At 45.3% G+C, this 71118-nt stretch overlaps 3 protein-coding genes and 1 non-coding gene across 19 annotated transcripts in view; 3 read left to right on the top strand and 1 right to left on the bottom strand.

Annotated features, from left to right (window-relative positions):
* KALRN (kalirin RhoGEF kinase) overlaps nt 1-11440 on the top strand; it is an 809955-nt gene extending 798515 nt beyond the window's left edge. For all 16 annotated transcript variants that reach the window (XM_055128078.1, XM_055128085.1, XM_055128081.1 and 13 more), the window contains 2 exons: nt 2744-2882; nt 3784-11440. In XM_055128078.1, the coding sequence (XP_054984053.1) occupies nt 2744-2882; nt 3784-4329 (685 nt within the window). In that variant the 3' untranslated portion in view covers nt 4330-11440. The remainder of the gene's footprint in view (nt 1-2743; nt 2883-3783) is intronic.
* Nucleotides 11441-16624: 5184 nt separating this feature from the next.
* Nucleotides 16625-35152, top strand: UMPS (uridine monophosphate synthetase). Its single transcript, XM_004606661.3, has 6 exons — nt 16625-16852; nt 25095-25248; nt 26029-26700; nt 29854-30029; nt 31839-31953; nt 34295-35152. Exons 1-6 carry the CDS (start codon nt 16697-16699, stop codon nt 34462-34464), a joined length of 1443 nt encoding a protein of 480 aa, XP_004606718.2. The 5' UTR covers nt 16625-16696; the 3' UTR covers nt 34465-35152.
* On the top strand, nt 30345-30466 carry LOC129403089 (small nucleolar RNA SNORA26). The gene has a single exon (XR_008629067.1). It is a non-coding gene; the product is annotated as a small nucleolar RNA SNORA26 (small nucleolar RNA).
* Nucleotides 35153-60350: 25198 nt separating the features above from the next.
* ITGB5 (integrin subunit beta 5) overlaps nt 60351-71118 on the bottom strand; it is a 129866-nt gene continuing 119098 nt past the window's right edge. The window contains exons 12-15 of the mRNA XM_004606660.2: nt 66884-66987; nt 63413-63532; nt 61497-61663; nt 60351-60931 (exon numbers count right to left, since the gene is read on the bottom strand). Coding sequence (XP_004606717.2) covers nt 60836-60931; nt 61497-61663; nt 63413-63532; nt 66884-66987 — 487 coding nt within the window. The 3' untranslated portion in view covers nt 60351-60835. The remainder of the gene's footprint in view (nt 60932-61496; nt 61664-63412; nt 63533-66883; nt 66988-71118) is intronic.

The following is a 71118-nucleotide window of genomic DNA, read 5'->3' as shown; positions in this document are numbered from 1 at the left end:
TTATGGTTTGCGATACAGATACTGAGAGGCCATCATGTTTGGTTCTTTATCTACTTTCAGCACATATTTCCCATCCCAAGCGATCCCTCCAACAATCATTGACTTAGTGGTCCTTTCTCTATTCCAGCTGCCTTTTCCCTAGCACATGAGGTAGGCTTCTAAACTGCGAAGCGATCTTCCTGGGCCTTGTATCTACTTTCCTTAGGTGTTAGTCTCATATTATGGTAATTTATATTCCACAAATGAGTGCAGTTATTCTATGTCTGTCCCTCTCTTTCTGACTCATTTCACTTAGCATGATACTCTTCATATCCATCTACTTATAAGCAAATTCCATAACTTCATATTTCCTAACAGCTGCTTAGTACACTGTGTAGATGTACCAAATTTTCTTTAACCAGCCCTCTGTTCTCAGGCAGTCGGGTTGTTTCCAGATTCTGGCTATTGTGAACAATGTTGCAATAACCATACAAGTGCAGGTCTCATTTCTATTTTACTTTTTTGCATCCCTAGAATATATTCTCAGAAGTGGTATTGCTGGGTTATATGGGAGCTCAATTTCTAGTTTTTTGGATTAATGTCATTATTTTCCAAAAAGGCTGGACCAGTCAGCATTCCCACCAACAATGAATGAGAATTTATTTATCCCCCCATCTGCACCAGGACTGGTTGTTCTTGTTCTTTTTGATGTGTGCCAGTTTCTGTGGTGTGCCAGCTTCATTGTTGTTTTGATTTTCATCTCCATGATGATTAGTGATGTAGAGGATTTTTTCTTGTGCCTTTTGGCCATTTGTATTTTTTAGGAAGTTTCTGTTCATTTCTTCTCCTCATTTTTTGATGGGATTGGAGGGTTTTTCTTGCTAAGTTCTACCAGTGTCTTACATATCCTGGATATTAAGCCCCTATCTGATGGATAGTGGGTAAATAATTTTTCCCATTCTGTGGTTCTCTCTGTAATTTGGTCACTGTTTATTTCGAGGTGCAGAAGTTTCTTCATTTAATGTAGTCATTTGTTTACATTTCTTTTCACTTTCTTGGTGTTTCATCCTTGAAGATCCCTTAGCTTCAATATTATGGAAGGTTCTGCCTACATTTTTCTCTATGTATTTTATGGATTCAAGTCTGATATTGAGGTCTTTAATCCATTTTGATCTGACTTTTGTGCTTGGTATTAGACAGAGGTCTGAATTCATTTTTTTTGCATGTAGTTGTTCAGTTTTACCAACACCACTTGTTGAAGAGGCTTTTCCTTGCTCCAATTCACATTTCTTGCTCCTTTATCAAAGATTAAGTGATCATATACTGGAGAGTCTGTATCAGAATATTCAACTCTGCTCCATTGTTCTGTGAGTCTGTTTCTCTTCCTATACCATACTGCTTTAATTACTATTGCTTTGTAGTACAGTTTGAAGTTGGGGGGAGGTGATAACACCCAGGTCCCGTTTAGTGACACCTTGCTACTATCTCTGACTTGGAGAAAACTTCCTCTGCTGTGCATTTTGATTTCCTAATAGGGTCTTTAGTCCTGGTAAGTAATTTTGAAAGTTGACCGAGAGAGAGGAAAGGTACTTGTCTTACATACAGCTGACATACAGCTGGCACTGCATAAGATCCTTTGAGCATGGTCAGGAGTGATCCCACATCACAGAGTCAGGAATAAGCTCTGAGCACCACCAGGTGTGGCCCCCAAACGAAACCAAAAAAGCTAACTGAAGATGTGGCTCAGCGGTAAGGCACTTTACTTGCAAGCTCTACAGTTGGATTTCCCAGTCCCCTGTCACAGGGTGTACTCCTGACAGCCCTGCAAGTCAGGATTGTAGTACCCTAATAAAAATGTAGTCTGCAGATAACCACCAACAAAGAAATGAAAAGCTTAACTCAATATAATATATCTTTAATAAAAGCAGAGAGATTTCTTTCTTTTTTTTTTTTTGCTTTTTTTGGGTCACACCTGGCAATGCACAGGGGTTACTCCTGGCTCTGCACTCAGGAATTACCCCTGGCCATGCTCAGGGGACCATATGGGATGCTGGGATTTGAACCCGGGTCGGCCGCGTGCAAGGCAAACACCCTACCCGCTGTGCTATCTCTCCAGCCCGAGATTTCTTTCTTTGAAGCATGTTCACATCTATGAGTTTATTTGCTGGTTAGTTTTAGTTCTGAACATTGTACTCCTGTTGGGGGTCCAACCCAAATGCATATGTGACAACATTAGTTTTCCTTGGGGAGCTGGAGGAACAGAGATCTTTGGGATCTTTCAGACTTGTGCATTATTTCTGTTTCTTCCAAAACATACATGCTCTGGTCAGTGGTTGGAAGCTTTCCACAAGAATGTCTGGAGGGTGGAAGTCAGTTAGGATAGAGAAGGGACAAGTATGACAGTAATAATTGAAAATGATTATTTTGGACAGGAACTGAGTGCTGAAAGTCGATGAAGGGATATACCTGATAAACTTTCAGTATCTGCACTGCAAACTATAAGGCCCAAAAGGAGGGGGGAGGAGGGAAACAGAGAAATAGAGAGAGAAGAAGAAAAAGTGCCTGACACAGAGGCAGGTGGTAGGATTGTGGGGAGGGAAACTGGTGGCATTGGTGATGGGAAATGTACACTGGTTAAGGGATGGGTGTTGGAACATCATATGGCTGAAACCCAATCATGAACTTTGTAATTGTGTATCTTACTGTGGTTAAATTTTAAAATTTTTTTTTAAAAAAAAACCACCACATCTGCTCTGCCTTTCAGGATGGATGATGGCCGGCTCTTAGACTATCTAATGAATCATGATGAGCTAATGGAGGAAAAAGTCGCTTTCTATATCCGAGACCTCATGGAAGCATTGCAGTACCTTCACAACTGCAGGGTTGCTCACCTGGACATAAAGGTGAGGAGGGAGAGCCTTCCCAGTTTGGGGAGATAGCTTACTGGCCAAGCACATGCCTTGCATGTTTGAGGCCTTGAGTTGGATCCCCAGTACCATATCCTGCCCACCCAGGCACCCCGAGGTGGAGCCCTACTGGTCCCCAGCAAATTATGGGCACTGCACATGTTTTGAAACTTCTGATCAGATTGCATCAGGAATTTTCCCTACACAAGGGACTTCAAAGACTAGGTGAGGGCTGGGGAAATAGCTAAAAGGATGGGAGCACATGCTCTGCATGCAGGCACCCAGGATTAAGTCCCTGGCAAAGCACGGTTCTCTGGAACATCACAACAGGAACATGCCAAGAACAGAGCTGGGAGGAGCCCCAGGCCTCTACCACAGCATCACATGGTTCAGGACCCAAGCAAGGACTGGAGATACAGTACAGAGGGAAGGCATTTGCCTTGCAGGTGGCCGTATTAGCTATGACCCTTATTGAATCCCCGATACCATATATGGTCCCCTGAACCCTGAGTTCAGAACCAGAACTAAGTCCTGAGTACTGCTGGGTGTGCCCCCTCCATAACACCCCCCACACACACACATATACACACACACACCAAAAATATTAAAAGACACAGAAGTGTATGTAGGGTTGGAGACGTAGTACAGGAGGTAAGGCATTTGGCTTGCATGAGATGGCGACACTAGTTAGAATCCTTGGCACTGCATGTGGTCCCCGAGCACTGCTAAGGGTGATTCTTGCACAGAGGGCCCTTCGTGCTGCCAGTGTGCTCTCCTCCAATTTTTACAAACAAAAAGAGGAGCATAGTTGGCAGGCTGATGAGGTGTGCAGACAGCTGAAGCCCAGGTCTGAACCCACCCTTTTCTCCCCACCCCACTCCAACCTTGCTCTCCACAGCCGGAGAATCTGCTCATTGACCTCCGGATCCCGGTGCCACGGGTGAAGCTCATCGACTTGGAGGATGCAGTCCAGATCTCAGGTCACTTCCACATCCACCACCTGCTGGGGAACCCCGAGTTTGCCGCCCCCGAAGTGATCCAAGGCATCCCAGTTTCCCTGGGCACGGACATCTGGAGCATCGGGGTCCTGACATACGTCATGCTGAGTGGGGTCTCCCCATTCCTGGATGAAAGCAAAGAGGAGACATGCCTCAACGTTTGCCGGGTGGACTTCAGTTTCCCCCACGAGTACTTCTGTGGCGTGAGCAACGCGGCCAGGGACTTCATCAACGTCATCCTGCAGGAAGACTTCCGCCGGCGGCCCACGGCCTCCACCTGCCTGCAGCATCCCTGGCTGCAGCCGCACAGCGGCAGCTACTCCAAGATCCCCCTGGACACCTCCCGCCTGGCATGCTTTATTGAGCGCCGCCGGCACCAGAACGACGTGCGGCCTGTCCCCAACGTCAAGAGTTACATCATCAACCGGGTGAGCCAGGCCACGTAGCCGCCCTCGTGGCCAAGCGCAGTGAACCAAGGCGGACTGCGTGAACGGGGTGTCCTTCTGCTCATCCCGTCACTCCACGCGTTCCCCCACATTGAGGAGTGGACGTCTTACATCTCCTCGATGTTTATTCAGGGTCTGGACCAACGCGAAGTCACCTGAGTCTGGGGCCTCTCTGGAGTCATTTAAGAGACAGGTGAAGAATCATGGGAAGGGTAGGAATATGGGCAAGTTCAACGGGACTAGGAGCTGTTGGAAGGTTTCCATTGCGCATTCCAGGAATGGAGCGGGGTGCGGGCTGCAGCCCTCAGCAGGGAGCATACACAGCCTTGGCGGAGTCAGGAAGGAAGCTCTACTTATCAGAAATGCCATGGTCGCAAGGATTCTGGTTTAGATTCCTTCGCTATAGTTTCTTAATAGCATATGGATTCACATACAGTAAATATATCCCCTTCAGGTTTCAGAGTTTTATAATATATATATAGATATAGATGTATGAAATCAATCATGTGCTCCAGTTAAGACAGTCCTTTATTTCCTGAAGCATTGCATTGTTTTGACGAAGCACAATTAGAAGACAAGTTTTTTAGAGCATTTTATAAACCTTGTATAGAAATCTTTTACCAGAACCTGTGCATTAAGGGAAAAAGCAAGGATACCTTTTACAATCTGTGAACAAGATTTTTCTCTTGGTCATATTTCACAGAGGTTCTGTAGATGAAATGTTACCCCCAAATTCATTGGCAGCTCAAAGTACTTATGGCAGAAGTACTGCCAGGAATAAATCTCCCAAAAGTCACAGCAATGGGGGCTATTTTTATGTCTACACTGTTGTGAAATATACAATGAAAATAAGTTTCCTACAAAGGGCAAATTGAAACCTTTCCCACTGGTCCTTATGAACAATGGAATCACACTTTCTGATTTTGTCTGCAGCTGTTAAATGCTGTTCTCAGAAAGTTGGCTTGCTTTATTTCTAACCCCTGATGGAAGCTAAGGGGTTATTACCAAAAGGAGGCAGCCATATATGCCTTTTAAAGGCTTGGTCCCAAGTCCTTTGTGAAGCCATGGAGTAAAATCTGATCCATTGCTCTAATGGAGCATTGAGTTTTAAGTGTAATCGCAATACACATCACCACTCAACTGTTGGTACTTCCCAGAACTGAAAGGACTAGTTGTACTTTGAGGCCAACACTGGTTTCTGGTGTATATTCTCCATACAAGATAATTATGAACTGCCCTTTTTTTCTGTTAGTGGAGAAAAAAAATTAGACCCGGAAATTTTATGTTTGCTTTTCTCTTTTTTTCAATTTTGAAGAAGAGTTTTTGTCTTTGTGTTTGACATGACCCAGCTTTTCCCCCAAGAATATGTTTTGAAATTAGAATATGTCATTTAGAATGTGTCATTTAGAATATGTCATTCAAATGCTATTTTGAAAATAGAATTTGAGTGTTTGTTCAAATCATGTTCAATGGTGGTGCTTCTCTCCTATCATAGGGTTGAGATCGTTACACGTATGTAGCATGAATTCCAAGTAGAAGGCTAGTGATGGATAAGTAGCACTGTAAGACTATCTAAATGAAAAAACAATGATGGAAACTTAACCTGAATTTTAACACAACAAACCTCTAACTCCTGTAAAGAAAGTGTAGAATTAAAAATACTCCTCATGCTTTTCCATATCTCTTAAAGTCAGCCTCCTCATCCACCTTCCACCCCATCCCATCCAAGACAAGAGATGAACAAAGTAATAGAAAGTACAAGCAATAAGACTAGATAACACTTCATGTTTTTAGGATGAACCAAATGCTTGGAAACTGACTCCGACTGTATTTGTTTCTGAGTTTTCCAGTAGCCGTAGGCATCTGAGGTGATCTTTTTCTGGTCTTTATTAAAATTTACCTGTATATACAAATGCCATAGGATATAATGTTTAACAGTTTGGAGACATTTTTTTTTTTGGACCACAGTGAAATACAATTACAAAGTTGTTTGTGATTGGGTTTGAAAACATATTTTATGAAAACTCTTTTAGTAAATGTGTCTTCATGATGATAGATCATAAAAGAATAAAGTCTGGTCCCCCGGACAGTGGTGGGAGAGACTGCAGGTGCTGAAAAGTTCCAGTATCCCTCTGCCTGGCTTGGCAAGTTCCACTCTGTTTACTATGAGTGACAAATAGACCCCCTCCGGAGTCCTTTTGAGATTTCCTGTATGCCACAGTTTTTGCTTAAGAGGGAGAGAGCTGAGGATTCAGCACATGTGATGCAAGGAGGGCACAGTGAAAAGTCTCATGGCAAATGCAACCCATGGAATGTTAGAGCCAAAGCTTTCACTGCTCAACTGAGATGGTCCCCAGGTGGAAGTTGCAGGAATGAATCTCTCCCAGGTTTCACACCTGGGGAAGTGAAGAGACAGTCGAGTGGAGGACATCACAGTGAAAACTCGTACGATTTAATTAACTGGAGCCAAAGTACAATCATTAGAGTAGAATGAGTTTATAGAGGCCCCAAGAGAAAGGGGGTATATTTTATATAGTTTGATAATGGAGAAGTACTAATAGAGAGGCTCCTGATCTGCAGAGCCCCTCATCCCTCCCAATAGAAATAAGACAGTTCTGGCTCCAGAAGTCTCCATAGTAAGTGGGACGTAACCAGGAAGCCCAGGAGAAGCTGGATATGTCCTTAAGTTTGCTCTGGGGGCCACTGCTGTGAGGGATGAAATATCACTGACCACTTTCTTATACCTGTTTTGGCAGAAATATTTATTCCTTGGTTATAGAGGTGACAAAGAACATAGTCTACTTCTATCAGAATTCTGATAGGTTTTGAAATCAGAACTTAACTAGGAATTAGTGAGTGAACTTCTAGCTGAAATGGGAAGAATAAATGTTGGCTAAAGTCACAAGTGTCTTGCTTGTCTTATACTCATTGCTTTGAGTTTGGGGGGGAGGGTGCTGTTGGGGCTGGACTGAGCTACCAGGGCGAGCCTATATATACTGTACTGTACTATGGACAGGAACATAGGGACCCATGAAAATGAGCGAGATTTCTCGTATGTCTTGACCGGTTTGGATGAAGCTGAACATTTTCCCCCTTAAAGCTGTCTTCAGAAAAATAATTTCAGTATATTGAAAAGAGCAGTTTTCCTTTTCTCACAGAAGCCTGGCTGGTCTTTGACATGCAGATCTTCGGTGTTAGCCAGGCCTGACCTTTGAGATTGCAAAATGCAGGTTCTGGCCCAGCCTAGTCTTTGGGATATAGATTCCAGGTGCCTGCCCAGTTTGTATTTGAAGTGTAGATTTCAGGTGGCAGCCCAGCCTAGTCTTTGGGATGTAAATCCAGGTGCCTGTAGCCCAAGAAAGGTTTCAGTTCTGGTTTTGTATCTTTTCTGGTTCAGTTCTGTATCTTCCCCCCCTCCCCCAGGCTACAGGCCTACTGGTACAAGGAAACAATATGTTTCCGCTGTCTCAATGTTCTTCCTGTAACTTCTTTTGATGCCTTTGGTGACATCACTGTATTGCGACATTTAGAGGTACCATGATCAATAAAAGGAGATCACAGGGCTCTCTACCTTTGCCAAGAGCCAGAGAGAGCCTTGGTCCTCCATGAAACACATTTCTTCCAAGTTCCTGATCTCAGCGCCTCTGACCGCACAAACATTCATGCAACAGGGTGCCGTCTTGATTTGTAAGAAAGACTGAAAAGATGAGGGACATGAAAGGTCTAATGGTTTATTGCATCTTTTATATTTGTTTAAAATTAAGTAGACTAATTTCTGCTTACAGCCAGAAGTGGGAATGTTTTTCAGAAATTGTACTGTTGGTAACACCCTTTGGATCTCTGACTCTCCTGAGGAGCTGATCAAGAAGAGGAAAGCTGGCTTCACCGCCTTGTGGTTTTCAGTCTTTATAAATAGTAGTGCCTTTCAGAGGGGAAGATAGGGAATAAAGAAGCTCATTGTACTTAGGTTTATCGATATCGCAGCATTTACCCCCTTTATTTTAAAATATCGTTTAAACATCTGAATATAGGGTGAGCCCATTAGGCTGAAATTCTTGAGTTTCAGCCTCGGCTATTCCTGCTTCCTTCTTTCTTACAAAAAGTCTGTTTTTTCCTGCTCCAAATGTCTCCATTGGTAAAATGAGAGTCGGGGGAAAGAGAGGACATTAATCTCATAGGAATTTAATGATGATATCTAGAAAATCTTTGATTTTTTAAAGTGCTACACACTGCCAGTGCTAAAGATTTTATTGATGATAACTTTGAACATTCCAAGTTTTTTCAATATTTGTGTCTTTTGATACCATTTGCAAACTCATGAGATTAAAATTTCATAAAAGTATCTAAATTGGGGGTACTCAGTGCTCTATGTCTAAATGTTATTTGGTCTTTGCCTGTAATTTCAATCACTAAAAAACTTGTCTACAGACAAAGGTTAGGAGAGCTGTTGGAGTCTTATGTCAAAAACCTGTTTTCTCCAGTATTTTTGGTGGCAGACACAAAAGGTAAAATGCCCTCCAAAGGGGCTGGAGGGATAGGACAATAGGCAGGGTGCTTGTCTTGCATGCAGCAGACCTGGATTCAACCCCTAGAACTCCATACAGTCCCTGAACCCTCCAGGATTATTCCTGAGCACAGAGCCAGGGGAAAGCCCAGAACATGAGCTAGTGTGTGCCCTCCCTCCCTCCACCTACCCCCCAATTAGATTCCCTCCAAAGTAAAATGACATCTCCCTTCTCAAGCTTCATGCCCAGGTAAAATTTACTGAAATGAACCCAAGCAGGCACTTTTCTCATGGGAAGGCAGTAATGGGAAGAAAATATCTTCTGATAAAACAAATTTTCAGAGTCTCACAGGCATCTCTTATAAGAGACCAATTGAATGTTTGGGTGGGAGTAGAAAGAATGGAAACGTTAGTTTGAGGAGGGGGCCTCCCCTGCATGGTTTGTAGATGACGAGATATTTTGGGAGTGTTTGCTGAGTATCTGTTATTCAGTGCCTGTGAGCTCATTTTCACTTTTTGCTTACCTGTGTGGTAAAGTGCAGACATTTAGATTTGTGAGACTATAAGGGAGCAACCATCTTATAAGCTAAATGTGGTCACTAAAACTTCATCCCATAAATTTGATAGAGAAGGGAAGGTCTCCGTAGTTTGGCAAACATGCTAGCTCACCACATCCTGTTTAGCTTTGAGAAATGTGGAGTGTATCAATTCCTTTTTCCCCTGTAAAGTGTATCTGTGGTGTCTGTGTTTGGCAAACACAGTAGGGGTGCTTTCAGGGAATTCATTCACACCACGTTTTTTTTTTTTTATTAACTATTTAAAGTCTATAAATCATTTGCAATAGAGTAATGACGCTCACACATACCCCAGCAAGAAAAGGGAAGCAACCAGGTTATTATTTATTTTCTTAAAAGAAAGGCACTGCATTGTTTTGTTAATTTTAGAGGGTTAAAAAGGGCTAAAAAGTGTCCATAGCACTAGACATTTTTAATATAAAACATTATTCATGTGATAAATTTATACAGAAACAGTAGAATTCAGAAATATCATAGGCCATATTTTCTATGAAAAGCATTTTTCCTCATTTTTGGTATATAGGGAGAAGCAAGAGCAATTTCTTAAGACAATGTTTAATCCTTAAGAGACATTTACAGGAAGCTAATATTAATACTTGTAAGCTATTTCCCTGTCAGCTTGTTTGCTAGGAAATTTTAAAATGTAGTCAGATTTAGTTTTTATGCAGATGTTGAAGGTTCACATTGCTTCGTATAAAGTTATTTTAAATGATGGAGATAGCTGAGAAAGGGACAGTGGTGGAACGAGTCCAGATACTCCTCAGAGTCCTGACTTCTGGGACTATATTTAAGCAAGCTAATATGCTAGGTCAGGAATAGCTAGTTTAACAGTTCCTCCCATGCCTAATTTCCATTATGAACTCACATCCTCGAGTACTGGGGCTGTTGCCTTGATCTCACCGGCTCTGATTATGAATTTGAAGTTAAACAGAACATACATCTTCTAACTTAAGCCATATCTATCATCTCTGTTTGGTTAGACCCTGGTGCTTTCTGTTTCTGCCAAACTTTAGCCTATTCTATGGGGATGGTGAGTAAACATAGCATTTAGGAGACATGTTAAGACTGTGAAAAAAAAATAAAAGAAATATACTTACTCTTCAGAGTGAGATCCTAGTCAGAGAACATAGTGATCAAAGTGCAAACTGTTGGAAAATATGGATATATGTACATCTGTACATGTATATAGTGTATAATATGTATGTATATGTTCTTGCTCATATGCAGAAATCTATCCATTTGAAGACAGCCCAGGTGGGTCCAATTTTTTTTTTTTACTGGATAACCAGTTAGGGCCATTCAAAACCATTAGGACTAACTTGTGGAGAACGAATCTACACATATGGGAACCAATTTACTCTCTTTTGAAGTCCATAGAAACAAATGAGCAAAGCCTGAAATGTAATGGAATCATTATTCCAGTCATCTCCTTTACCTGGAGTCATTAGTATCTCTATATCTGAATTAGTAGTTGGTTTACATACTGTACTAGCACCTCTTGATTTTTACTGACACCTTCTTCCTTCTCCCTAAGTCATTTTGAGAGTTTGAAGTGGGCTTCTCTGGCCATTTAGATCAAAGGCCTTATTCATAAGTGGACAGGTTTCCCCATAGGGACCATTACACGTATACATATAATACGTACTTCCATCAGGCTTGTAATAATTGATTTAAAATCACTCCACAGTATTGATAAATAGCTCTATATTTTCAAGGTGCAGAAGAATTCCACAGCCTTAATTATTTCAGTGTCTTGCTGGTCTGCCTTAAGTGTATCTTTTTGGGTTTTTTTTTTTGGTTGTCTTATTTTTTAAAAATTTTCTGCAGTTATTCATTTTGTATGCACATGTTGTTTTATAAAGGTAGCTTGTAAATATTTTATTTGAAAGTCAAAATCACTCATGTGTAATGTAAAGTGATGACCTACTGTCTTGTTATTATTACAGTAAATGTTGTAAGTTATGGATGAAACTTCAAAATGTACATCTCACAAGTTATGCATTCCTATAAATATACTATATTAAAGATATTGTTTCTGGTGTCTTTTTCCTAATTAAAACCTTTGTTCAGTGAGTAATATTTCCTCTTCCTCCAAACACTGAAAGGTCTTTGACAAGGTTAAACTATCACAAATATTACAACACATTTTTTTTTTGTCCAGAAAAAAACATACAGATTTGGGGCTGAGCGATAGCACAGCGGGTAGGGCGTTTGCCTTGCACGCGGCCGACCCAGGTTCGATTCCCAGCATCCCATATGGTCCCTTGAACACCACCAGAAGTAATTCCTGAGTGCAGAGCCAGGAGTGACCCCTGTGCATTGCCGCGTCTGACCCAAAAAGAAAAAAAAAATACAGATTTGTCCCTGGATCAATTTTAGAAAGAATGCAAACGCATAAAGAATGCAAATTTTACAAAGAATGCAATTTCCCCCTGTAGGATAACATAGCCTCAGGTAGTTTAGGTTTATTGGGTTACTCCCATTACAGTGCTCCTGTTCCTCTTTATTTGTAGCTTCTTTCTTAGTGTTCTGTTGACTTGTAAATAATGTTTTTCTCTTCTCCTTGAGTCCTTTGCATAGTTTATTCAGAGCAATGTCCTTTTTGTATGGACACAGGAAGACTTAGCAAATGTTATGCTTTTGTAACCTGGGAGTCATTTGACTCTACATGATATTTTCCTCCTGGGCATCTGTTCTCTCGACCTAAGCCTCAGCTGCCCTTACTTCCTAGCACCCCCAAAAGCAGGGTCCCGACGAGGGATGAGACGGACCCAGGGCAAGCAGTGAGTTGTGTGCTACCCTGGCATCGAGATGGGCCTGGCCAAAGTGCCTAATGCTTAACTATAAGTTAAGAGCTTGATCATGGACAAATGTTGTCATGATCCAAACAGTGATAACTAGATTTGGACCCTGCTAGGGTTAGGAGTGATTAATCTGGCCTGAGTGCTCTGGTCTGAGCCTGTGGCAAGATGTTGTCAGGAGAGCTGCCTTGCAAACCTCAATGTATCTCTTGCTATGTACATGCAAAAATAACTAGTATTAAAATGTTAATGAGTGTTTGGCATGGGGAGAGGAGAAAAAAACCCTTAAGAGGTATTTTGCCTACTGGCAGTCAGGAAGGGCTTTGGAATGCCCCTAGGTTGTGTTCCCTTTAAACCTGACAGCCCTCAGGAAGGGCTTTATTATGTTGATTTTGCTACCTGGTGGTGTGTAACCTAGGGGCAAGGGTGAGAGAGGAAAAAGGGAGAGAGATGGAGAGTGGCGGCAGTTGATCCAGAGAGAGGCTGGAGCTGGGAGTGCAGGAGATGAGAAAGATGGAAGATTGAATAAACGGTAACTAATCAGCAACCAGCTTGGTCCTAGTTCTTCCTTCGCCTGTCCTTGGCCAACAGCTGTCCCCATCCAGCCCATACACAGTGGTTCCAGAGCACCGAACTCGGGCGGTGAGACAGAGCCGCCCAGAGAGCCCGCGAATGCACTCGCCCCTCGGCATGCCTTAGTTTTTTACATCCCCCTTAAATCAATTTCCTTTTTTAAAAAAATTTTTTCAATTTTATTGAATCACCATGAGATAGTTACAAGCTTTCATGTTCGGGTTACTATCTCACAATGATCAAACACCCATCCCTCCACCAGTGCACATTCCCCACCACCAATATCCCGGGTATAACCCCCGTTTCCCACCCTCCCCCTGCCTCTAAGGCAGACAATATTCCCCATACTCTCTCTCTACTTTGGGGCATTATAGCTTGCAAACATAGACACTGAGAAGTCATCATGTTTGGTCCACTGTCTACTTTCGGCATGCATCTCCCATCCCAACTGATTTCTCCAGCCATCATTTTCTTAGTGATCCCTTCTCTATTCCATCTGCCTTCTCCCGTCCACTCTTGAAGCAGTCTTCCAGCTATGAGGCAATCCCCCTGGTCATTGTATCTACCATCCTTGGGTGTCAGCCTCATGTGATGCTACCCCACACTCCACAAACGAGTGCAGTCCCTCTACATCTGTCCCTCTCCTTCTGACTCATTTCACTTAGCATGATACTCTCCATGTTTATCCATTTATAAGCAAATTTCATGACTTCATCTCTCCTAACAGCTGCATAGTATTTCATTGTGTAGATGTACCAAAGTTTCTTTAACCAGTCATATGTTTTAGGGCACTCGAGTTGTTGCCAGATTTTGGATATTGTGAACACTGCTGCAATGAATATATAGGTACAAATGTCATTTCTACTGTACTTTTTGAATCCTCGGGATACATTCCCAGAAGTGGTATTGCAGGGTGGGTGTGGGAAAAAAATGGACCTTCCTTCACTGTTGGTGGGAATGCCGATTGGTCCAGCCTTTCTTAATCAATTTCTTAATTTCTTTATCCCCAAATGCTAACATTTGATCATTGTGAGATCATAACCCAAATATGAAAGTTTGTAACTATCTCATGGTGATTCAATAAAATTTAAAAAATTAAAAACAAAACAAAAAACAAAATGCTAACATTGAAGAGAATGTTAACTTAGTTCTGGTGTTTCATAAGGCCATTTGGGAGAAAACTAGTTCTTTAGGCTGCATCCATAAGCTTATGCAGTCTAGTGTGGCCTCTAGGAATTTGGATTAGCCTTTGCAGTCAGAATTAAGCTCGGAGAGTCATGTGTTCAGCAGGTGGGCAAAGCATTCTGATTCCTAGCGCACTGTCAACTATCTAAACTATAGGAGATCTGAGCATTTTGCTTAGCTTATTTTACCATTATTGGCTTCCGTTCAAAGTTCAATATAATGAGATTGTCAAAAGCATAGTCTCTTCACACCAAGAGACCAGCATGATCTTGCTGTTCAAGAAAAGCCATAAGAATATAAAAATATTAGGTTAAAGAGACAGTATAGCGCGAGATGATATCTCATTGTTGTTTTGATCTGCATCTTCCTGATGATGTGATGAAGAGCATTTTTTCATGTGCCTTTTGGCCATTCGGATTTCTTCTTTGAGAAAGTTTCTGTTCATTTCATCACCCCATTATCTTACGGGATTGGATGTTTTCTTCTTGCAGAGTTCAACCAGTGACTTGTATATCCTTGATATAACCCCTTATCAGAAGGGTATCACTGTATCGTTATCCCATTGCTCACCGATTTGCTCGAGCGGGTACCAGTAACATCTCTATTGTGAGACTTATTAATGTTTTTGGCATATCAAATATGCCACAGGTAGCTTGCTGGGCTCTGCCGTGCAGGCGGGATATGCTTGGTAGCTTGCCGGGCTCTCTGAGAGGGAGAGGAATCGAACCCGGATCGGCCATGTGCAAGGCAAACGCCCTACCTGCTGTGCTATCACTTCAGCCCATCAGAAGGGTAGTGGGTGAATATTCTTTCCCACAGCAGAGAGATTGGCACACATCCAAAAGAACAAAAGCAACCATTGTTGGCATGGATATGGGGAGAAGGGGACTTAACTTCACTGCTGGTGGGAATGCCAACTGGCTCAACCTTTTTGGAAAACAATATAGACATTTCTCAAAAAACTAGAAATTGAGCCTCACTTGACCCAGCTTCTGGAAATATATCACTTCTGGGAATATATCCCGCAGATGCAAAAATATACAGTCAAAATGACATCTGCACTTGTATGTTTATTGCAGCACTGTTTACAATATCCAGAATCTGGGAAAAAAACCCTGAGTGCCTGACAACAGATGACTGGTTAAAGAAACTTTGGTACATCTACACAATGGAATACTATGCAGCTGTTAGAAAAGATGAAGTCATGAAATTTGCATATAAGTGGGTCAACATGGAGAGTATCATGCTAAATGAGGAGGGACATAGAATGACTGCACTCATTTGTGGAATATAAAATAACAGAATGGGAGACTAACACCCAAGGATAATAGAAATAAGGGCCAGAAGCTCCACGGCTTCGAAGCTGGCCTCACATGCTAAGGGAAAAGGCAGCTGGGATAGAGAAGTGACTGCTAAGTGAATGATGCTCAGATGGCTCGCTTTGGATGGGAGATGTGTGCTCAAAGTAGACTATGGAGCAAACATGATGGCCACTTACTACCTGTATTGCAAACCACAACACCCAAAAGGAGAGCGAGAGTAAGAGAAAGCGCCTACCACAGAGGCAGGGGGGATGAGATGGAGGGTGATGGAAGGGATACTGGGAACACTGGTGGTGGAGAATGGGCACTGGTAGAGGGATGGATACTCTATCATTGTATGACTGAAACTTAATCACTAAAGTTTATAAGTCTGTAACTATATCTCACAGTGATTCATTACTACACACACACTATATAAAAGATAGTGTAGGGCTTAAGCACCTTGCCTTGATGCAGCTAATCCAAGCAAGCGCACCCCTAGGCCCCGCATCAGCACCCCTCAGTACCAATCTGCAAGTAGTCCCTGGGCACCAATGGGTAGTCCCTCCCTCACCCCATTAAATGAGGAACTGGTGACTAGCAACCAGGATCTCTCCAGCGTTCGGGTTTATTTTCCTTGAATAGTATGAATCTCGCCTTTTACACCTAACAAACCCGTCTCTTCATTTCTTTGTGAAGAAAATCCTTGGAATTCAAGTTTTCTGACAAGCCTCTCCTCTGGGAGGAACCAAGGGGCCCACGGCCGCCTCAGCTGCCCCCTGCCCCCCCCCACCCCGGGCGGCGCAGTGCGCGCGGACGGGCGCCGGCCACAGCCTCACCCAGTCAGAGCGCCAGGCGGGCCTGCGTGAGGGACGCCAAGGCCCCGGGCTCGCTGGGGCGAGCGAGCGTGTCACACGGCCGCGGGGACGGCGATGCGCGGGGGCGGAGCGGGCACGCGGCCGGGCCGGAGCGCCGCGGCCCGGAGACCCAACCCGAGCAAGGCGGGCGTCACGTAAAAACCCCGGGACCCTGGCCCCCGGCTCTGGAGCCAGCGCGCACATACCGGCCCTCGCTACAGCCACGAAACCGCCTCAGTGGAACGGCGCGGCCGGAAGGGGCGGGGGGATCAGTGACGTCACGGGGCCCGAGCGCGGGGTCCCCGGCCGCCTCGGCGAGAGGGCGCAGCCGGAAGGGGTCCGTCAGATCACAGGCCGGGCCCCGCGCAGGGACCATGGCTGCCTCGGAGGGATCGCGCGGATGGAAGGGGCGGGGACATGTAACGTCACGAGCGCGCCGGGCGCCGGGGCCGCGCGAGAGCGACGCGGCTGCCTCGGCGGGACGGTGCTACCGGAAGGGGCGGGGCTCCATGACATCACGGGGTCGCTGGGCGCGGGGCCGCGCGGAGAGCCGAGTGTGCTTGGCAGCGCTATGGCGGCCGCGGACACGGCTCTGGGCGCGTTGGTGACGGACCTGTACGACGTGCAGGCCTTCAAGTTCGGGAGCTTCGTGTTGAAGAGCGGGCTGACCTCCCCGGTCTACATAGACCTGCGGGGAATCGTGTCTCGGCCGCGTCTTCTCAATCAGGTGCCGGCCGGTTGGGGGCGGCGGGGACGGGCGCGGGGCGAGCGGGGACGGGCGCGGGACGGGCGCGGGCGCTTGGAGGAGCCGGCCGCCCGAGCGTGGGCTGCGGCGTGGATCGGAGCAGCGCCGGCCGGAACCGCCACGTGTTGGAGACCCGAGAGAAGCCACGTGCTTGCCGCAGTCAGGACCGGCCGCGGTGCCTGAAGTCCAGAAGCCGTCCTGCGGATTTAAACCCGGGGCACACTTGGGCATGAAAGGAGAAGGCGGGGGCGGGCGCGATTTTAAGTTGTCGCTGAAATATTGGAGAGGGCTGTTGCTTGCAATGGGAAGATTTAAATAGTCTCATTGACGTTATTAAATTTTATTTTATTTTATTTTATTTTTGCTTTTTGGGTCACACCCAGCGATGCTCAGGGGTTACTCCTGGCTTTGCACTCAGGAATTACTCCTGGCGGTGCTTGGGGGACCATATGGGATGCCGGGGATCGAACCCGGGTCGGCCGCGTGCAAGGCAAACGCCCTACCCGCTGTGCTATCGCTCCGGCCCCCGACGTTATTAAATTTTAAAAGTCCAATTGCTTTTTATCTAGCTGTTATGTTCCGGGAAGGGAGTTTTGCTCGCACATTGACCAGCCCAGATGCGAAGATGCAAATGCAAGGCCCCTTTATTGCTAGCTGGAGCTAGGGTCCGAGTCTCATCCAACACAGTAGAGTCTTGACAAGGACCTCGACTCCGAATTCTAAGCAGCTTATATAGAATTTGGTTACATAACAGCATTATTCTAGGAACTGGCAATATGTTTCCAGTTCTGGTCCCTGTCTGGTCCCGTGACTCCACTCCTTAGGTACTCTCTACTTGCCTGGGCGCCACTGCCATGCCCCCTACTCTGATAGGCTGCTGCCATAGGGCGGCTTATCTGCACAGGGTGATACTGTTTTCTGAGAACCGAGACTTAGGCCTGCTGAGTCTTGGTCTTAAAGACTCACAGCAACCGAAAAGTCCCCGAGAGATCTACCAAGTGGAAGGTTTTATTGCCAGAAAGAAGGTTCTCAAGACTGGGGTAGCCACTTTCCCATGGGGGGAGGGAACGGATGCCTTCTGCAGACTCACACTGGTGCCATGTGACCAATTATGTGGACATGTAGAAGAATTGAAACCGCAGTTAGGCCTGGTGGTAACCTTAGTGATAAGAGTTTCCATTTTGGGCTATTAGAAAGAGTGCTCCCAGCACTCTTTCACCCCAGAGATATGCCATCTTAATGAACAGTTTGAAGTTTTGGCTAATGTGTTTGTTGTCACTGTGATTTATAAGAATGACTTTCAGGGGAAGGGGAGTAGTGATGGCTGCCAGGGAAATCAATTTACGTATTATAGGTTGTGACCCTCTGCCTTGGTCTCTAACTCCCTTGGAGGGGAGAGGGAACTTAGAGTGAGTTCACTTGGTCTTGTTTAGCTGATGACTTCTCAATTATAGTCCTAAGGGAAAGGCTTCAGGGCTTCCAGGTGAATGGGGAGATTTGAGGAAAACAGCGTTTATTATAAAGGATTTATCAGCCTTTTTAATAAATGAGCACCCTAGTGTAGTGGTTTCCAGTCCTTTACCCGTGCAGATGCTGGACCACTGGTTGAAAACCACTGATTAGTGAGCAAATAGGTTTCATGATTTGTGTGAGTTCCAGCAACTCTGAAGAGGATATTTTCCTTTTTAGTTTAGGGACCATGTCTGGCTGTGCTTGGTGGCTCTTCCTGGCTCTGTGTTGAGGATCAGTGCTGGTGATTGAATAGGGTGAGCAGTATGCAGAGCAGGCACCTTATCACTGCCTTCCATCCATCTCCAGCACCAAACCTTTGATTTAGTCTGGCCTTGCCTTGTGGTGGAGTGGATGGGGCTCCAGCCCCTTAATCTTGTGTGTTGAATTCTCTTGCTGGTGTCAGAATTGCTGCTGTGAGCATGCCCCGCTGTTCGCCACACTGCATTTGAAGGGTATAAGCATAGAATCAAATTAAAATTTCTCAAGTATCAGTATGTATATATTGCCTTAAAATAAAATTCTGTGGAGACAATGAGATGAAAGATCAGTTCAAAGTTATTTTTTCCAATTTTCGTAGTCTGCACTAATTGTCCAACTCCTGGAGGGGCTCGGAGAGCATATGGGGTGCCATCCAGTGCGAGACAAATGCCTTACTTGCTGTACTATTTGACTCCCATTCTTGTGTTTTTTTTTTTTTCTTTTTATTTTTTTTTATTTTATTTTTTTTTTTTAATTTTTTATTGTGGAAAGTTACAAAGTTACAAAGTTTTCAGGTTTAAATCTCAGTTATACAATGCTCGAATACCCATCCCTTCACCAGTGCTCATATTCCACCACCAAGAATCCCAGTATAGCTCCACCCCGCCCCCTCACACCCCAAACACCCCCACGCCCCTAGCCCCCCCACCCTAAGCCCCCCCCCGCCTGTGTAACTAATAAATTTCACTTTACTTTCACTTTGATTGCATACAATATTTCAACAAAACTCACTATTATTGTTTGGAGAGACTCTCCCCTAAAGTCAGACCTGCTGAAAAGGAAGCATTAGGTAATTTGTTTTCCATTGCTGAGGATGAAGAAGTGTGAGGTCGAGTGACCACACTTAGCGGCCTCTCAGTTTTGGGTTTGTGTAATTTAGTATTTTAGTAACTAAGTCCAGAGAGATATCTGCCAGAAGTTGCATCGTTGCCAACTTGTACTTCTCAGTTACATTATATTCCACATATGAGTGCAATCTTTCTATGTCTGTCTCTTTCTTTCTGACTCATTTCACTCAACATGATACTTTCCATGTTGATCCACTTGTATGCAAATTTCATGACTTCATGTTTCCTGACAGCTACATAGTATTCCATTGTGTAAATATACCAGAGTTTCTTTAGCCAATCATCTGTTTTCGGGCACTCTGGTTTTTTCCATATTGTGGCTATTGTGAACAGAGCGGCAATGAACATGGAAATGCAGATGTCATCTCTACTATACCTTTTTGCCTCTCCGGGATATATTCCCAGGAGTGGTATTGCTGGGTCAAATGGGAGCTCAATTTCTAACTTTTTGAGAATCGTCCATATTGTTTTCCAAAAGGGCTGAACCAGTCGGCATTCCCACCAGCAGTGAAGGAGAGTCCCTTTCTCCCCACATCCACGCCAACACCGGTTGCTTTTGTTTTTGAGGATGTGGGCCAGTCTCTGTGGTGTGAGATGATATCTCATTGTTGTTTTGATCTGCATTTCCCTGATGATTAGTGATGTTGAACATTTTCTCATGTGCCTCTTAGCCATTCGGATTTCTTCTTTGGAAAAGTTTCTGTTCATTTCATCAGCCCATTTTTTGATCGGGTTGGCAGTTTTCTTCTTGTGGAGTTCAACCAGTGCATTGTATATCCTTGTTATCAACCCTTTATCGGATGGGTACTGCATAAATATCCTTTCCCATTCTGTAGACTGTCTTTGTATTTTGGTCACTGTTTCTTTTGAGTTGCAGAAGCTCCTTAGTTTGAGATAGTCCCATTTATTTATCTTTGTTTTCACTAGCTTAGCCAGTGGCGTGTCAGCTTTGAAGATACCTTTGGCTTCAATGTCGTGGAGGGTTTTGCCGACCTTATCTTCAATGTACCTTAGGGATTCTGGTCTGATGTTGAGGTCTTTAATCCAGTTTGATCTGATTTTTGTACATGGTGATAGATGGAGGTCTAAGCCCATTTTTTTGCATGTAGCCGTCCAGTTTTGCCAGCACAATTTGTTAAACATGCTTTCCTTGCTCCACTTCACATTTCTTGCTCCCTTATCAAAGATTAGATGATCATATATTTGGGGGTGTATGTCAGAGTATTCAATCCTGTTCCATTGGTCTGCCGCTCTGCCTTTGTTCCAGTACCATGCTGTTTTAATGACTACCGCTTTGTAGTAGAGTTGGAAGTTGGGGAGGTTGATTCCTCCCATTTTCTTTTTCCCAAGAATTGCTTTAGCTATTCGTGGGGGCTTATTGTTCCATATGAATTTCAGGAGCGCTTGCTCCATTTCTTTGAAGAATGTCAAGGGTATCCCTATAGGGATCGCATTGAATTTGTACAATGCTTTGGGGAGAATTGCCATTTTGACAATATTAATTCTTCCAATCCATGAGCAGGGGATGTCTTTCCATTTCCTCGTGTCCTCTTTTATTTCCTGAAGTAGTGTTTTATAGTTTTCATTATACAAGTCCTTTACCTCCTTTGTTAAGCTGATTCCGAGGTATTTGATTTTTTGAGGCGCAATTGTGAATGGGATTGCTTTTCTCAGGTCACTTTCTTCTCTCTCATTATTTGCATATAGGAAAGCCATGGACTTTTGGGTATTGATTCTATAGCCTGCAACTTTACTGTACGAGTCTATTGTTTCTAGGAGTTTCTTGGTAGAGGTTTTAGGGTTCTCTAAGTATAGTATCATATCATCTGCGAATAGTGAGAGCTTGATTTCTTCCTTTCCTACCTGAATGCCCTTAATGTCTTTTTCTTGCCTAATCGCTATTGCAAGTACTTCCAGTACTATATTGAACAGAAGTGGAGAGAGTGGGCATCCTTGTCTCGTCCCTGTTCTCAGAGGGAAGGCTCTTAGTTTTTCCCCATTGAGGACAATGCTTGCCATAGGCTTGTGATAAATGGCTTTGACTATATTGAGGAAGGTCCCTTCTATACCTATTTTGGCTAGTGTTTTCATCATAAACGGATGCTGGATCTTGTCAAATGCTTTCTCTGCATCTATTGATATGATTATATGATTTTTATCTTTTCTTTTGTTGATATGGTGGATTATGTTGATTGATTTCCGGATGTTAAACCATCCTTGCATCCCCGGGATGAATCCCACTTGGTCGTGGTGTATGATCTTTTTGATAAGTTGTTGAATTCTATTTGCTAATATTTTGTTGAGAATTTTTGCATCTGTGTTCATCAGGGATATTGGCCTGTAGTTTTCTTTTTTTGTGGTGTCTTTGTTTGCTTTTGGTATTAGGGAGATATGAGCCTCATAGAAACTGTTAGGGAGGGTTTCTGTTTCTTCAATTTCCTGGAAGAGCTTGAGAAGGACTGGCAAAAGGTCCTCTTTAAATGTTTGGAAGAACTCACTAGTGAATCCGTCTGGACCTGGGCTTTTGTTTTTGGGGAGACTTTTGATTACCATTTCAATTTCCTTGATGTTAATTGGACTATTCAGGTACTCCAGGTCTTCTTGGTTCAGCCTTGGGAGATTATAGGAGTCGAGGAATTTATCCATTTCTTCTAGATTCTCTTGTTTCGTGGCATAGAGATTTTCAAAGTAGTCTCTGATGATCTTTTGAATTTCATTGGTTTCTGTCGTGATGTCCCCCTTTTCATTTCTGATTCGGCTTATAAGGGTTCTCTCTCTCTCTTTCTTTGTGAGTCTTGCTAGTGGTTTATCAATCTTGTTTATTTTCTCGAAGAACCAGCTCTTGGTTTCATTGATCTTCCGGATTGTCTTTTGGGTTTCCATGTCATTAATTTCTGCTCTAAGTTTTATTATCTCTTTCCTTCTGCCTGGTTTTGGCTCCTTTTGTTGGTCCTTTTCTAAGGTCTTGAGCTGTGAAGTCAAGTTATTTATGTGGGCCCTTTCTTCCTTCCTGAGATATGCTTGCAGAGCTATAAATTTTCCCCTTAAAACAGCTTTAGCTGCGTCCCACAGGTTCTGGTAGCTCGTGTCTTCATTCTCATTTGTTTCTAGGTACCTTTTGATTTCTTCCTTGATTTCCTTCCTGACCCACTCATTGTTCAATATCGAGCTATTTAATTTCCAGGTGTTTGATTTGGTTTTCTGCATCTGTCCACAGTTAAGTTTTATCTTCAGTGCATCATGGTCTGAAAAGATAGCTGGTACAATGTCTATTTTGTTGATTCTGTTGAGGTATGTTGTGTGGCCCAGCGCATGGTCTATTCTGGAAAATGTTCCATGTGCACTGGAAAAGAATGTGTATTCCTTTTTTTGGGGATATAAAGCCCTGTATAGATCTATTAGCCCTCTCTCTTCTATTTCTTCCTTCAAAGCCAGTATTTCATTGGTGAGTTTTAATCTTCTAGATCTGTCCAGAGGAGACAGTGCAGTGTTGAAGTCTCCAACTACTATTGTGTTGCTCGAGATGTCCTTCTCGAGGTCTCTTAGCAGCTGTTGTAGGTATTTAGCTGGTCCCTCATTGGGTGCGTAGACATTCAGGAGTGTGATTTCTTCCTGATGTACACATCCCTTGATTAATAAAAAGTGGCCTTCACTATCCCTTCTAATCTTTTTCAACCTGAAGTCTATGTTGTCCGATACTAGTAAAGCCACTCCGGCTTTCTTGAGGGAGTTGTTTGCTTGCAGGATTGTTTTCCATCCTTTGACTTTGAGTCTGTGTTTGTTCTGGCTATTCAGATGTGTTTCTTGCAGGCAACAGAAGGTTGGGTTGAGTCTCTGAATCCATTTTGCCAGTCTGTGTCTCTTAATTGGTGAATTTAGACCATTGACATTAAGGGAGATTATTGTTATGGGATTTTGTGCCGTCTTTGTGCAAGGGTTTGTTGTGCTTGTAGAGGTTGTTCTTGTCTTACAATAGCCCCTTTAGTGCTTCTTTTAGGTTTGGTTTTGAGTCTATGAAGTTCCTGAGCTGTTGTTTATCCCCAAAGTAGTGTATGATTCCTTCTAGTTTGAATGAGAGTTTAGCCGGATAAAGTATTCTTGGTGAAGCGTTGATTTCATTGAGTTTTTTCACTATATCCCACCATTGCCTTCGAGCTTGGAGGGTTTCCTCTGATAGATCTGCTGTGAGCCTAAGGGGTGCTCCTTTGTATGCGATTTCCTTCTTGGACCTTGCTGCTTGGAGTATTGTGTCTCTCTGGAAGATGTCCATCATTGTAACTATGATATGTCTTGGGGTTTTTCTGTTAGGATCTCTTTTAGCTGGCACTCTCCGGGCGCCTTGAATCTGGATGCCTGCATTGTCCAGCTGTGGGAAGTTTTCCGCAATGATTTGTTTGACTGTGTCTTTTTCGTTGGGGTTGGTTCCCTGTGGTTCTGGTAGTCCAATGATTCTAATGTTGTTCCTCTTGAACTCATCCCCTAGGACTCTGATTCTGGCTAGAGCTATTTTGAGGTCTCTTGCCATGGTTTGATGTTGCCTGTAGGCCTCTTGCAGCTCATCTTCAAGCATACTGATTCTGTCTTCGGCTGCAGTCATCCTATTGTTGAGGGCAGTCAGAGAGTTTTTGATTTCATGTACGGAATCCTTCATTTCTTTTTGAAGGTTTTTTATTTCTGCTCTCATTTCTTCCCGTATTTTGTCGGCTGTCTGTTGTATTGTTTCCGCCAGGTCTACCTTGAAGTTGTCCATCTTTGCATTGAGTTGATTGAACATGTTGAGGATTTCAAGTCTGAATTCTTTCTCAGAGAGGTCAAGTTTGTATGAGGCGCCCATTGAGGTTTCCGGATTCCTTTGATCGTCCTCTGGTTGCAATGGGGATTTTCGCTGTTTCTTCATGTTGTTTGTGGTGATATGAAAGAGGGCTCTTGATGATGAGTGTCCCTGTTTCCTTTTGTTGTGAAAAAGGATTGTGGATAGGCTCAGTTAATAGTGGTTGGCTTTTTACTTGCCGGTGTAGAACCTGGTCTCCTACTGAGATGTTCTTATGTGAAGTCTTGTGTTTTATTGTCCTACTGCTTGCGAATAGCTAGGATGTTAGTCTTGGATAGGATGTTGAGAAAACTACTTTCCGCCGCGTTAGCAGCGGCCGCTGGCAATGAGGCCACGCCCACTTTTCTTAGGCCACGCCCCCGGGTGGTTAGGCCACGCCCCTTTCCCACAGACCTTTGCGGGAAGACAGGACGGCGGCGGCGCTTGGGGTCGGCGTGCCGGCCACTCGGCCGGCAGTCCGGAGGGGAGGGAAGCCCGGGGTGCTCAGGGCCGCGGAGCAGGCTGGGTCCGGAAGGGCGGGTCGAGGGAGCGTCACAGACCTTTGCCGGAAGACAGGACGGCGGCGGCGCTTGGGGTCGGCGTGCCGGCCACTCGGCCGGCAGTCCGGAGGGGAGGGAAGCCTGGGGTGCTCAGGGCCGCGGAGCAGGCTCCATTCTTGTGTTTTTATATTGATTGTGGTAAGTAGGATTTATAATTGGCAAAAAAGCAGGGTTACTGCTCTTTAGTGTTATGTTACATGATTTTACACCCTTTTAAAAATGTTCATTTCTTGCAGGTGGCACAGATTTTATTTCAAACTGCCCAAAATGCAGGGATCAATTTTGACACTGTGTGTGGAGTACCTTATACAGCTTTACCTCTGGCTACAGTGATTTGTTCAACCAACCAAATTCCAATGCTTATTAGAAGAAAAGAAACGAAGGATTATGGTAAAGTAAAAGTAATATAAGAATTAGATGATCTATAGCTTGATATTATTAGAATTTTCCTTGTTCAACACTGATAGTTTACCTCGAATGTTCTTCAAAGATCCTTTAAATTATGCCCTGTAAAACTTGTTAGATCGCTTTAAATCCTCACTTTTTGCTCTTTGGGTCATAACTGCCAATGCACAAGGCTTACTCCTGGCTCATGCACTCAGGAATAACTCCTGGTAGTGCTTGGGGGACCACATGGGATGCTAATCCAGGTTGTCCGCATGCAAGGCAGTGCCCTACCCTGTATTATTCTATTGCTCCGGCCCCAAATCCTCACTTCTTAAACTATGGGCCTCACATGGGGTTGCATAGCTTAATGTGGGGGGTCTTGAAAAATTTAGATGATGGGTATTGTATGAGTTCACTGGTTATACTGGGTTATTCTTTTTTTATACGTTTCCTTGATTTTTGTGATCTTGATAAAGAATCACTAGGTTTGAAATTTTGATCATAAACGCATTAATATAATTTACACTGCAAAATAATTTTCTAGTGTTACTATAAATACTGTGTGTTTATCATATGGAGTACAGGTATACAACATGGTCATCAGGGCATGTTGATGAGTCATTCAAAACAAAGTAACTCCAAATTAGGTAATCAGAACCTAAAATTTAGGATATCCACCTCTTTATCAGTACAAAACAGCTTTACACTGCAGGATGTATCTTGAATAGACTGAAATAAATACCTAATTTTGAATAGAACCCAATAGAGTGTATTCTTTTGTAGGTACTAAGCGTCTTGTAGAAGGGACTGTAAATCCAGGAGAAACCTGCTTGGTCATTGAAGATGTTGTTACCAGTGGATCTAGTGTTTTGGAAACTGTTGAGGTGCTTAAGAAGGAGGGCTTAAAGGTGACTGATGCTATCGTGCTCCTGGACAGGGAGCAAGGAGGCAAGGACAAGTTGGAGGCGCAGGGTATCCATCTCCACTCAGTGTGTACATTGTCCAAAATGCTGGAGATTCTTGAGCAACAGAAAAAAATTGATACTGACATGGTTGAGAGAGTGAAGAGATTTATTCAGGAGAATGTTTTTGTGGCAGCTGATTGTAATGGTTTGCTCCCTTCAATAAAGAAAGCCCCCAAAGAACTCAACTTTGGAGCACGAGCAGAGCTGCCCAGCATCCATCCAATGGCGTCGAAGCTGCTCAGGATTATGGAGAAGAAGGAGACCAATCTCTGCCTGTCTGCTGATATCTCAGAGTCCAGGGAGCTGTTGCATCTAGCAGATGCTCTCGGGCCCAGCATCTGCATGCTCAAGACTCACGTAGATATTTTGAATGATTTCACTCTCGATGCGATGGAGAAGTTAACAACTCTGGCACAGCGCCATGAGTTCTTAATATTTGAAGACCGAAAATTTGCAGATATAGGAAACACAGTGAAAAAGCAGTATGAAGGTAAGTATTTAGGAATCTGCGTGAAGTGGAAATCCAACTGAAGGGGAAAGAAGAAATCTGTTGACTCACATCAGCTGAACATGGGTGTGCTGCAGACATGGTTGGATCCTGTGATGTCTTTGGACTTCCTTTCTCTTCATATCAACTCTGCTTTTCCTTCTTTTGACTTCTTAGGTATGCCCACTTCATGGTATCTGAACTAATTGGTCACGCCTGGGTGAACCTGTCATTGATTACCTTTATCAGTTACCCAGCCTTAGTAGGACAAAGTTGTTAACTTGGCCTTCCTGATTAAAATTGGGGCAGGAGTAGAAGGAGTGTGGGTGCCAAAAGACGAATGTTTCTAGGGCCAGAATGGGTAGGGCACTTGCCTTGCACACAGCTGATCGGGATTTGATCCCTGACATTTCATATGGTCCCCTGAGCCTCCCAGGACTGATTCCTGAACATGGGGCTGGGAGTAAGCCCTGGGCACTGCCCCTGTGTCCCAAATGCCCTTTCCACCACACCCCCTCAAAAAAGAAGACACGTGTCCCTGGGTAGTAGACACAATGACAGTTGTTGGCCCTAGCAAATTCAGTGGATTCTAGTTACTTTGAAGAATAAAAAATACAGGTGAAGGAAGCAATGAAAAGCATACAAGTTCTAAGTTTGTTTCCCACAGGAAAAAAATGTGTTACATGTCTTTTGTTGAGTCAGGACTCAGGATGTAAATCTACCCTGTTCCTTTGGGTTTTTGGTTTTGGTCCACACCTGTTACTGCACAGGGCTTACTCCTGGTGGGTGCAGGAGACCGTATGAGGGGCTGGGGATTGAACCTGGGTCGACCGCATTCATGGAAAGCACCCTACCTGTTGTACTATCTCTCTGGCACGGTCTTCCCTGTTCTATCCATATTTCTCATAAACCTGAAGGTTTGTTCATTTAATTTTGTTAGGCCTTTTATCTATGCTTACCATAGATCTCTTTTTTTTTTTTTTTTTTTTTTCTTTTTGGGTCACACCCAGCGATGCCCAGGGGTTACTCCTGGCTTTGCACTCAAGAATTACTCCTGGCAGTGCTTGGGGGACCATATGGGATGCCGGGGATCGAACCCGGGTCGGCCGCGTGCAAGGCAAACGCCCTCCATAGATCTCTTTTAAACTAACTTAATTTTCCCTTGATATGAGTTAAGGTATTTCTTCAAGTTATTGCTCTTTTGCAGGGTGAGAGAATACCCAAGAAGTCTTGGTTGTCCGTCAAACTGAAGAGCTTTTATAGAGGGCAAGGGTCTCGGCTCAACCAAGAGTCCCAAACCTAATTTTTATGCATATGGCAAAATTTTTATACATAATATCCTGCTTGGCAACATTAATCAGCTTTTTTCTAGCTAAGCAAGCAAGAAAGCAAGCTGTAATTGTAGTACAAAAGCCACATGTTTACTGTTAGCCTTGAATGGTTAAAACTTTTGTACTTGGAAGCCAAAAAGAGCAGTGTGCGATAGCTACTTTGTCTAAACAGGTTATTCCCCAGGCGATAGCTACTTTGTCTAAACAGGTTATTCCCCAGGCATTCTCGCCCTGAGTTCTCATGTCTCATTCTGCTTCTCAGTTATCAGCAGCCCCTTACTTTTCTGCTAACTCTGTGTCATATCATCACATTAGCTTTTAAAATGTCATTTGCTCTTGAAGCTCGTGTTCTCCCTTAATATGTACTTCGTCTTTCTCTCCCCTCAGAAAAAACTATCGTGCTTCACCAGTAAAATAAAATGAATACATTGTAGGTTGGAAATGGAATAGCTAGAGGAAACTAGGGAATGAGTAGATCTAATAGCAAAATACTGAGATCCTTAGAGAGTAAAAATTTGTCATCTCAAGAAGAATTTATAAAATGAAGAATCTCCCTTTCCTGTACCTTTTTTTTTTTTGGTCTGGATCTGACATAGATTCTGGGAAAGTGGGCATCAATTATATCTTTGTGTTCTGCTTTTGACAGTTTTATTTGGTTTTAAGAAAAAAGTTCAGAGTTTATTAATAGCACGTGTTCCTTCTTTATTACATGGAAGAGACCTAGCTAAGCTGAGTAAATCCAGTATGGCTCCAGGAACCTTACTAAGTAATTTTTGCTAAAGCAGAGAGAGATATTGGAGAGAAGAAAGAAATCAAGGAAAAATACAATAAGCAATGTTCAGATTTAAGTTCAGATAAGTTCTGCTTTTGGTATTAAAAAGTAAGGTTAGATTTTATAGGGAGAAATTTATGTGTAAATATCATTTGCAAAGGCCTTTTCACCCAGTCTTAATAGCTCTTTCTATTTTGCCAAATACTTTTTCAGGGTGAACAATATTTACCCCATTAAACTTAGGTTCTAAGTTTAAACTTCAATTTCTTTGATGTATCTCTGTTGGCCAATTACATTTTTATTATTATTATTATTATTATTATTATTGAATCACTGATATACAGTTACAAAGCTTTCATGTTTGAGTTTTAATCATTTAATGATCAAATACCTGTCCCTCCACCAGTGCACATTTTCTACCACCAGTGTCCTCAGTATTCTTCCCTCCCCCTGCTTCTATGGCAGTTCTGTGCCCTTTTGGGGTTGACTGACATTTAGACATCAAGTCCATTTATGATTGCCTAAGTTTTATTGGTTACAGCTTTGACCTGCAAAACCAGGTTTGGTGGTGTGGTCTGAGTGATAGAGAACTTGTAAGAATATTTTTATATTTTGAACGTTCAACTAGAAATTTTTCAGGTGGTACCAAATAGATCGGCCAATAATATTTTTCAGATGGAACCAAATAGGTCAATTGATAATCACAAAAATTTTTTAAATATTTTTTAAATAGTACTAGTGCATGAGTATGTGCATGAATATGTTAGAGTATTTGTATGAAATAGTTGGTTGACTGGGTGGAGCGCGATAGCACAGTGGGTAAGGCATTTGCCTTGCATGCAGCCAACCTGGGTTCAATTCCTCCACCACTCTTGGAGAACCCAGCAAGCTACCTGTGGCGTATTCAGTATACCAAAAACAGTAACAAGTCTCACAGTGGAGATGTTACTGGTGCCCGCTCCAGCAAATCGATGAACAGTGCCAGTTGGTTGGCTAGCCAGAAATTAACGGTTTTGTTTGGAAATCAATAGGTATCTTTTCCCCTCTTCTTAGGTGGTGTCTTTAAAATAGCTTCCTGGGCAGATCTCGTAAATGCTCATGTGGTCCCAGGCTCAGGAGTTGTGAAAGGTCTGGAAGAAGTAGGCCTGCCCTTGCACCGGGGGTGTCTGCTCATTGCGGAAATGAGCTCGGCAGGCTCCTTGGCCACAGGGGACTACACAAAAGCGGCGGTAAGTGACAAACCCAGAGCTGTGATGCCACATGTTACAGAGAAAGGGACATCTTGAATTCAGGAACCTGGACTTTGTGCTTTTGCTGCACTCCCACTGCTGTTGTCAGCGTGATTGTATGGTAATACAGTTGAATAGCATTCCTTGATCATAGCATTTTGTATGGCTGTTGGTGGGCATGTGAGGGTTTGATGTATACAAACCCTAAAGAGAACACGGGCGCGGGTCTGCTGTCAGGCATTTCCTGTGCTTCTCTGCTCCTTCACGTAGTTGTCTTTTTAGCACACCCTAGTTGAAGTGCTCTTGCCCTTTCTTTTGCTCTTTTAAGGCTGATGCAGTGCTTTAAGAGGCTAACACAGAAGGGTAAAGTGAATCTCCATAAAACCCAGGGAGGAGATTGTAAAACTTCTCTCTGGATCCTGTCTGGAGCCACATCTTCCTCCCCAAAGGGAAAAGTCATTGAAGAGCTCCTTGCTGTATTGAAGATAGTTTCTCCCAGTCCCACCGAAATACACTCTCAAGGCAGTCATCCATGAAGGGGCTTTATCTTTGTCTTAGGGCTATTGCTTGGTACTGTATGTGGAAGTAGTAACTGGAGTTCAGACACTTGGTTTCCTCCCTTATGTTTCCACGTTACTTAGAATTCTTTGTAATACCATACTTGTTAACGCTCACTCTACCCATACGTTCCAGAATAAAATGATCTACTTAAAAAATAATAAAATCCTCTTTCCGTGAGTCAGAGGTAGTACAGAGGTTAAGACCCTTTCCTTGTCCTTGGCATTGACAGTGGTTCGAATACAGGCACAGTATAAATTTCTATCAGTTGTGGCTCCTGAGCACTACCAACTGTGCTTCCCCCCCTCAGAAAAAAAAGGTCTTTTGTCTCTGAGTTTTCTAATTGTAGTCTTATAGGTTTTTTGGTTTTTTTAATGCCATGGAAACTAATATTTGCATATTGTGAAGGCTCCACAGAATTTGAAGAACACATAGCTCCAGCATCAGCTTTCAACCCATCCTTAAGATAGATACCTCTGGTTTTTCTACTCAGAAGCAGCAAGTCCATGAGTCAGTGTTAATATTTGACATTTTGGGAATCTAGGTCTGGCTAAAGGACTTCTTTATAGGTGCTCATGTTTTATATGGCACAAATAGAGTGTGCCAACCCTTGGGGAATACCAAATTTAAAAATCATAAAGCTTCTCAGGGGGAAGCTTGTGTGAATGTGAGGTGATATATCATAGTTGTGGGGATCAGTTAGTGCCATATGTAAAGAAGGAGAGAGTAGTGGAGTTGAGATGTCTCTCCCATTATTTAATACCCTGTGTCGAGAGGCAGAAAGTCTTGAATATGGATTCATAGTATTTTAATATATTAGAGTACTTGCCTCGAGTTCTTTTTTACTTATTTTTTTTTTCAGGCGTGCAATGTTCCAATACCAACCCTACTTGCAGCATCAGCTTCCACCTTCAAAACATTTTTTTAAGGAGTTAGATATTACAGGTCACTGCCTGCATGGAAAATGCTTTACCTACTGGATTATTTCTGGCTCCTGTGTTCAGCATTTTGATTTTAGATGCACAAAGTATAGAACTCATCATTTCTTGGGATGTAGATAAAGAAAAAAGGCATTATCTTAGGTCTTAATGGAGCAAGTCGAGATTCTTAAGAGTTCTTGTTTTAGATGAGTATATAGTACCTATATGAAGGGGAAGAAAGGGGATGTTTGTAGAATAGCAATTTTTGAAATTAATAGTTGACTTTTCTGTTACTGAAGAACTACCGTTATGTGTGATTCTTGAAATTTAGGTCAGTATGGCTGAGGATCACCCTGAATTTGTGATTGGCTTCATTTCTGGCTCCCGAGTAAGCATGAAACCGGAATTTCTTCACTTGACTCCAGGAGTTCAGTTAGATGCAGGAGGTAAGTCTCTACAATTACTATGGTCTTGACAAAATGTATCTGTATATATGGGCCAGGAGTATTCTTCCTGAGTACAAAGCCAGGAGTAACCCCTGTGCATCACTGGGTGTGACCCAAAAAGGAAAAAAAAGAGCCCAAGAGCTTCAGCTGGGAAATGCTGAAATAGGCAGGAAACTCAGGCCCTGAGGCAGCTTCTAGAACCTGAATCATGTGACAGGACCATTTTGAACGGAGCCATTACACAGCGGGTAGGGCGTAGGGCGTTTGCCTTGCACGCAGCTGACCCGGATTCGATTCCTCTGTCCTGCTCAAGCTACTGAGAGTATCTCGCCTGCACGGCAAAGCCTGGCAGGCTACCCGTGGTGTATTCAATATGCCAAAAACAGTAACAATAAGTCTCTTGATGGAGACGTTACTGGTGCCTGCTTGAGCAAATCGACGAGCAACGGAATGACAGTGATACAGTGATATCTGGGTCAGCAAGAGCAAATAAAACATTGCGTATTTGAGTTTAGGATAATTCCTAGATAAATGCTTATCCTTATCCATTTAGCAGGTTCTAAATGAATCCTGCTTTTCCTCAGCTACCATGGATGTGGGGACTTGTATTTCAACCCTTCCTTATAAATAAGATATATTTCTGCCTCTTAAAAAAGAGTCTAACAAAAAGTTGCTTGAGTGGGTAGGACCTTGCAGTGTTGGTCAGCTTGGTTTCCATTCCCAGCATCCTTTATGGTCCCCCAAGCACCACCATATGTAACCCAAAAACCGGAGGGGAAAAAAATATTTCTTTTGAGAGAGTGTAAGTTGTTCAGGGGCCAAGGATTGGAGCATGTGCAGGGCCCCTGAGTTTGCTCCCAGCACCACATCTTCCCTGCATACACACACCCCCTACCTCCAGCACCTCAACACCACCCAGAGAGTGTGACCTTAGGCACTGGAGGAAACTCGGCCGATTCGAGTTCGATTCCCAGCATCCCATATGGTCCCCTGAGCACTGCCAGGAGTGGTTCCTGAGTGCAGAGCCAGGAGTAACCCCTGTGCATCGCCAGGTGTGGCCCAAAAAGATAAATAAATAGATAGATAGATAGATAGATAGATAGATAGATAGATAGATAGATAGATAGATAGATAAATACATTCTGCATTGAAGTGGGTAAAGGCCCAAATGTGATGGACTGACAGTAGCTGTATTGCAAATTATAATGCTACGAAGCAGAAAGAGAGTAAGAGGAAAGGTGCCTGCCATAGACACAGGCAGGGGGTGGGAGTAGTAGGAGGGATACTGGGGACATTAGCAGTGGGAAATGCACACTGGTGGCAGGATGGGTGTTGGAATATTGTATGACTGAAACCTGATCAGGAAAGCTTTGTAACTGTAACGGTGATTGAATTAAAAAAAAAAAAAACACAAACAACAAAAACACAACAGTAAGGCATGAACCCTTTGACCTGGTGATACTAGACATGCAAACTACCTTGTAATCTATTTTAGGATATTAATTGAGAAAGTCAGCTGTAAAGATAGTACCAATGCCCAGGGTAAGGCATTTGCCTTGCATTTCAGATCTCACAGTATGGCTTATAATCCCTGGTATACCACCAGGCGTGATCTCTGAGTATGGACAGGTATAGCTCAAACTACCCAAAAAAATTAAAAATCATATCAGTTGATCTCCATCCATTATGCCGAATCCCAAGCTACCAATCTGTTTCAGATTTAATTTAATAATATGTGCCTAAATAGCTTTCCACTGATGAAGCATACACCAGAGTAGGGTAGGTGTCTCACTTCCTGTCAGACTTGGTCATCCAGCTATAGCCAGCTTTCTCTTGATGGCCTTCCCCAGTAACCTGAAAGCTTCCTTCAGAAATGAGACTGCATTATTTGTATTTGTATGTGGCACTAGATTTACTTTGTCTTTCTATACTGTTTATAGGTAATGTTCTCAGTTAGCATATACTTCTCCCTGGTAGCAGTCTCTGATGTCTTTCTCCTGCTTCTTCTCAACTTGATATATAAAAGCAAGTACATGTACTTTTTCAGAAAAGTCATGAGATAGTTTGATTTTTGCATTCTCAGTTATTTTCTCTTTACTTTTTCTTGACTTTTCTTTCCTTCTCATTTTGGTCTTGGACCACACCCAACAGTGCTCAGGGCTTACTCCCGGCTACGCACTCACTCAGGAATCACTCCTGGTGGTGCTCAGGGGGCCACCTAGGATGCCAGGTATCAAACCCAGATCCACTGCGTGCAAGGCGAGTGTCTTACCCCTACACTATCCCTCCCAACTACTGTACAGTTATTTTTATCTTTTCCTTTCTTTTTTCTTTTTTGCAGGAGATAATCTTGGCCAACAGTACAATAGCCCACAAGAAGTTATTGGCAAACGAGGTTCTGATATCATCATTGTTGGCCGGGGCATAACAACAGCTGCTAACCATCTGGAAGCAGCAGAGATGTACAGGAAAGCTGCTTGGAATGCTTATCTCAGTAGACTTGGTGAATGAGTGTCTAAGATACTTTCCTGAAGGCTTGAAGATACTTGGGCTTATGCAGTGCACTGGTTTGAAATAACGCAGACTTCACAATGCTTGGATTCTTCCACTGGTCTTGTCTTGGAAGGTATCTGAAGCTACTGTGATTTTAGGAAGTGATAGACGACTTATAAATCGCTGCCTTGTTACTCATTCCAAGCATTTATTATATTCAGGCTGGTGTTGATTATCCAGTCAAGCCTGTCAGCATTAGGGCCTTCCACAGAGAGGCCCTTTCAGCTCCAGCTTCTAATTACCAGAGAGCAAAACCAGTAGTGTGTCCTTTATTCTGTATCTTAATAAGCCCAAATAACACTTAAATATTAGCTGCTCCTCTCTCTTTTGAGATTTTTATGTGAAAAACAAATGGTCTGACTCAACTTTCTACAAAAGAATTTCCAGTAAAGTGATTCTCCTTACTAACTGCCAGGAAAGGCATCTCAGCTGTTTGTTACAAAAAGATCCAGCACTGCAACATTTTGTTTGAAGATTGTCGGCCAATCCAGAATTTTAAGCACATATTCTAAACTTGATTATACCCTCCCCTGCATAATCCCAAATCACACTTCTGCTCTGATCCTGATAGTACTCTTGGGACCACCTTAGTTGAAGACTCACTCATGATTCCTACTTGTGAATAAAAGCTGAATTACACCTGGAATTTGAGCCTGTGTTGATGACTTCCTTCTCAGCGCTGTGCAGAAGTTGAATTTAGCGTGAACTCAGCCCCAATGCTGCATTGGCAGCAATGTTCCTTTGGGGCTTCTTAAGAGGGATGCAGGGTGGGAAGTTTGATAGGTTGTGCAGGAATGTCTGGTGGCCTCAGTCTCACCTTGGATGCTGCAAATTCTTAGGGTGGTTGCTGGGTCATGGTGGGTGTCCTCAGACTAACTCGTGCTGTATCCAGGAGTGTCAGCTCCATTATCTGTGGACACTGCACCCCAGCATTTCTTGCTGGACAGGCTAGGATTGGCTCGGGAATTGGCTTTCCAATATCCCGGTCAGTGCTGGTGAAGGCCCACGTAGCCTCTGCCTTTTTTTTTTTTTTTCCTTAAGCAACGAGATAGTCTTGGAGTCTCCTGAATTAGCTGCTAATATTTCACTAAGGCGAAATCCTGGCGGTCTGGAGTTTGAACACATTTAAACAAAGTTGTCTTTAATGCTTTCAGGGCTGGATCATTTGTCTTGCATGAGGCCAACTCAGACTCAATTACTGGCACCACATATGGTTCCCCACAGCTGATCAGGAGTGATCCCAGAGTGGAAAGCCAGGAATGAGCCCTGAGCACTGATAGGTGTGGCCCCCCAAACAAACAATAGTACTCTGTGGATATATATTGGAGTTTAAACTGGCCTTTCTCCAAGGGATACTTACAGCATTGTAAAACCAGGTGCTAGCAAAAAAGATGGCCAGAAAATCTCTCAGGCTAAGTGAGTGAAGAACTGACCCCAAAATGCAGACACTAATAGAGCACACACCAACTCTCCGTGCTGGCGGCCTTGAGAGGCCTGTCCTGCTTACCATCTAGGCCTGGAGTCCAAAGAGCCTCCCAGGCACCCTGCGGCAGCTGGGAGCTGGGGTCTCAGTCCCACTCAGATTCATAGGGAGAAGGCTTGAGTCTGCCAGAGTGAAGACTAGAGTCTCTCAGCTCCCACTTACTCTCCTGAGCAGGGCAGAGTGGTGCGGTGCACCTGTGAAGGTATCTCACAGCTGCTGCTTTGGGAGGAGCTCCAGTTTCTTATGGCCCCACAGACTGTTGAGTTCCCAGCTGGGCCATGTGTGCCCCTGTGACCTCCTACCAAACTGGACATACTCTGAGGTCTGTCCAGCCTAGAAGGTAAACAGAGGCTAAGGTGGGCAAAAGAAAGCACCAGGAAACTTCAGCCAAAAAAGAAAACTGTCCCTGGTAGGGGCCCAAGAAAGGGGGGTTCTCTTCACAGCTACGCTTCAGTTCAGATGTGTACAGGGAGACTTCTGGGAAGTGGGCTCTGCCCGCCGTGGACACACCACAGTTCTGCCACAATGAGCAAGTAAAAGGCAAAAAAACACGAGGGCCTTCAGAAGTGTTTAGATGGTACAGTGGTTAAGGTACTTGGCCTTACATGCAGCCAGCCTGGGTTTGATCCCCAGCACCACACATCATCTCACAGCACCATCAGACACCTTGGTGCAGAGCTGGGAGCACTGCTGAGTGTGGCCCACATCCAAAAAAAAAAAAAAATTATTTTAAAGAAATAGCTACTTGCCCTTTTAGATAAGATCAAGTGTAAAACCCACTTGAGCCTGCAAAATAAAGCCCACCCCCACCTTCTCTCCCAGTTCTTGGCAAGAGTTCCACACAGATACATTGAATTCATGGATGAAAAATCATTTGCATCTAGAGAAAGCTACTTGCAAAGTAAAAGGACTTACTTAAGGCTTCCAAACTGAAAGCTTGGATCAGGAGGGGATGTGCATAGGCCCTGAGGAAGAACCAGCTGACCGTGCACCAGCGCTGCACCTCAGCCTCATCTGTGACCGACCCTGAGCCCGTGCTGGCTCAGGTTAAGGCTTGGGGTGCAGAGGCTGCTAGAAGTAGGATCCAACAGTAATTGATCTGATTCTAGACTAGTTCTTAACCACAAGGAAACCAAAATTGGAAGCTCCTTAGAAATCTAATCCCATTACACCTTTCACAGATGAGGTAATTTCGGAGGCCCAGGAAGAAATTTTACAAAGTTTGCAGAAAAGTTATTAGAATTTCTCCCTCTTTGTTGTGATTGGGATTTTTGTTGCATATTTTTATCATGTATCATGAAGGTAAATCACTGGAATATAGGTCTGTTTGTAGATATGTAGCTATATATACACATACCAATTAAGAATAGTTCTTGAGGGACTGAAGTGACAATGGGGTAAGACACTTGCTTTGTGTGCAGTCAACTCCAGTTCAACCCCCAGCACCACCAGAGATGACTTGCACACAGTCAGGAGTAGCCTCTGAGCACCTGACCCCCAAGCAAAACTAAAACTGAGCTTAGCTGTGGGGTGGGTTCTCTGTTTCTGCGCAACAGATCTGGTAGCCACCATGGAAACGCCAATGGGTCAGCCTGGGGATGCAGGTGGCTTTCTCTGCCTGTGCTGGACAGTAAGTTTTCATATCATCAGCATGTGCAACCTGGTGGGCACATGATTGACCGACAAGGTGGACCACAGAAGCAAGGACACCAAGATAGGTTTTGTAAAGAATATGACTTTTTTGTGGGGTTTAGGAGAGGGAACAAGTGCTGCCAAGTGGTTTCCAAGAGACCTAGCGCCACTCTTGGTGATGTTTTGCTAACTGGGCCAGATAATGCAGTAACTGTTTGGACCTGAGGTGCTGGGATCACATCATTCTTAAGGGTTGACATGTAGAATATACAAATAACTCACAAGTTCACAATATAAAGAACAAGCGACCCGATTTAAAAAACGAAACAAAATAGCTTAAACGTTTTTAAAGATATACAAGTGACTCAAATACATGGGAAAAACACCTCAATATCACTTTTTTTTGAGGAAATTAAAATCTAATTTAAAATATACCAGCAAGAATATTAAAACTATTAGAAATAAGTATTGGCAAGGACGTGGAGAAAAAGGAGCTCAGATGCACCATTGGTAGGAACATAAATTGGTAGTCTAGAAAATGTATGGAAATTAAAAACTAAGGGGCTAGAGGCTGAAGCAATAATACAATGCTTATTAGGGCACTTACCACACATGTGACCAACCCAGGTTCAATCATTGGCTTCCCAAATGGTCCCCCAAATTCACCAGGAGTGATTCGTAAGCACTGCTGAGTGTGCCTCCCACAAATAAAGATGGATGAGGCAAGAGGGGACTGTAGAGGGGGGCGGTGTAAATGGGGACACTGGATTTGTATTGGTATATCAATAATAGGAACAAAGGGGAAACAGGAAGGCTGAGATTCAGATTATGGCCCTAAAAGGGAATTATCTGTATGGAATATAACAGGGATGGTGTAGGTGGTGCCTGATGGGCCCTGCTGATTGGACCAGAAGATGACCTTCTCAGTATCCTTTCCCATATTTTAGTGGTTCACACCCTTGGAACATAAAGAAATGCTCGCCCACCCACCTTTGTTAAAAAGCTATAAAAGGGGGGAGGCTTCTGCCTCTCTCTGGAATCCTGTCGGAAACCCTCCTATCATCTAGCAGCTTCCCTGCATTCCCTTCCTTAGTCTTTTCTGAATTCAGCCACTCTTACTGCAGCCACTTACTTTCAATCTTGACTGAGAACAAGAACCTGAGTACCTTCACTGAATATTACATTTGGTGAGCCAGACAGGAGTTTGCTGTCATCATCATCTGCCAAGGCACACTGGCCGAATTTAGGTTTTTTTTTTTCTTCTCCTTTCTCCTGGTCTTGCGATGCATAGTGCAGTAAGCAGCAACTCATAGTTCCAGGTGCACCTATGCATACTGGCCATCTGTTCTTTCCTCCTGACCAACTTGTCTGACAGCATTTTTGTCAAGGAACAGAGGGAGAACTGATGGTCTTGTCAGAGGCTACTCTTTGTTCTTTTTTTTTTTTTTGCCACACCCAGGGGTAAGCTCTGAGCACCCAGTAGTGCTCAGGGTGCTGCATGCTTAACTTTGGCTCTGCACTTAGGGATCATTCCTGGTGGTCACAGGGCACAATTTAGGGTTCCAATAATCGGACACTGATCATCCGCTTGCAGGGCAAATGCTCTTCCTGCTGTACTATCTCTCGAGCTCCAAAGACTTCAGGAGACCCAAAGCTCCCTCTCTCCCTAAACCTGTCTGGGGTGCTTGGTTGCTGGCAAAAGGTCATGTTACTCTCATTCTGGAAATGTTTTCTCTGCATCTTACAGAATCTCCAGGAGTAAGATGCAAATTTCCAGAAGGACAACTTACGAGTTCTCAGGGGCCTTCCCTCAAAAATTTCTGAAGGTGAAGGCACTCTGGGTGCCTCATGAGAAACCTTGGTGGAGATTCTCTTTGGTCTCCCTTTCTCTTTTCTAAGTCGGAGTTACACTCTGACCCCTAAGCCCGGTCACCCAGGACCTGCTTGGGTTTCTAGCCCCCACTGACCATCTTTCTCTCTTGTGCTATGCTGCTTTCCTGGCTTCACTTACGGTAGGAACTCTTTGCGCCAACATTCCCATAGGATACCGGGCATTTGTCAGGCAGATAAGAACCATAAGGGTGGCGGCCAGTCTCAAAACACAAATGGCAGGTTCTGCAAAGTTGACTCTTAGACAACCTTTCCTGGTGTTAGAGGAACATTGTCTCAAGAAGCTTTGCTTTCCTCCTGACACCTTGTTCTCTCCCCTCTGAAGTCAGACACATTCCAGCAAAAGGCTCTCAGATTTCTCCGTGCACCACATCAATGACAGGAATGGGAGGATTCCCGACAGTGTCAGGAGAGGGCAGGTGTGGAGAGGGGGTGAGAAGATGCCAGAAAGACAAATAACAGGTTAGCTCCAGAGAGGACGTGAGTCTTCTAACAGGATGTTAAGCCTTGGCCCAAACATAAACTGGAGAATAGGGAGATCTGGGTAAAAGAGACTGAGAGATTATATATATATATATATATATACATATATATATGTGTGTATATATATACATATATATACATGTATATATATATAATGTACATATATATAATGTATATATGTAGCACAGTGGGTAGGGCGTTGCCTTGCATGCGGCCAACCCGGGTTCGATTCCTCTGTCTCTCTCAGAGAGCCGGCAAGCTACTGAGAGTATACTGCCCACATGGCAGAGCCTGGCAAGCTACCCATGGCGTATTTGATATACCAAAAACAGTAACAGGTCTTACCATGGAGACATTACTGGTGCCCGTTAGAACAAATCGATGAACAATGGGACGACAGTACTACATATATATGATGATGATGATGATGATGATTATTTTGCCTCGATCAACTTCCAATGACAGAGACTGAGCAAAAATGTAGTACCAGAAAATTTGGATAAAGAACTTATGGTCTTAAAATTAGTTAGGATAATTTCCTTTATTAATTAGTAAGAGGACAGAGAGAAAGCAAAGTGTGGCAAAAGAGGTGAAAAGTCAAAGAAAAGAGGACAAAAAGCAATGCCAGCTTATGGTTGCTCTTAAGTCTAACCTGCCTCAGAGAAGGGCCCAAAAGACTCTTGCCCCCAAAGCTACCTGGATTCCAGTGTAATAAACTTGGCCTCTAGTAACGAGACTCTCTGAATGCCCCAAGAAGCCTTTGAATGTGGTGGGGGTAAAGTCAATCCAGTTCCTTCTGAACACAGGAGCCACTTAGTCTTAATTTCTTTTTTTTTTCTTTTTTTTTGCTTTTTGGGTCACACCTGGCAATGCACAGGGGTTACTCCTGGCTTTGCACTCAGGAATTACCCCTGGTCATGCTCAGGGGACCATATGGGATGCTGGGATTTGAACCCGGGTCGGCCGCGTGCAAGGCAAACGCCCTACCCGCTGTGCTATCTCTCCAGCCCCAGTCTTAATTTCTTTTTTCTGAGGATCCATTTTGCTCTTCTACGTATATAATGATGGTGGATGGAATTTCTTCCATCAAATAATTTACCACCTCTCCAGGATCTCTGAAAGAGGTACCTCTTCTCTTACTCCTGTAATGATACTCAATTCCTCTTTGAGGTTAGGATTTCCCCAAAGAAGATGGGGACCACACTAATTTTTTTGCTTCCTTTTCACAAGATTTTATCCAATGTCGAGCTTCCAACTGCAGATATTAGATGGAGGCTTCCTGTGAAGGAACGGGAATTTTCTAAGGAATTTAAAAAGGGATGAGAGTTTTCTAAGAAGTTTTAGTGCCTTCTTTCTTTGTGACTTTGCCAAGCTCAGAAGCCACAAGGGCAGCCTCTGCCTACTTTGCCATGAAATACCCGTCAGCAGATAGTTATTTGGTTATATTTTGTCCTGCTGGCTTCATACCAATAAAGTGCGTTCTTGACCTGTTTCCATATGAAACAGACAGGAAACAAAGTCTGCTGGAAGAGTTGGGAAATGAGGCAACATTATAGTTATCCAGCAGTGCTATTTTTGCCTTGGGGACTGTTGGCTTATTTCTCAGCCCCTAATAAGTTTCCTCTCTGCCATGCTGTGGCAAATGGATCAATTAACTGTGTATGCATATATATAGTTTGTGTGAGTGCCCACCTCTGTGTCCATGGTCAGTTCTTCTATCTGTGTGTGGGACATGGGATGTTAGATCCAGTTTGAAAGTAGAAATAGAAATCCTCAGGTACAAACCTGGGCAAGCCAGTCAAAGAACAGGTCAACCTGCATAATCAAGTAGAGATCAGAGTGACATGTAACCCAGCAGTCTTAAAAATCTAGGTTCTTTATGTATTTATGACCTTGTTAGACCACAAGAAAGTTGAAAATGTTCTAAACTGTCTATGGAGCCTATAAGGAAATTGACTTCAGTTCCCTATAAGGAAAGTGAAATTCTCAATCTAAATTTGTAATTGAAAAAAAATGCTCTATAACACCTGAAATTCTTTTTTTTTTTTTTTTTTTGGTTTTTGGGTCACACCCAGCGATGCACAGGGGCTACTCCTGGCTCTTCACTCAGGAATTACCCCTGGCGGTGCTCAGGGGACCATATGGGATGCTGGGATTAGAACCTGGGTCGGCCGCGTGCAAGACAAATGCCCTACCCGCTGTGCTATCGCTCCAGCCCCAACACCTGAAATTCTTGAGCTTCAGAACCTGTACTGTTTAGAAAGGGCTGTGGAACTGGAACTCAGATGCTAAAATGAGATAAGTAAGCTCTAGAAAGTAGCTGCAGGACTTTTGCTTTTTTTTTTTTTAAACTATTTTATTTTCTGATTCTTTTTTTTTTTTTTTTTTTGGTTTTTGGGTCACACCCGGCGATGCACAGGGGCTACTCCTGGTTCTTCACTCAGGAATTACCCCTGGCGGTGCTCAGGGGACCATATGGGATGCTGGGATTAGAACCTGGGTCGGCCGCGTGCAAGACAAATGCCCTACCCGCTGTGCTATCACGCCAGCCCCGGACTTTTGCTTTTGTATTTTTGAAGTAATGACAAGTTAATTAGGAAATAAAGGAAAGTAATGAGAGAGGTAAGGTAAGATATGTGCTCAAGAGAGACCCAAGCTTTTCTAGAGTGAAGAGAGCCGATATGCACCCCAGAGTTCAAGTATCAGAGTGCATGTGTCGGGGGGAGGGGGGTTGCAGGGGGCATGTGCTCAGACACCATGCATCCAGCCTTGACAGATGTGCCTTGCAACAAACCAAACCAGCTTCACTTAGAAATGAGGCTGTTTCACAAATAGAGGCACAAATAGCTACAGCAATATTTGTGCCTCTATACAAAATTATCAAATTTAATCAGGAAAGGTTTTTTTTTTTTGGTCTATTTTGTTTTTTAGTTTATACCAACTCAGACAGCTTAAATATTTTCTTTCACTGGTATCTAAATTTTTAGTAAGAACTGAAGGCTTCTGAGTTTAAATGGATACTTGTTTTGCTTTTACACAAAATTATTAAAATATATGGCCCCCCAAATACTTATGGTTTGAGAAAATTGTGGTAAATAGGAAATGGATCTAAATATAATTTAATTTTAAACATAGATTTCTATAGTCCCATCCTATGTAATTAAAATTAGCTTCTTTTAAACTGAAGCAACTGATGCAATCTTGCACGTTTTTAACTAGTATGAAGATAAAGTCATGTGTACTAATAATTTTCACTTTAGATTGAGAGAAAGGAAATAAACCAAAGTGTTTAAAAATTTCTAGAAATAAAACAGGGAATATAAAGTTTGGGGCACTTGCCTTGCATGTAGTCAACCTGGGTTTGATCCCCTGCATCCTATATGGTCTCCAAGCCTGCCAACAGCAAGCCCTGAGCACAGCTAGGAATGCCCCCAAAACAAGCAAGCAAAAACCTAGAGATATTTTGTCTCTGAGTCTTTTTACAACGTATATATATATGTATTTTTTAATTTTTTTATTTTATTGAATCACCATGTGGAAAATTACAATGCTTTCAGGTTTAAGTCTCAGTTATACAATGTGAAACAACCATTCCTTCACCAGTGCCTATATTCCACCACCAAAAAAAAAAACCCCACCAAAAACCCAGTATGCCTCCCATCCGGCCCCTCCCCCCTTGAACTGATAAATTTCACTTTACTTTCTCTGTACTTTGGTTACATTCAATATTTCAACAAAACCCTCACTATTATTGTTAGGAGTTCCCCACTAGAGCCAGACCTGTTGTGAAGAGATATGAGGTTGCGGCCATGCGGTTTTGGATTTCTGTATTTTAGCAACTAAGTCCAGGGAAATTTCTTCCAGATATTGGATCATTGCAAGCTTGTAACTCTCATCTGTGGTCCTCATAATATGGCGGTCACCACACCCTTCCCTTGGCAAGGAAAAAGGAGAGAGAGAGAAATACCTTTCCCCTCCTGGGCAGGCATGGGGCCGCAGCTTAGTTCTCAGTCTGGAGACATTCTGCAAGGAGCTGCCCATATCAAAAGTAGTTTAACTGGCCTCTGGAGTCATCCTCGTGCAGCTGCGGAGAGGCCGCACGCTTGAGAATGTCATGCGATGACTGGAATGGGAAGGAATGGGAGTGAAGATAGATGGTTGCAACTACACCACTTCTGCTTCGCTGATGACATTGTTCTAATAACAACAAACATTAGCCAAGTGGCACAAATGCTGGCTGACTTCGAGCGTGAGTGTGGAAAGGTCAGACTGCAGCTGAATCTCATCAAGACAATGTTCATGAAAAACAAACTAATCCCTGACATTCCATTTGCTCTCAATCGAACGAACATCTCTGAATGCAGCAGCTATGTGTACCTGGGTCGAGAACTCAACATGAGGAATGACTTGGCGCCAGAACTTCGCAGGAGGAAGAGAGCATCGTGGAACGCCTTCAAGAGCGTCAAAGGAGTGGTTAAGAGGATGAATAACCTCCAGCTCTGGGCACATCTTTTCGACTCCACCATTCTTCCTGCACTAACATACGCCTCAGAGACCTAGGCCCTATGAAAACAAGACAAGAACGCTATTCAGGTATCCCAAAGAGGAATCCAAAGAGCTCTGCTTTGAATATCACATTTCACTAAAGTGACAAGGAATCCGGAGTTCCGACCTCCGTGAATGGTCAAGAATCAGGGACACTGTCGAAAATCAGATGGGCCAGACACGTAATGCGATTTAGAGATGACCGCTGGACTAGAGCTGTTATGGACTGAATTCCACGAGACGTCAAAAGACCACGTGGCCGCCCACCTACGAGATGGTCAGACTTCTTCATCAAATCCCTGAATGAATGGTTTGAGGCTCTTCGTGTTCCTGAAGCGAGCAGATGCCATTGGGCTACACTAGCATGCGACAGGGACAAATGGTGACGTTACTGGTACCCACTCGAGCAAATCGAAGATCAACAGGATGACAAGTGATACAAGTGAGCCTGCTACAGGGGCAGGCTTGAGGGGTGGTTGGGAAAATGGGACAATAGGGAAGGGAAAGAATGGTGGTAGGATTTGGGTTGGAATACTGAATGCTTATAACAAATCATCATGAACAACTTTGTCAACCACAGTGTTAACAAAGTGCGGGAAAAAGACTACCCAGCTCAACTGTAGCCATCAATCTTCGTGACAGTTTAAAGAAGAATGTTAAACTTGACCCTGAAGGACTTATTATTTCTTTGTAAATAGGTCTGTCCCTAATGCTAACCAGAACGGGGCCACCTTACTAGCAACTGGGAGGTCTGATTCCCTTTCAGTTTTCATTGAAAATAAGGGAATAATTAAAATAAAGCTAAATAACTGTGATTATCTTCATTTGAACTAAATTGTTAGTTTGTCTAGTAAATTATTATTATTAAAATAATTGAGTCAAACAGTCTTGGCTTTGAGAAATCAAAGTTTTAGTTACAATTTTAAGTAACTTTTAACTATTGTGTTATAGTACTCTTTACTACTGTGTTTAAGTGAATAAGTGGGTAATATTTTGTGGCCACTTCTGTGTTAAATCTTTCTGAGACAAGGCTTCCCAAATGAAACTCTTTATTTTCTTTCTAAATTTTATTTTATTAAGGCATGGTGATTTATAAGCTAATCATAGTTCTGTTTTAGACATACAATGTTCCATTGTTTATTTTGCTATCAGTGTCAATTTCCCTCCATTAGTGTTCTCAAATTCCCTCTCCCAGCCCCCACCCCAGCCCCAACCCACCATCTTGACAGGCACTTTTTAAAATTTGGTTATTACAGTTTGGGTCTCTTGATTTCAATATTGTATATTTAGCTTTATCACTCCTTAATACCATGGATGTACTCTGACCCTTGCCCCCTGTTGCTTCTTCTATGTCTCTTCTCCCCCACTCCATTGTCTTTTCTTCTCCCACCAATGGTGTTTAAGGATATTTATTTATTTATTTATTTATTTATTTTTTGCTTTTTGGGTCACACCTGGCGATGCACAAGGGTCACTCCTGGCTCTGCACTCAGGAATTACCCCTGGCGGTGCTCAGGGGACCATATGGGATGCTGGGAATCGAACCCGGGTCGGCCGCGTGCAAGGCAAAAGCCCTACCCGCTGTGCTATCACTCCAGCCCCTGTTTAAGGATATTTAAACACCCCCAAATGGTTTAAAGGGAACCCCTTTAAACCATTTTATTTCTTCATACTAGTTACTCTAAATACCACATATAAGTGATATCATCCTGTGTTTATCCTTCTTATTCTAGTTTACTTCATTTAATGTAATATTCAAAATTAAACTCTTAAAAAATTGTGACTACAAAGAGAAGGTAGTCATGAAAAGTTTTAGAAGAGCTTCTTGGACATTCCAGAACAATTATTTTCTCTTGTGTACTTATATCTAAATTCAGGTCTACCAGGTGTGATAGTTTCATGGGAAACACTGTCACTTAAAAACTGCATTTAGCATCCTTAAGTATAAATCTAGTACTATTGGTATCCAAAAATTGATCGGGAATCCTAAAGACTCTTAAATTCTGGCTAATTTCCAACATGGAGCAATTTTCTTGCCAAGTGTAGTATGTTACAAAATCTTTAGTTTTGACTATCCTAAAGACTTTGGCATTTACAGAACTGATCTAATGCCTTCGTGTTCAGAGAGGTTTACAGAAAAGGACTTTAATTAGTACTGCAAAGTACAACTTTTTCATGCTAAATGAGGTAAAATGATTAGCAGATAGTTTCCAACTCTCTTGGCAAATCAAGTTGTTCTAAATTCAGTAAGATAGAAACTGGGGCCATATAGAATGTAAATGTGTATTTTAAGTAAGACAGATTATGGATGGAGATATCGGTATTTCGAGGAAAAGAAAGAAATTCTGTCTTAAAGTGAAATTGGTTGATTGTGAAATGGCATGAAAAGTTACAGGACAGAATGAATGGAAAAAAATGTGTAGAAGGTTTGAGGGTTTGTTTCAGGGAAAGAGAGCATGTTGTCATACTAGGTTGTTAAAAGGAGATCTTTAAATTGTGTTTGAAGAATTATTCTAATACTTTTGTTTGGAGAAAGTCTTCAAAAAGGGTCTTAGATAGATGTTCTAGGATATAGAATCATCATAGAATTAAAGACAAAACTATAGTGCTCTTAGAAAAATCAGACACTTAAAAATTACAAATAGAGATTTTCCATATGAAACTGAATAGTGCTGAAGAGACAGTTGGTAGCATGTGCCTTGCACACAGCTGGCACAGATTCAATATCTGGCACTACATATGATACCCCATGCCCTGCTAGGAGTGATCTCTGAGAGAAGAGCTAGGAGTAAGCCCTGAACATGACCAGGTATGATCCAAAAAAAAAAGGGGGGGGGAAAGGAAAAAAAGAAAAAGAAAGCATGGAATCCTTACTGTTTGAATTGCATGTACAGTTTAACTATTACAATAATTATCTCTGATTTATGGCCTACAGAAACAGATAAATTGCATCTTATTGTAAGAATGAAGCACCTGCTTTTCTCTTATTTTGTTTTTGTGCCACACCCAGCAGTGCTCAGGGGTTACTCCTGGATCTGTACTCAGGAATTTCTCCTGGCAATGCTTGTGAACCATATGGGATGCCAGAGATTGAACCAGGGTCGGCTGTGTGCAAGGCAAGTGCCCTACCTGTTATGCCATCGCTCTGGCCAAGTTTTCTCTTCTTGTTAATATTAAAATAAACTAAACTGTCTCTTTACTTAATACTTCACAACAATATCTTTGTTTGCATAAACACAGGAAAAATAGGGTATCTTACTGAAACTTGGAAAAGAATTATGTTTCGGGTGGGACTTATGGAAAACTGGGCATTTTTCATGTTGGCTTAACTGAAGCTTTAGTTTCCCTAAGATTGGCCTTATCCTAGCACCCCAAAATGTAGGCCTTATCCTAGCACCCCAAAATGTAGGTAATAAATGACTCCATAAGCGAGTCATTTCAGCATCCTCTCCCCTGTTTTAATCGTCCACATTCTTGAAACATAGCTTGAAACTCCTGGACCTAAAGCAGGCTAAAATCTAATCTTCAGCTAGATTTGAGAGCCTGGGAGCTCAAAATGTACCTCGGGGGCCGGAGCGATAGCACAGCGGGTAGGGCGTTTGCCTTGCACGTGGCTGACCCGGGTTCGATCCCCGGCATCCCATATGGTCCCCCAAGCACCGCCAGGAGTAATTCCTGAGTGCAAAGCCAGGAGTAACCCCTGAGCATCGCTGGGTGTGACCCAAAAAAGCAAAAAAAAAAAAAAAAACAAACAAATCAAAATGTACCTCGGTATAAGGGTGAAGTCTTTAAGACATCACCTTTAAGCATCTAACCAGAAGAAACTGGTGCTTCTGTTTCCTCCAAGACCTAGAAGGGCCCTCTGGGGTTAGGTGAACTAAAACAGATTATCCTGAGGCTTATAGTGGGAAAAGCCACCTTGCTCTAATCTAACTAAATCTAAAGTTAAAAGTTACTATCCCAGTTTTTAACCACACCTGTGCAAAATACTGGCACTTTTACTGCACTGTAGCACTGTCGTTGTTCATCAATTTGCTCAAGCGGGCACCAGTAACATCTCCATTGTGAGACTTGTTGTTACTGTTTTTGGCATATCGAATATGCCACAGGTAGCTTGCCAGGCTCTTCCATGAGGGCGGGATACTCTTGGTAGCTTGCCAGGCTCTCCGAGAGGGAAGGAGGAATCCAACCAGGGTCGGGCACATGCAAGGCAAACCCCCTACCTGCTGTGCTATTGCTCCAGTCCAGCACTTTTACTAAGGACAAACAATTACGTTACGTTAATTGTAAAGGTGGAAAGAAAACCACCATTCATTTCATAAGAACATGCTCTTTGTGTAAAAAATAAATTCTAGCCCCATGGAGGAAGCATAAAACTTAAGTTAAAATCCAAAGTAAAATCAGCCACACCCTTTAAAAGCACGAAATAGTTTTGTCTCTTGGTACTTAGGTTCTGTTCAAAGTTTAATTGTGGTCTTGCTAAAGTTGCTTTACTGGAAAGAACCCCTCTAGAATACAAGAGTAACCTCTAATTGCCTCTAATTTTTTTTCTTTTTGGATCACACACTGCAATACACAGGAGTTATTCCTGGCTCATGCACTCAGGAATTACTCCTGGCGGTGCTCTGGGGACCATATGCGATGTTGGGAATCGAACCCAGGTTGGCCACATGCAAGGCAAATGCCCTACCTGCTGTGCTATTGCTCCAGTCCGCCTCTAATATTTTTGAGTCTTTTCACCCTTTTTTTTCCCTACCCCTTCTAAAGAGATAACCATGTACTTGTTCCTCTCTCTAAGCCATGCGACAAGGGGGTTAATACTGTCAATTACTAGTCTGACCGCACCTATCAGGGGATCAAATGAAAACTACTGTAAGGATTAAGGGCCAACATTAAATTAGGTTTTGAGTCTTTCATTTCTTACCCGCATTTCAATACTTGCCTTATGCCTCTTAAACACTTAAATTAAACTTGTCTCTTATTCAAAGATCTTTCAGTTGTAAATGCGAATGCAGCCCAGAATAGTCATCCCACCCAATTCCACAGAGGGCCACGGACAGACTCCTTTTCTTAAGAGTGTCCACCTTGGCCCAAAACTTGGACCACTGTTAGCAGGAAGCCGCCAGATGATTTCTTTAGCTCTATTCCCATGTCACATTTGGAGTCCCCTGCTAAAGAGGGATGAATGATACACATAGGAGAATAGACAGAGAGCTAACAGGAATATAGCCTTAAAGAAAGGGAATTGGCAATGTGGAATGAATGTCATGAGGGTTGGCCTAGGTGGGGCCTGATAACCTAGATAACTTAGGACCTGTCAGATCCAGACACTGAAAGAGAGTCATTTCAGCATCCTCTCTCCTGTTTTAATAGCCCGCATTCTTGAAACATAATAAAGAATTACTCACCCACTATCTTATAAAAAAGGCACATTGAGGCTGGAGAGCAAGTACAGTGGGTAGAGCACTTGCCTTGCATGTGAATGATGTGGGTTTAATCCCTGGTATCTTGTGTGGTCCCTGCTGGAGTTTTTCCTAGTGCAGCTGCCTGACCATCTTGGCTGCTGGGCTCGTGTGGGGAAAGCCTGAGTCCCAACCTTGAGGAGGCTGAGCTGTTGCCAGGGAAAACTGCATTCCCCGGAGATTAGCAAGGCTTCATGGCCCTGCAATTGCATGTGGCCAGGGTTTGAGATAGGAGGTGACACCTGTGGTATCTGTAAAGCTCATTGTTCCATCTCTGTATTAGCTCATAGAAATCCTGTGAAACCTCGTGACATCCCGTCCCATCTATCCCAAGTAACCATAAAATTCATCTTTCTCTTCTCATCTTGTGATCTGCACGTAATGCAATCCTTTCTGACCCTATATGAAACCATTATTCTCCCCAATAAACATTTTTATACAACCATCAGTCTGTGACCTGTGTGGATGGTATCTCCCAGCCTATCTATGGCTTTGTATCTTTAAGCCATCAGCCCTACATCACGTGGTGTTTCCATGTTCCCAGGTCTTGTAACTGTCCCGACAGCTACAGTCCCCCCACCACCACCAGGAGTACTTCATGAGTGCTGAGGCAGGAATAACCTCTAAGCATTGCTGGATGTGGCCCCCCCCCCCAAAAAAAAAGGAGAAAAGGCCTTTCTAAGGAATTAGGAGAACCTTCCCACAATCCAGTTTTCCTGCATTCCTTTTTTTTAAAGTTTATTTATTTTTTCATTATTGAATCACCATGTGGAAAATTGCCATGCTTTCAGGCTTAAGTCTCAGTAATACAATGCTGAAACACATATTCCACCACCAAAAAAAAACCCAGTATACCTCCCATCCCTCCCCCCCACCCACCTGTGTAACTGATAAATTTCACTTTACTTTGGTTACATTCAATATTTCAAGAAAAAAAACCTCACTATTATTATTATTGGGAGTTCCCCACTAGAGACAGACATGCTGTGGAGAGATATGAGGCCACGATTGCAGCTGCACAGTTTTGGATTTCTGTATTTTAGCAACTAAGTCCAGGGAAATTTCTTCCAGAAATCGGATCATTGCGAGCTTGTATCTCTCATTAGTAGTCCTCATAATATGGCAGTTGCCACGCCCTTCCCCCCCAGCAAGGAAAAGGCGAGAGAGAAAAACCTTTCCCCTCCAGGGCAGGCATGGGGCGGCGGCTTAGTTCTCAGTCTGGAGACATTCTGCAAGGAGCTGCCGGTACCAAGGTACCAAAAGGATTATAATTGCCAACAGCCGCTGCGTTCTGAGATTGGTTTCTGTGCCTCTGGGATAATGGACACCTGGGGGTGGCAGAGCCATTCCTGAGCATATATTTTGTATATCAGGAAAGGTTTGGAGGTGTCCCATTCCCGCACACGGAGCCCTGTTAGCAGCTGCTCAGTGTTGCCGGGGCTCCATCAGGAGAAGGTGTGCCAGCTGTACCTTCTCCATCTGGACCCCCGGTGTTGTTGGCCTGGTCTGGGGTCCGGAGCAATCTCCAGCTGTTGGTGCCCGCTGGAGCGGCCCAAATTCTTCACTCCCTGCATTCCTTTTCCTTTCCCTAAACAAAAATCTTTTCTGAATTCAGCCACTCAATCTCTTATCTTTCAGTCTTGATCTCTTGGGGAGAAGCACCTGAGACCTGCACCCGCTATAACATATGCCTGAAACTCAACTATGAATAACTTTGTAAATCACAGTGCCTTAAAAATTAAAAATAAATTTATATCAGGGGCTATGAAAAGGGGGAGGTGTTAAGGTGCTTACTTGCAGCTGACCCCAGTTCGATTCCCAGCACCTCATGGTTCTCCAGGCATCATCATCATCAGGAGAGACCCCCAAGCCAGAGCAAGGAGTAATCCCTGAGCACTTCCAGGTGTAGCCCCCCCAGACCATCCTCCCCAATAATAAAAAATGGAATTTTCATATGACCCAACGTTACCACTCAGAGACAGTCATCTAAAGGAAATGAAAACTTCCTATTTGAAAGAATATTTGCACTCCTCGTGTTCATAGCAGTGCTACCCAACTCTTCACAACAGCCAATGCATGAACTCATCCTGTTGGTCACCAGCACATGATAAGACTGTAGTACATCTATTTTATGGGAACGTTATTCTGTCATTTAAAAAGATGGCATTGCCGATGGCAGGCATCATCCTCAATGGGGAAAAACTAAGAGCCTTCCCTCTAAGAACAGGGATGAGACAAGGATGCCCACTCTCTCCACTTCTGTTCAATATAGTACTGGAAGTACTTGCAATAGTGATTAGGCAAGAAAAAGATATTAAGGGCATTCAGGTAGGAAAGGAAGAAATCAAGCTCTCACTATTTGCAGATGATATGATACTATACTTAGAGAACCCTAAAACTTCTACCCAGAAACTCCTAGAAACAATAGACTTGTATAGTAAAGTTGCAGGCTATAAAATCAATACCCAAAAGTCCATGGCTTTCCTATATGCAAATAATGAGAGAGAAGAAAGCGACATGATAAAAGCAATTCCATTCACAATTGTGCCTCAAAAAGTCAATTACCTCGGAATCAGCTTAACTAAGGAGGTAAAGGACTTGTATAATGAAAACTACAAAATGCTACTTCAGGAAACAAAAGAGGACACGAGGAAATGGAAAGACATCCCCTGCTCATGGATTGGAAGAATTAATATTGTCAAAATGGCAATACTCCACAAAGCATTGTACAAATTCAATGTGATCCCTATAGGGATACCCTTGACATTCTTCAAAGAAATGGAGCAAGCGCTCCTGAAATTCATATGGAACAATAAGGCCCCATGAATAGCTATGGCAATGCTTGGGAAAAAGAAAATAGGAGGAATCATCCTCCCCAACTTCAAACTCTACTACAAAGCGGTAGTCATTAAAACAGCATAGTACTGGAACAAAGGCAGAGCTGCAGATCAATGGAACAGGATTGAATATTCTGACATACACCCCCAAATATATGATCATCTGGGGCCGGAGCGATAGCACAGCGGGTAGGGCGTTTGCCTTGCACGCGGCCGACCCGGGTTCGATCCCCAGCATCCCATATGGTCCCCCAAGCACTGCCAGGAGTAGTTCCTGAGTGCAAAGCCAGGAATAACCCCTGAGCATCGCTGGGTGTGACCCAAAAAGCAAAATATATATATATATATATATGATCATCTAATCTTTGATAAGGGAGCAAGAAATGTGAAGTGGTGCAAGGAAAGCATGTTCAGCTACATGCAAAAAAATGGGCTTAGATCTCCACCTATCACCATGTACAAAAGTCAGATCAAAATGGATTAAAGATCTCAACATTAGACCAGAATCCCTAAGGTAAATTGAAGACAAGGTCGGCAAAATCTTCCATGACATTGAAGCCAACGATATCTTCAAAGATGATACGCCACTGGCCAAGCAAGTGAAAACAGAGATAAATAAATGGGACTATCTCAAACTAAGAAGCTTCTGCACCTCAAAAGAAACAGTGACCAAAATACAAAGACAATCTACAGAATGGGAAAGGATATTTATGCAGTACCCATCCAATAAAGGGTTGATAACAAGGATATACAATGCACTGGTTGAACTTCACAAGAAGAAAACTGCCAACGCGATCAAAAAATAGGGTGATGAAATGAACAGAAACTTTCCCAAAGAAGAAATCTGAATGGCTGAGAGGCACATGAGAAAATGTTCAACATCACTGGAGATGCAGATCAAAACAACAATGAGATATCATCTCACACCACAGAGACTGGCCCACATCCCCAAAAACAAAAGCAATCGGTGTTGGTGTGGATGTGGAGAGAAAGGGATTCTCCTTCACTGCTGGTGGGAATGCTGACTGGTTCAGCCTTTTTGGAAAACAATATAGACGATTCTCAAAAAATTAGAAATTGAGCTCCCATTTGACCCAGCAATACCATTCCTGGGAATATGTCCCAGAGAGGCAAAAAGGTATAGTAGAAATGATGTCTGCATTTCTATGTTCATTGCAGCACTGTTTACAATAGCCACAATCTGGAAAAAACCAAAGTGCCCAAAAATAGATGACTGGTTAAAGAAATTCTGGTACATCTACACAATGGAATACTATGTAGCTGTCAGGAAACATGAAGTCATGAAATTTACATATAAGTGGATCAACATGGAGAGTATCATGTTGAGTGAGATGAGTCAGAAAGAAAGAGACAGACATAGAAAGATTGCACTCATATGTGAAATATAAAGTAGCTGAGAGGTACAAGCTTGCAAGGATGCAATTTTTGGCAGATATTTCTCTGGACTTAGTTGCTAAAATACTAAAATACAGAAATCCAAAACCATGTGGCTGCTAGTGCGGCCGCTTGACCTCATATCTCTTCATTTTCAGCAATGGAAAACAAATTATCAAATGCTTCCTTTTCAGCAGGTCTGACTTTTGGGGGGAGAAACTCCAAATAATAATAGTGAGTTTTTTTTCTTGAAATATTGAATGTAATCAAAGTAAAGTGAAATTTATCAGTTACACGGGTTGGGGGGCTGGTGAGGTGGGGGTGGAGGTATACTGTGAATCTTGGTGGTGGAATATGTGCACTGGTGAATAGATGGGTGTTCGAGCATTGTATAACTGAGACTTAAAACCTGAAAGCTTTGTAACTTTCCACATGGTGATTCAATAAAGGAATAAATTAAAAAAATAAAATAAAAAGATGGCATTGTGTCTTTTGGACAAAATGGATGAAATAGGGTGATTATGCTAAGTGAGTTATGGAAATGAAAGACAATTACTGGGTATCTTCACTTATTCATGGAATATAACTAAAGCAAACTAATAAAAGCAAAAAAACCCCACAATCCCTAATTTCTAGAGTCAGTGAAAACTGGAAGGAAAATGGGGTGGGAAGAATGAATTATTTATAGTGGCACTTAGGTGTTGAGTGTGATAAATCTTATAAACACATTTGAGGATTAAGGTGTACTTCTAAAGTTCTGTAATATTCTAAACCACTGTTGAATTAATACAAGAGAGAAACTTTTAAAAAGATGCATGGGGCAGAGAGATAGTACAGCAAGGGTGCTTGCATATTGACCTGGATTCGATCCCCACACCACATATTCTCAAGAGTGATTCCTAAGCACAGAGCCAGGAATAAGCCCTGAGTGCAGATATGTGTAGCAAAAACAAAGCAATAAAATCTATTGGGTGTTTGAATAATGTAAATAAAAGGTTGCTAATTTACATGAAAACTTAGTAAGATAATATAAAACTAATTAGGAACTCATTCGGATGACTCATATATCAGTAAACATTCAGTTCAGTAATATGGTAGTGATGTTTGCCACTTCTAACAAAAATAAATACTTACAGAATAAATATTCCTAACAGAAATAAGTAACTACTTGAAACAGAAATAAGTGTGGAGACTTGAACAGAACTGATCCGGGCTCAATCCCTGGTACAATATATGGTTCCCTGAGCACCACCAGGAATCATCCCTGATCTCAGAGCCAGGAGTAATCCCTGAGTACCACCAGGAGTGGCCCAAGCAAGGAAACAAACAAAAAGCATAAAAGGCAAATTTAGTAAGAAGAAGCATAATTGTAACACTCATATTCAATATGAAGCTGCAGGGAAGTGGGGATTGGGAGACAAGCTGGAAATGTTTTTCCTTTAGAAAAAAAATCCCAAGACATGATTTAAGGACCCGATTGGAAAGATAATACAGGGTGCTTCTCTTTTTTTTAATTTCATTTTTATAAAGTTGTTCTGTAATCAGCCTAAGGAATCAAAGGGCCAGCAAAGGGCCAGCCTGGGACACTCCTGGAGGACCCACTCCACCCCTGTAGCCGACATGGGCGCTGCAAGTGTCCTAGCACTGGCACTCACATGGCGTTTGCTGCACGTGGCCCCCCAGATCTGGGGACACTTTCTCTCTGGCTGGGGGCTGGAGGGAAGGTCAGTGGGGAGGGCCCCGGCCTCACATCCCGACACCCCCGGGGGACCCCCAAACCTCCAGAAAGGTTCCCTGAGCTGAAGAGCCTGGATTCAGCCCTGAGCAAGACCGGGTGTGGCCCTAAAACACAGTGACATATGTATTTAAAAAGGAAACAATCTCTGGTTATGTTTTCGTTGTTTCTAACTTTATAAACGAACTTCTCTGTTCAAACTTCGTCTCTTGCAGGACCACGTGCTTCCTCTGCCCACCGGGTCTTCTATGGGGGCCGGGAGGTGCTCAGGGCTCCCCCTGGCGGTGATCCCGGGGACGGAGCCCAGGGGATCGCTTAAGGCCAGTGCCTGCCCTGCTAGAGCCTCCTGCTTACGCATCTTTCTAAGTAAGTTCTCTTCAGCAAAAATTACCTTGTTTCCCCAGACACCAATAAAATCTTTTCGCAGAGCACTCAGTGCTTCCCGGGTGAGGGGCCGCCACCCCCAGCCACCATCACGGAGCGACCCGGCCGCCCACAAGGTGAAGACTGGAGGTTTTGGACGGCCGGCGATCCCCCTGGTACCCCTGGCACCCCCTGGTACCCCCCACAATCCCCGTGGTACCCCTGGAACCCCCATCCCTACTGCTCACCCGGTCCTCACAGATTACGGAGTCAGGGCTACATGTCAATTTTTCTCATCAAAGGGACCTGGGGGCACTTTCTTTTCTTAAAAAGAACTCGGTTTTTGGAGCCAGGGCCAGTATTTCTGGGGTCACTCCTGACTCTGTGCTTGGGGATCTCTCCTGTTGGTAGTCAGGGGATCCTGTCAATACCAGATGCAATCCGGGTCATGTGCATGCAAGGCAAATCCCATCCCAGTGTTCGAGCGTCCTACCCTCGGATGGTGAGGGACGGAGGCCTAGTTTTACGTTCTTAGGGCTGAAAAGCATTTGGTGGCACATTTTGATTTTCACCTTTTAACATATTTCAGTAGATTCTTGGGGGTCCGGGGATTTGCAGAGCTTTTAGCGAACACAGAGTGGAGGTGGGGGGATGAATCAGGGTAGCTTCACTCCTCCTGCCTCTGCACTCAGACAGCACTCCTTGCAGTGCTCAGGAACCTTTTGGGATGCCGGTAATGAAACCTGAGACGAACGCTTGCAAGATGAGCACCTCATCCACTTTACTATATCTCCAGTGCCTTTGTACAGGAAAATTTGAATTCATTATTCATCTTACAGCCTACTTCTCCCTCTGGAAGAACCTGGCAAGCTACCGAGAACTTCCTGCCCACATGAGAGAGCCTGCAAGCTCTCCGTGGCGTATTCATATGCCAAATACAGTAACAATGATGGGTCTCATTCTCTTGACCCTGAAAGAGCCTCTAATGTGACACCAGTGGGAAGGACGAGTAAAGAGAAGCTGCTAAAATCTCAGGGCTAGGACGAATGGAGACGTTACTGGGCCTGCTCGAGCAAATTGACGATCAACAGGATGATAGTGATAGTGATAAAGATGTTCACAATTTATTACATTCAATATATAAACACCAGTCCTACCACCATTACACCTTCCCACCACCATTATTTCAAATTTTCACATTGCCGCAGCGTACTTATCTTGCATGTAGCTGACCCTGGCTCTATTCCTGACTTTGCATAGGGCCCACAGTATTGCCAATAGTGATCCCTGAGCACAGACAGGAGTAAGTCACCCTTCTCTCCTAAAAAAAGTTACCAATTTACCAGATCTGAAAGTTACCCAGAGACATCATTTGTGATGTGAATACTAAATCCCACGGAGCAGTGGGGACACTGGGGTGGGATGGAAAATAATAGTAGCATCACCTGAAGAGTGGGTCTTCAAGTAGCCTGTTCCTGAAGCTTCCAGCAGGGGGCAGCATAGACCTAGGCACAGCACTATTCAGGCCTCACACAGTAAATAGCCACAACTCCACACCAGGTGAAACAGGAGCAAACCATCTCATACCAGCAATTTTCAACCTTTGTATGTCTGAGGACCAGCACCTGTGTGAGGACTCCCCATACAACAGCAGTTAGTATCCACTGAGGCAGACCAACGGTTTTCAACTTTTCCCACCTTGGTATGGCAGTAGTGCACCAACCAACCTGATGTTCATTTGTTTAAATATTTCTTTACCTTTGACTTCTGTCCCCAAAGGATTTAAGGCCATTTCAGGCCATTTCACCAAGTCACAAGGTGACTGTTTATGTATTTATTTTGGGCACGGCAGAGAGATGATATATACCTGTCAGTGCTCAGGGATCACTCCTGCTGGTGCTCAGGGGACCACACAGGGTCAGTAGCATGGAAGGCAAGCGCTTATCCCACTCTGCTTTCTCCAGCCAGCACGGCTCTGCATCGTCCTGTTTACACAGGACAAAGGTAGCACCTCTTTATATCCAACTCCAGTAACTGGACCCTCGTTACTGACTGCTGTTTGTTTAATTCTTTACCAAAATGAAAGAAGATTTGGTCCAAAGCTGAGGACTGATGAATTTGGAGTGAAAGCTCAGTAGCCTTGAAGCAGTGCCAGGCAGAAAATGCACAATAAAGAGTGGAAGTAGGATATTGCTCTTCAAGCCCATGTCCTCTCTTGCTTATCTTGGCCTCTTTACACTTATCCCACTTTTGGAGAAACACATGTTCTCTCTTAAACGCATGCTTCCTCTATTTGTCTTCCCTCACCTTGTTCTAAGTAAGTTTAGTTCAGTAAGAACTGTCTTCAGCAAAAAGAAAAGAAAAAATCAGGGGTTGGAAGATCTGTCTGAGCACCACCTCACCCTGAGCCTCCCAATGTCTGGGCAAGCCTCTTTCCTCTGGCAATCAGCTTCCCCTTGTGGACAGGGGACAGGATGAGGCCATTAGTATGGTCCCAAGATCTCAAGTACTGTAAATCAAGAAAGTAAGCTCCGAGCTTTGGGCTTCCTTGGGTGGTAGGAGTTCGTCCTGAAAGTTGCTGATCCTTTCTTGGTGGCAGGAGGGGGGCTGGGCTGGCTCTTCAATGTGAGGAGGCCTAAGGATTGATCATTCTGGGGGTTACTGGGGCCACCCTGGCGGAGCTTGGGGACCTCTGCAATACTCAGTGACCAGGTGGTGTGGGGGGTCAAACCAGGTTACTGCACATCAGGCATATTGTAATAATCCCTGTGCTATCTCTCGGGCCCTGGAACTGTTCTTTTTTCGGGGGCGGGGGCACAGTGGGTGCACTCAGCAGTGTTCTGGGCTTGCTCCTGGCAGGCCTGGAGTTCTAAAGTACCCAAAATCTAGCCCAGGCGAGGCGCCTAGAAGGTGAGTACCGTAAGCCTTGTATTAGCTTCCTGTCCCCCTGTTGTTGACAATGACGTACAGAAAGTGATTCTGTATGAAAATTACATCTCGACCCTTCCTATCTGCATGATTTCTGCCCCCTCAGCACCTGGGGAGCAGAGGAGGAAGGTCAGAAGCAGTTGAGTCTTTGCTCTATCCCTTCCCAGCATCTTGATGACTGGGGTTGCACACACACACTCAGCCAGTGCTTGCCAGGTAGGATCCTGGTGGTGCTTATACGTGGGCCTGGCATTGGTGTTTGCACGTCTTGCAGATTGCTGGGGGTTGTAACTTGGTTGTGGGATGTGTGCGCATATACACACACAAATACACTCACACACACGCACTCTGTTGAAGTGCCTGGGGTCCCAGACAGTAGAGCACTTGGCACACGTGGGTGGCACCAGGGACCTAATCATTGGCCTCAAGCCTGTGAGGCAGGTGCTTTCGCCCTAAGCCTTCTCTGGGTCACCTTCCCTTCACCTCCTCCCTTACCTGTTGTGTGACTTCTGACAATTGTGCACCTGGTGGTGTTTCTCACACTCCTGTTGTGGCATCAGGGGTCCTACTGGCAGAGCAAGGTCACACCAGCAGTATGGGCAGCACTGGGCATCAGCCTCCCAGCCTCACACAGGCAAGATGCATGCTTAGCTCCCGAGCCACACACCGAGCCCTGGACGGGGATGGGGCAGGGGGCAGTGTCTAGCCAGGGACTTACTGGCAGGTACCACCAGTGGCTCACACTCTGACGGGACATCGGCCAGACTCTGCCACCATGTATGTACAACAGTTGATTCCACTGTTTGGCAAATAGAAAACACAGCCATATCATCAGGAGTTTAAATACTGATCATTTCAGAAATTTGCATTAATTGAAAGAAACTAGAATTTCTTTAATGAAGCTGCCGAATGGCAAGAAACACAAGTTGTATGTAACACTGGGATCAACTTACGCAAACTGGAAAGATGCCGAGGCTTGGCTCCCCGACCTGCCTTCTGGGGTCTGTGGAAAGCCCTCGGCTGCGGGGCTTGGTGACGCGCTGGTTCCCCCGGACCTCCTCGGCCCAATAAGCAGCACAACACATAGAGTGTCAGCAAAGGAAATCTTTTGGTTTTAATCTTTATTTTCCGATCTGCACAGTCATGTTCCTTTTGTGTTACAAAACTACTATACATACATGGACAGGAGAGGAAACACCTGCAAACTACACACCTTTCACGTCATCTCAACCCACCACCCACACCCACAAGCCAGCTGGACAGCAGGTGGGTGAGGCTCAGTGGCCGCCACGGCCGGAATCACACGTCTTAATCTTTAATTATGAAACTATCCTTGGGAAAGGCCTGTGCGGGCTGGACATGCTTGGGCACTCCTGGGGGCTCTGCTGCGGTGGGCGGAAAGGGAGCTCAGCCCGTGTCTTGGCGGACCCTGGGGACAAGGCCGACGCGAGCCCCCCTGTCCCCTGTCCCGTTCCCATGCTGTGCCCTGGCAGTGGGGCTCTGGCCCGGTCTTGCTGGACGTCGTGCATGGGCTACCGGGAGCATCAGTCTCTGACTCGTACCGTTTGTCCTCCGCTCAGTCCACGGTCCCATTGTAGGACTTGTTGAACTTGTTGAAGGTGAAGTCAACAGTGTGTGTGGAGATGGGCTTTCTGTACAGCGGGTTGGAGGCCTGTGGGGCAGGGCGGAAGTGTGAGCGGGTGCCCCCTTGGGAGGGGTCTCCAGAGCAGTGCTCAGGACGCCCAGGGCTCTTTCCGGCCACAGCCAGAGGTGCACTGACCATCGTGGGGGCCAGAACTCAGGCAGTATTCCAGCCCTTTGAGCTGCTCCCAGGCTCTGGGCCATGCTCAGGGTTAGAGGGTACCCCAGGTCAGGACTCGGGAGTGCAGGTAGCCAAGCACAGGGTGGCCACCGGTCCCTGGGATCTGGCCTCCCGCTTGTGCAGAGACCACGAAATGTGTCTTCCTCTTTCCCAGGCTCCCTCTGCACCTGTGCTTGGCATCGCGTGAGGGTTCAGGGAGGGAAACATGCAGGGGGCGCCCCCAGACTAGGCTGCTGTCCCATGGAGGTCCCCTATCTGGGTGCCACGCACCTGTGCCCATGAGCCAGGTGCTTCTCCCCACCCAGAGCTGGGCACACGGCCTCCAGGGACTGAGTCTGAACGCTAAAGACGTGGCTGCCTCCCCGACCTCAGAGGCCCAGACACCTGTTGGCAGCCCCCCAACCCCCAGCCTTACCATTTCATAGCGGGCCCGGGATCGCTCGCTCTGGAACTTGGCGAACTCCCTCCGGTCATGGATGGTGACAAGCAGCTTCCAGATGGCCAGCAGGGCGAGCCCCACCAGAAGGATGCTGCCCACCACGGCCAGCAGGATGGTTGTGGCATTGGGGGCAGTTCCACACTCTGGAGGGGATTAGGCGCGGGTCGGCAAAGCCACCTGTGCCCCAGGGCCCGCCCCCAGGCTCCCTCCGTCCTCTGTCCTCTCAGAGCCCCACAGGCTCCTGGGAGACCCAGGTCAGGGCAGACTCTCCTAATTACAGAAAAGGAGGCACCCCACGGCAGCCGACCCTCTGTCCTGACAAGGGCCTCGGTGCCAGCACCCCTTTGTCCTGCATGCTGTGTCACCCGACCTTGAAGCATCCCCCTGCCACTCCCCCAAACCCAACGCACACACAGGACACAGGGCTGCACTTAGGCAGGAGGGCCCACCAGGCTGCTGGGGCCACACTGTGTCTCAGCCAGACACTTGCAAACAAAGTTTTGATTTCAGAGGCCCCAAAGCAGTGTAGGAAACAAAGCCTTGTTTGCCTGTGTTCTGCTTTGTTTGGGGGCCACACCTGGTGATACTTAGGGGTCACTGCTTAAGGTGCTCAGGGGACCATCTGGGGTGCTGGGGAGTGAACCTGGGTCAGCTGTGTGCCAGGCAAGTGCCCTATCCACTTACTATCGGTCCAGCACCTTATTTTTCTTGTGTTTTTTGTGGGTTTTCAGGGGGTTATTTTTGGACCACATCCAACAGTGTTCTGGGCTTACTCTTGGCTCTGTGCTCCAAGGGTACTCTTGGTGGGACCTGGGGGATACTGAGTGATGCTGAGAACCAAGCCAGGGTCAGCTGTGTGCCAGGCACGTGCCGTAGCCTCGGACTCTCCAGCCCAGCAAGCCCCATTCGTGGTTCTGTGGCTGCTGCTGTCCAGACAGGGAGGGGAGGAGGGCAAGGACCGTGCCCACCATGCTCTCTCAGGTGCCAGGCGCGCCAGGGGTGAACCCAGGGCCCCACACAGGCAAGGAAGGTGCCCTGTCTCAGCCACCTCCCCGGATGCCACGGCTGGGGTCACACATAGCCTGGCCTCTGGCCCGGGAAGGGCGAGTCTGGCTCACTTGGCATCAATAGTCTTGGTGTTCTGCCCCCTCCTGCTCTCTTCAGAGAAGAGCAAGAGGGTCAGACCAGGAGCCCTAGCTACTCCAAGGCCAGCGATCTCTGCTCCCAGCCCCCGGCGGGCAGCATAGTTTGTCCAGACTGAAGCCAGCCTGGCTTGTCTCCAGGCACCAGCTCTGTGCATGACCAGGTCTGTGCCCGTGACTGGGGCCGATTGGCCCACCGGGCTGTGCTTGGCCTGGCCTCCCTGCTGCTCCCCACCCAGCCATGCTCCCCATCTGCACGTGGGGAGGCTCCAGAGCTTTCTGCTTCTCTCACCCACCAGTTCTGGGTTTTTGGTTTGTTTTTTTTTTCAGTTCTTGGCTTTACCTTTTGGCCACACTTGGTGGGGCGCGGGGGACCCCGGGATGCCGGGGCTCAAACCCAGGTTGGCAGCATGCAAGGCGAGGGCCCTACCTGCTGTGCTATTGTTCCAGCCCCATCTCACCCACCAACTCTGTCTCCCAAATGAGGCACTCCCACGGGCAGGCCCAGCCCCCTCAGAAGCCTGTGACCCCCAGGCCCTGCCCCTGCACAGGCTCCTGAGATCCATACTCAGTTTTCTTCTAATCTCTAGTCGAGCTGTGCTCAGGGGTCACTGATGGCGCCAAACAAGTGCCTTGGCCCCTGTTCTGTCTCTTCCGTGTAGGTCCTGATCTTTCCAGAGACCTGGAAGCCTCCCCTGCCGGGGAGGGGGAAAAGGTGCAGGGCTGCGCCTGAGGTCAGGTCTCACCCACCTGGTTCCCTGAGGACGGTCAGGTTGGTGCGCCCGCTGGGGAGCTCTGCGTAGGTGAACAGCATGACACAATCCTTGGCGGTTTTGTAGAAGCACAGCACTGTCTCCTGGTCATCTTTCCCTGTGAGAAAACCCTGTGAGAGGCTGTCTGAACCGCCAGGACACGGGCTGGGGGGAGGCCATGCAGAGGGCCCATTCCGAGTGAGCTGGGTTCCCTGGGATGCTCGGGTCTCTGTCCCGCCCTCTGGGGGTGGCAGTGCAGAGACAGGAGGGCGAGCGGAGCTGTGTGTGGACGTGGAAGGGGTTGAAACGGGCAGCGGCTGCGAGGGCTGGGAGCTGGTCAGGCCCAGGGCTCAGAGACGACAGGGGCACTCGGTGCCGTGAGCCTGGACACACAGGGCGCCTTTGTGAGAGGGCACCCCCGCACACACCGGAGGACCCTGGCCTCGCCGGAGCAGTGAGGCTGTTTCCCCTCAGAGGGAGAACTGAGCCTCTGTTCACCATGGCGGGGGGAGGCAAACAAGGCTTGTGAGAGCACTGTCCTACGCGACTTTCTGGGTGAGCCTCTTGGGTGCGTGAACGATGGGTGACTGTCTTTTGTTAGGAACTTCTGGGGTGCTGAAGCAGGGAGTGAGGGTGCTGGGAGTCTGGTGGGGCCTATTGCCTGGGGCCAGGGGGGCCCAGCCGCCACCCCCAGCTCCTGTGTGTTCAGAAGCCCCCTTTCTCCAGCACCCTCCGTCCCAGCGCCCTCTACACCCCCAGTCCCGGCCTGGCTGCCTGGTCCAGGCCTTATCTCCTGCAGGGGCTTCTCCGGGAAAGGCCGGACGGGTGTCCAGAGGAAAGGAAGAGGAGGTGAGGTGCTGAGCAGGAGAGCGTGCTGGGGCTGTGTGCTTGAGTCAGAGCTGTGGGCTGGTACTCTGACAGGGAGCATCCACTCTGGCGCATGTGGGCTGGAGGGCTCCCTACCCGGAGCCCCCAGGGCCACACTGCTGGAGCTTGGGGTAGGGTGGGGGTCCATGCAGTGTCGGGTTCCAGACTCAGGGCCTCACCCAGGGCAGGTCTGCACTCTTCACTCAAGCCATCTCCCTGCCCACACAGTAACATCTTTGTTCAAAAGAGTTTTGTCCCGCGACAAGACAGTTGAATGCGGTTCTCAGTTACAGGGGCTTGGTCATCGTGCTCAAACCCCAGGTCTGTGCGGGCCGAGGTAAGTGAACGAGGGCAGGATGGGAGACGGGCACACGGTGACACCCCAATGAGGCCTCCCTTGGGAGTGGCCGATTTATCCTGGAGGGACAGGCTTCCGCGAGGGCTGGGAGGCCTCTGTTCTGGAGCCCTGAATCTGGGAAGGCGGGGCCAGGCGTGTGGTGGAGTGTGACATTAGTGGAAGCGGGGCCAGGAGAACAGGGGGAGGCTCAGGACTCTGCTCCTCTGGCGCGGTGCGGGTCTGGCTCACAGGAAGTGCTCGCTGGAGGTGTGTTAGCTGAGCGCGTGGCTCCATTTGGTGTGACTTGGCACCAGCAGTTGGCCAAAGCCAGGGCGGCAGGACAGGCATGTACACAGGAGCCGGGGAGGAAGCCCAGGACCCACCAGGCGCCTGCATCTGCCCTTGCACCCCTGCTTAACCACTGGAAAGTGCATCACTGACTTGCTTTGGTGCTTTGACAATGCTGTATTTTAATGTTTTGACAGACCATCACCAGCATCTAATTCCAGATTTTTTTTTTTTTTACCCCATTCCTCTTAGCAGTCAAATTTCCTTCTCTTCCTAGCCCCTGGCAACACAAATCTATTTTCTTTCACTATACTGTTTTTCTGGACATTTTAAATAAAAGGAATCATACTTGTCCAAGTTGCAGCAGGTCTACTAGGCCCTTCACATCTTTATTTTAGTGGGGTTGCGAGTACACCGAGCAGTTCTTGGGGCCAACTTCTGGTGCAGTGCCATGGGCTCACTCCTAGCACTGCTCAAGGACTTATGTAGCACTGGGGACCAAACCTAGGTATCTCTCGTCCAAAGCAAGTACTCCTGCTCTTTGAGTCTCACCAAATCCTTTTGACGGCTGAATAATATTCCACTATGTGAACAAACCAGATTTATTTTTCCATTCATCAGTTGATGTTTGTTTGAATTGTTTCCAATGCTTGACTATTATGAATAATATTGCTATGAATATTCACCTGCAAGGGTTCACTTGCCTGTGTATTCAGTTCTCATTGTATAGACTGGGAATATAACTGCTTGAATGGCAGTTCTGTTTAGTTTATCTCTGTTTACTTTGCTTATGGTCAGTACTTGCTAAACTGTTTTCCAAAGAAGCTGCATGCTTCCACATTTCCACCAGCAGTGTATGAGTTCTAGCATAGACTTAAGGGATCTACAGAGTTCATGGTTCCATGTATACCAAGCTAAGACATGAGATTTGCATCTCTTACACTTAGATTCTCCTCACCTTGAACACAATGGATGTACCAGAAAAGATACAGATGCCAGCCAGAGATGGCTAAAAGTAAACCGCTCTGAACCTCTGAGCCCCTGGGCTCATGCTCAGAAATGGACCTATAGACTCTTATCCCCTGGTAAAGCAAAACGATGGGCAGTGTCACATTGCAGTTATTTGAATGAGAAGGATCCAGGATTGCAGCATTAGGTAAGAATTCCCATCCAGGGATGGGTGGGAGCTGCAAATGTGGGAGATCTGCTTTGGGAGAAGCACCAGGCGGCCCATCCCAGGTTCATGGTGGGCTAATGAGTCTCTGGATTCCTGGTGCCCGAAGCATCCTGAAGGCAACATGCGCTGAGGCTGGGGGGGGGGGGCAGAAACCAGTTCACCGTCCACCACTCATGACTTCCTGCCACCTGTGTGGACTCCAGACGTTTCCCAGGCACCCCTGCAGCTCAGAGTGACCAATCAATGTGGGCAGGAGTTCTGAGCCACTTCCTGCCCGGCCCACACAGACCTCCATAAAACCCTTTACTTGGTCTTTCTGTTTGCTAAGACAGCGGGGCAGATTCTGAGAACACTGGGAGGGTAGAACCATGGTCTAGTAGCTAATTGGATTGCTCACTGACTACATGCACAACCAGGAATGTCCTCACTGGACTGTCAGAGGGATCAAACATATACTTAAGTCACTGAGGTCTGGGATTTGTCGTAACAGTAAACATGACTTCTCCTGCTATTCCAGCATCTCAAGAGCCTGGGTGGGGGAAGGCATGGCTAGGAAGGTCCTGGGCTCAAGCCATAAAATGCAAATGTATGAACAGGCAGCCTGCCCCTGGAAATCCGGGGCAGCTGGAACTCTGGCCCTGGCAAGGACCCCTCCCTAAGGATGCTCCTGGGAAGCCAACAGTTGTGCCAAGGAGGCCAAAGCTGCTTCCACACTCAAGGTCGGTGCCCTCCCCGGATCCTACAACCCAGACACTGCCCCTGCATGTCACCGTGACCAGAAGGGGTGACAGTGCACTTACCGATGGCGTCTGTCCATGTGACCACCTCGTCCTTGCACAGAGCCTGACAGGTGTGGTTGTTGGCTGGGCTTGCCGAGTGCAGCAGCAGGCACTCCACACACTCTCTTCGGAAAGAGGCAGCACAAGTGGGTGTTAGTTCCACGCGCGAATGTGGGCTCCAGCAGTGTGGAGTCCAGACCCCTCCCCAGGCCGCTGAGGCGTGAACCTCTTTCTGTGCTCAGAGGTCTAGCGGGGACCCCAGGGGGTCTGGGAAGGACAGGGGAGTGTTGAGAGGCATGTCTGGTCTCCCTGTCAAGCTGAGACTTCCTGGGTCCCGATACCAGAAGCCAAATGCAGTTATGCTTCTACATCAAATCCTAACTGAGCACTGAGTTCTAGCTGAGTGACTGCATGGTAAAAATCCCTTTCCTGGCCTTGCAGAGGGATCTCAGGCACCCTCAGACCCTCTCACCAGGCAGAGCCAGAGTCCAGATGCCCACAGAAGACATCTCTGGGGCTGAGATAGCACAGCAGGTAGGAGTTTACCTTTCACATGGCCAACCTGGGTTTGAACCCCGGCATCCCATAGTGTCCCTCAAGCACCACCAGGAGTAATTCCTGAGGGCAGAGTCAGGGGTAACCCCCTGAGCATTACTGGGTGTGACCCAAATATGAAAAAAGAAGCCATATCTTTGAGAATAAAACCTGGGCTCCTGTAGGTCTCTGTTAATAGTGAAGTGAGAACATGGCTCTGGAGACACACCTCCTCCTCCCAGCTGTCTTGAGCACCCACCTGGCAGTACCCCCAAGGGTCCAGTGCTCATTTCCAGTTGTCTGAGGCTTCCAATATGCCCCGCAAGGAGACTGTTTCAATCTGCTATGGTTTTGTGGGTAATTGGGGGAGAGGAGGTCTGGAAATGTGGAAACTTTTTCCCTATACACTTGAAATTCTCCTTCCTATAACAAATGATACCCTTGGGCTGGAGCAATAGTGCAGTGCACGGTGTTAGCTTGCACATGGCTGACCCAGGCTCCATCCCCAACATCCCGCATGGTACCCTGAGCCCACTGGGAGTGATGCCTAAGTGCAGAGCCAGGAGTGTGGCCCTCAAAACAAAAACAACAACAATGATGCCCACACTACTGGAAACCTGTCCTGGAACCTTGCCACTTTGTTCAAAGTCATTTGTTTTTTTAACAAGAAAAAAAAAATCCTGGCCAGTGCTGAATGAAATGTCATTATTCAACGACCTGCCAGATGGTCTCGTTTTGCTTAAAGCCACTGTTTCCAGGGACCTATTGATGGTAGTAAGTGTGGATGCCCACCCTCTCCCAGCACTAGGCTCTACACAGAATACAGTGGAGGGGCGCACCTCTGCCAGGGAACCCACACTTCACAGGGGCCTTCTAAAGAATCTGGGCGAGCTGTGAAAAAGAGACACTTGGAGCTGCTTTCCTAAGGCCAACGTGCGTCCGTGTGTGTGTGTGTCTCTGTGTGTGCATGCGCACATGTATGTGTATGTGTGCTTGTGTATGTCTGTGTATATGTGCATGCATGTGTCAGTGCATGTGTGTATATGCGTGCATGTGTGTGCATGTATTTGTGTGCATGCTGTGTGTGCATGTATGTGTGTGTGCATGCTGTGTGTGCATGTATGTGTGTGCATGCTGTGTGTGCATGTGTGTGCACATGCTGTGTGTGTGTGTGTGCATGTGTGTGTGTGTGTGTGCACCTTGGGCCATACCCAGGGGTGTTGGGGAGCTATGCCCAGCTCTGTGTTCAGAGGTGGTTACCAGCAGTGCTCAGAGGTGGTTACCAGCAGGGACCTAGTGCCAGGAATGCAACCTGGGTCTTCTGCATAAAAGCATGGGAGTTAATCCCCTGAGCTAGCTCTCAGTTTAAATCCTAGTGTTCGAGAAAATGCTTGGAGAACATTAGTATGTAAGTATATAAATCTTACAGGGTCCAAACCCAGCCTCGGGCCATCTGCCACGATATCAGGGTGAATGAGTCTCCTGAAGCCCACAGAGCAGAAAACACTATCTGACTAGGTGTCTGTCACACCTGTTGGCACTGGGAGTGAGGCTGCCTGCTGGGGTCGCTGAGAACTGACCTTTGGTGAGGACTGGCTGGGGCACAATGACCAGTCTGACAATGCTGGGGGTCTGCACGGAGGAAGAGAGCCCCCAAAGCAGGGGCTTCCTCAGGACACTGGGTCAGGACCCCACGGCCTCATACTGGGAAAGGCCCCTGAGGTCTGCTCGGGGGAGATGCCCCTGTACCCACTGCCCCTGAGGACATGCGGGCTATGAGGCTAGACAGCTCACCAGCGAAAACAGAGGCAGCACCTTCACTATCATAAGCTATTTTTTTTTTTTAACTCTGTGGAAAACTCAGGACAGCTATGGTACCATTTCCAGTGCAGAACTGGGCCGGGAGGATACTTGACTCACTCCCTTATTTTAGCTGAGAACAGTTAGGCCAAAGCAAGGTCACGGCAGCTGGTCCCTCTTTAAGTCTTTTCTCTTAACTTGCTGACCCCTAAGAAGGAAGCAGAGTGCCAGGTGAAGGTAGCGGGTACAGCTTTCAGAAGACAGTTCCAATATGGGGCCAGCGCACACAGGAGGCGGGGCACTTGCATGCAGCTGATCCAGATTCCATTCCTGGCATCACATATGGTCCCCCAAGCACCACCAGGAGTGACCCTTGAGCACAGAGGCAGGAGCACTCTTGGATGTGGCCCCAAAACTAAGACAAAAAAAAAAAGAGGATTCCAATAGGTTCAAGCATCCAGCTATTGGGGCCAGAAACACAGTACAACAGGGAAGGTGTTTGCCTTGAGTGTGGCTGACCCCAGCGCCACATATTGTTCACGGAGCACTGACAGGAATAATCTTTGAGCACAGAGTCAGGAATAATCCCGGAGTACTCACTGGGTGTGGCCAAAAAATAAGGGGAAAAAATTCCTTCTATTCTAGAATTAGCCACAGAAGCCCTCCTCCAGGGAAGGACCTGAGGCAACTGACCCGGTTACAACCCACAGGGTCCTGTGAGGTCAGTGCCCGAGAGGGCAGACAACCAAGACTTGGCTTCAATTTCTGCTCCTTCTCACTGCCCTGTGGCCGGCCTCCGGTCTTCAGGGTTACACATTCAGCAGAAATGTCTCTGCATCCACCTCAGTCAAGATCGGTCCTGTGTCCACCCCTGGGTTCTCCGGGGTCAGCACGTTAGCCCCCATTCCCCACATCCGCCTGGGCTGAGGCTGACTGTGAGGACGCTGGAGCAGAGAAGCACGTTCTGACCAAGTGTCTGAACCCCATCAGCATGAACAAACAAGCTGCCCGGTGAGAGTGCGCCGGGACTGTTAATGGAAATCACTGAGGCTGTGTGGCGCCCTTGGCGAGTTCTACACGCTGGAGATCAGCTGCTGCTGCTGAAAGTCTTGAGACATTCAAAACCTGTGGCTCTCAGCAAACTACCAAAACAGCCAGGCAGAGTCACTGTGGCAGGGACTCTGCTTTTTTAAAAAAGGAAAAAATGAGTTGTGGTGCGGAACTTTGTACATCAATACTTTGGCACTAAAATAATGACCTAACCCAAACTGTAATAAAAAATGTTTTGGATGCCCTCCTTCCCCAGCTGCTGCCATGGCGACTCACCACCAGCCCTGCTCTGCTGATCAGGACACAAGCCAAGCAGCTAACAGGGGTGGGCACACTGGCCCCCACCCCACTCCCGGATGAAAACTCTGGGGTGCCCTTGGGTGTGAGCTGGGCCCTGTCTCCACCCTGCTGAGGTCCGGCAGACACACCCTCATCCCACCACTGCAGCCACGCCAGCAGCTCAGCTCCACCTCCTCACTAATATTCTCTGCAGTGACACCGAACTGTGAAAAATGTAAGGTACCCTGGTGCCCAGGCTGAAAACTTTAGGGTCTTCTTGTAGTCGGGGTGGGCAGCCTCCCCGCTGGCAGCAACGCCCAAACCCTGCAGCCATGGCCATATCTACTTATCTACTCATATCTGGATCCTAAAGTCTCTGAATGACAACACCTTCTACCTGATACTGAATTAACATCAACTAAATTCAACAAAGATAATAACACAGAAGGCTCAACTTGCACCAAACAGCTCAGCAAATCCTTAGACAAGGACTTAACAGCCCTGTGATGAGATAGAGCAATATCACATTGGTCCCCAAGCATGAAAACGGATTTTTTCTTTATTTCTTTTAAGGTTACACCCGGTGATACATA

This window comes from Sorex araneus, chromosome 2, assembly GCF_027595985.1.
Source record: "Sorex araneus isolate mSorAra2 chromosome 2, mSorAra2.pri, whole genome shotgun sequence".
Classification (NCBI taxonomy): Eukaryota; Metazoa; Chordata; class Mammalia; order Eulipotyphla; family Soricidae; genus Sorex; species Sorex araneus.
Note: the sequence above shows the minus strand (reverse complement) of the source record. Positions and strands in the feature narration are given on the sequence as shown.

Bases quoted from the DNA above. Each gene is read 5' to 3' on its own strand.
- UMPS (XM_004606661.3), top strand. From the start codon at position 16,697: ATGGCGGCCGCGGACACGGCTCTGGGCGCGTTGGTGACGGACCTGTAC. The intron at 26,701-29,853 runs GTAAGTATTTAG...CCCTCTTCTTAG, and splicing joins AGTGAAAAAGCAGTATGAAG to GTGGTGTCTTTAAAATAGCT. The intron at 31,954-34,294 runs GTAAGTCTCTAC...TCTTTTTTGCAG, and splicing joins AGTTCAGTTAGATGCAGGAG to GAGATAATCTTGGCCAACAG.